Source organism: Protopterus annectens, chromosome 9.part0 (assembly GCF_019279795.1).
Source record: "Protopterus annectens isolate FY-2018-M chromosome 9.part0, PAN1.0, whole genome shotgun sequence".
In the NCBI taxonomy this organism is placed as follows: Eukaryota; Metazoa; Chordata; order Ceratodontiformes; family Protopteridae; genus Protopterus; species Protopterus annectens.
In genome coordinates, this window is record NC_056743.1 from 363,962,416 (window position 1) to 364,034,504 (window position 72,089).

Genomic DNA, 72,089 nt, shown 5'->3' on the forward strand with positions numbered 1-72,089 from the left:
AATGCATCATGTACAACGTATTGGTACTATGCATTGTATGCACTATATATGTGTGCAAATGATCTACAGAGAAGAACTGATGTAATATACTAAAACAATGCATCTTGTACAACGTATTGGTACTATGCATTGTATACACTATATATGAGTGCAAATGATCTACAGAGAGGAATTGATGTAACATACTAAAACAATGCATCATGTACAACGTATTGCTACTATGCATTGTGTACACTATGTATGTGTGCAAATGATCTACAGAGAGGAATTGATGTAACATACTAAAAGAATCCATCATGTACAAGGTATTTTTACTATGCATTGCATACACTAAATATCTGTGCAAATGATCTACAGAGAGGAATTGATGTAACATATTTAAACAACGCATCATGTACAACGTATTGATACTATGCATTGTATACACTATATATGTGTGCAAATGATCTACAGAGAGGAATTGATGTAACATACGAAAACAATGCATCATGTGCAACGCATTTGTACTATGCATTGTATACACTATATATGTGTGCAAATGATCTACAGAGAGGAATTGATGTAACATACTAAAATAACGCATCATGTACAACGTATTGGTACTATGCATTGTATACACTATATATGGGTGCAAATGATCTACAGAGAGGAATTGATGTAACATACTAAAACAACGCATCATGTACAACGTATTGGTACTATGCATTGTATACACTATATATGTGCGCAAATGATCTACAGAGAGGAATTGATGTAACATACTAAAACAATGCATCATGTACAAGATATTGGTACTATGCATTGTATACACTATATATGTGTGCAAATGATCTACAGAGAGGAACTGATGTAACATACTAAAACAATGCATCTTGTACAATGTATTGGTACTATGCATTGTATACACTATATATGTGTGCAAATGATCTACAGAGAGGAATTGATGTAACATACTAAAACAATCCATCATGTACAACGTATTGGTACTATGCATTGTATACACTATATATGTGTGCAAATGATCTACAGAGAGGAATTGATGTAACGTACTAAAACAATGCATCATGTGCAAGGTATTGTACTATGCATTGTATACACTATATATGTATGCAAATGATCTACTGAGAAGAATTGATGTAATATACTAAAACAACACATCATGCACAACATATTGGTACTATGCATTGTCTACACTATATATGTGTGCAAATGATCTATAGAGACGAACTCATGTAACATACTAAAACAATGCATCATGTACAACATATTGGTACTATGCATTGTATACACTATATATGTGTGCAAATGATCTACAGAGACAAACTCATGTAACATACTAAAACAATGCATCATGTACAACATATTGGTACTATGCATTGTATACACTATATATGTGTGCAAATGATCTACAGAGAGGAATTGATGTAGCATACTAAAAGAATGCATCATGTACAACTTATTAGTACTATGCACTGTATACACTATATATGTGTGCAAATGATCTACAGAGAGGAATTGATGTAACATACTAAAACAATGCATCCTGTAGAACGTATTGGTACTATGCATTGTATACACTATATATGTGTGCAAATGATCTACAGAGAGGAATTGATGTAACATACTAAAACAACGCATCATGTAGAATGTATTGGTACTATGCATTGTATTCACTATATATGTGTGCAAATGATCTACAGAGAGGAATTGATGTAACATACTAAAACAACGCATCATGTACAACGTATTGGTACTATGCATTGTATACACTATATATGTGTGCAAATGATCTACAGAAAGGAATTGATGTAACATACTAAAACAATGCATCATGTACAACGTATAGGGCTTAAGTGATGTTTGTGACAGAAATACTCTGAGTCTTATATACAGGAAGGAATTCATTGTGGTTAAAGAGTCCTTCAAGGTAACAACTGATGTCGCCTCAGTTTTGAAAGTGTTCCACTTCAGCCAATTATGTATTAAGTATTGTTGAATGCCCTCAAAATCATTGGTAAAGGAACATACATTTTACTTGTTTTCCTGAAAGAAATAAAGGTAGAGCTGAGTGCTATCAGCGAAGCAGTGATATCCTAGATCTCTCTAATTACATCCATAATTGCTATGAAAAAGACTGAAAAGTAAGGGGGTCCAGATTGGGTCCTATGCACTCAACAGTCTTTGTGCAACGAAGATGGGACATAATCTATTTAAGAGTGCAATACTGAAGTTGTTCAGTCAGGGTACCATAGTCGACAGTGTGAAATGGACCAGAGAGATCCAGCAGGACAAACCCAAACTACAAGTTCTGCTCTCAAACACTCTCATGCCATGTACTACTGGAACAATCCTCTGTACTATGATGAGAACAAAACCCATATTGTCACAGAGCTATGAGGACATAAACTGCAAGGTAGCATTCAAGCTGTGCAGGAGTGATTTTGTAAATAATCTGGAAAGGAAGCTGAGAGACTGGTTAATGATTATTGAATACCTTTGTTCCAAGGAAGGTTTCTGAAGGACTGGAGTAACAAAAGCATCCACTGAGGAAATTAAAAAAGGAGAAAACAGTCCCTGGTTACTAAGATCATTAGGTTGAAAAAGCAAACAGTGACCTGAATGAGTCTACAAAGAGATAGATCCACCATTTATGTCACTGACAACATATCCGAGATAACAGTAAGAGCTCATCATGATCACGGATAACACTGTTCAAGTAGAAGGACGCACCCTATCAGTGAGGACAGTAGTGCCCAAGGGTCATCATGATCAGGGGTAGCACTAAGTGGAAGGACACACCCTATCAGTGAGGACAGTAGTGGCCAAGAGTCTAGAGATAGAAAGGCAAATACAACAGCACAAGAATGGAAAAGCCTCTTCACTCTGTTGACATCATAAAACTTGATGGATGGGGAGACAGGTAGGGCTGTACAATCTATTCATTCCCAGAAGAGTATGCCAAATGTTCTTGAGGTCTGATAGCCATAATCTTATAAAAAGGTTTCAGTTTTCTTTCACACCCTCTCCATGCCTCCTACCTACATTTTTCTCTTACACTTTCTTCCCTATGTTATACTCTGACTTACACTTCTTCTGTTGTCTCTCTCTCTCTCTGTCTCTCGCTCTCTCAGTATTTGTAAATATTGCAATTGTTTGTTCCATCTATATCACCATCTATGCTGAACTCATGTAATATATCTAAATACTACTGTGTGTAGATGAACATGCCAAGGTTACTTACTGAATTTTTGATTGTATCAAAACAGGACTTTTGCATACTGATCTTACTTGTTCTTAGTCTCACAGGATTGTCATTAAACTGGTGCTTTTTCTTAGGTATTTCTCCCAGGTGAATTTGAGAATGCTCCTGGTGACCTTGTCAAAGATTTGGGATGCTTGGCTAGGCTTAAAATGGCCCTTGTGGTCGTTAGCCTGGTAAACACCTATGAACCTATGAACTTATGTTAATAAATAAATGTCATTCGGATTGAGCTTGTCACTACACAGACCTACCAGCTCCAGTGATGCTCCAACCTCTTCCACTCCACAGAAGCACCAACATCAAATTAAGTTCTACTCTTTGGCCCTTCAATGACCTACCCATTTCATGTGATGCTCCAACCTCCACCTTTCCAGAGACTCATCCACCTCCAGTGATGCTCCAACCTCTTCCCCTTCACATATTCACCCACCAGAAATGATGCTTCAACCACTGTCCATCCTCAGACTCACCCACCTCAAATGATGCTGCATTCTCCACTCCTCATGTCATCGCACCTATAATGATGTTCCAATCTCCACCCCTTCACAAAGCCACATATATCCAAAGATGCTCTGACCTCTACCCCACATTAGACCCACCAATCTCCAGCACTGCACCAAGCTTTGCCCGTCCACAGAAATATACAGTGTTCCAAACCAAATCCCTACACAGACCCACACAGTACTCCAAATGACATGCCTCCACAGACCCACACAGTGCTACAAACCACACCCCTCTGCAGGACCAACCACCTACAAAACTGCAACAATCTCTGCCCTTGAAAGATCCACCACTTACAATACCCCAACCTCAGCCATACAAGAGGCAGAACCACCTCCAAAGCAGCTCCAAACTCCACCGTTCTACTTCCACCTCCATCACTGCTCAAACCTCTCACCCCATTCACAAGTCCAGGACCTCTAATAATGCTCAAACGTCTGCCACTCAACACACCTGCCAATCTCCAATGGTGCTCCATCATCTACCTCTCTACAGGCCTACCATCTGCAACTTTCCTCCAATCTCCACCTTCTTCACAGATTCACCCACCACCAATGATGTTCCAGACTCAATCACCATATAGAACCACCAACTTGCAATGGTGTTCTAAACACATGCCCCTGCAGAGAACCACCCACCTTCAACAGTGCGGCATCAATAGACCTTCTGCACTTCCACCCACCTCCAGCAGTGCACTAACCTCAAACCCTCCACAGGCCTCTTTACCTCCAACAGTGCTCCGACTACAGCCACACTATGGGTCCACCACCTTCAATGATGCTTCAGCCTCCCCACTCCACAGACCCACCCACCTCCAGTGAGGGTCCAGCCTCTGTCCCTCCACAGATGACAACCACTTCCAATGATGCTCTAACCTCTGTCCCTCCAGACTACAACCACCACCAGTGATGCTAAAACTTACCCGCGTCTAGTGATGCTCCAACCACTGTCCCTCCACAGACAGCCACTTCCAGTGATGGTCCATCTTCTTTCCCCCAAGACCCACCAACCTCCAGTGATGCTCCAACCTGCACTATTCCACAGAGCTACCACCTTCAGCTATATTCTAACCACCTACCTATCCACAGGCTTACCCAAATCCAACAATGTAACAACCATCACTCCCAAAGACCACTCATTTTGACTAATGCTCCAAACTCTGTTCATCCAAAGACCCACCCAGTTCCAGTGATGGCCCAACTTCTGTTCATCCACAGATGACAACCATCTCCAGTGATACTCAACCTCTGTCTCTTCACAGATGACAGCCACCTGCAGTCATGCTCTAATTTCTGCCCCTGATAGATCCACCCACATCCACTGATGCTCCAACTTCTGTTCATCCACAGACTCCTCCACCTCCACTGACACTCCAACCTCTGTACACCCAGACAAACTCACCTCCAGTGATGCTCCAACTTCTGTTCATCCACAGATTCACCAACCTCCAGTGATACTCCAAACTCTGTCCCTCCAGACCTACCCAACTCCAGTGTTGCTCCATACCCTGTCCTTCCATAGACGACAACCACCTCTAGTGGATATTCCAACCTCTGTCCTCCATACAGACCCACCCACTTTCAGTAATGCTCCAACTTGGTTCCCTCCACAGATGACAACCAACTTCAGTAATGATCCAATTTCTGTCACTCCCCAGACCCACAGACCTCCAGTGATGCTCCAGCCTCTGTCTATTACCAGATCCAACAACCTCCAGTGATGCTCCAACCTCTGTCCATCCACACACTCAGCCATCTTGAGTGATGCTCCAAACTCTGTCCCTCCACAGACAACCTCTGATGATGCTCCAGCCTCTGTCCCCACAGACCACCCACCCACCTCCAGTGATGATCCAACTTCTGTCAATCCACAAACCCACCCACCTCCAATGATGCTCCAACTTCTACTCCCACAGATGCTCCTACCTCTTTATGTTCCAAACTCTGTTCCTCCACAGACAACTAGCTCCAGTGATGCTCGTACCTATGTCCCACCACAGACAACTACCTCCAGTGATGGCCCATCCTCTGCCCCCCCACAAATCCACCCACCTCCATTGATGCTCCAACCTTTGTCCCACCTCACAGCTACTCACCTCCAGTAATGCTCCAACATGTTCATACACAGACTGATCCACCTCCAGTGATGCTCCAACCTCTGTCCCTCCACATAACCAACCACCTCCAGTGATGCTCCAACATCTGTTCATACACAAACTGACCCACCTAAAGTGATGCTCCAATGTCTGTTGATTCACAGGCAACCACCTCCAGTGATGCTCCATCCTGTGCCCTCCAGAGAGCCACTCACCTCCAGTGATACTCCAACCTCTGTCCCTCTGCAGATAATCACCTCCAGTGATGTTCCAGCCTCTGTCCTCCCACAGACACAGCCACTTTCAGTAATGGTCCAACCTCTGCCCATGCACAGATGACGTCCACCTCCAATGATGCTCTAACCTCTGTCCCTCTACAGAAAACCACCTCCAGTAATGCTCCAACCTCTCTACCTCCACAGACAACCTTGTCCAGTGATACTCCAACCTCTGTTCATCCACATATTCACCCACCACCAGTGATGCCCCAACGTATGTTGTTCCCAGACTCACCTATCGCCAGTGATCCTCCAACCACTCTCCCTCCATAGATCCACCCACTTTCAGTAATTCTCCAACCTCTGTCCCTCCACAGAGGACAACCACCTACAGTGATGCTCCAGTCCCAGTCCCTCTAGAGTTCCAACTACCTCTAGTGATACTCCAACCTCAGTCCCTCTGCAGATCCACCCCCCCTTCAGTGATGCTCCAACCTGTCCCTCCACAAATATCCACATCCAATGATGCTCCAACCTCTGTCCCTCCAGATAACAACCACCTCCAGTAATGCTCCAACCTCTGTCCCTCCACATATCCACCCACCTCCAGTGAGCCTCCAACCTGTGTTCATCCACAGACTCACCCACCTCCAGTGATACTCCATTCTCTGCCCCCACCCCCCCAGACCCACCAACATACAGTGATGCTCCATTATGCACTATTCCACAGAACTACCACCATCAACAATATTCCAAACTCCTATCCATAGGATAAGCCTTGCCAAATCCAAAAATGTAACAACCATTGCCTTCACAGTCCCACTCACTTTTACTAATGCTCCAACCTCTGTTTATCTCCAGACCCATCCCCCTCCAGTGATGCTCCAACTTGCAATATTCCACAGACCCACCACCTTCAACAATATTCCAGTCTCCTATCCACAGGCCTACCCAGCTCCAACAATGTAAGAACCATGGCCTCTGCCAATCCCAGTCAGTTTTACTAATGCTCCAACCTCTGTCTATCCCCAGACTCACCCACTTCCAGTGATGCTCCAACCTCTGTCCCTCCAGAGACAGCAATCACCTCCAAAGATGCTCCAACGTCTGTCCTTCTACAGATGACAACCACCTCCAGTGATGTTCCAACCTCTGTTCATCTGTAGACTCACCCACCTCTAGTAATGCTCCAGCCTCTGCCACTCCACAGACAACCATCTCCAGCGATGCTCCAACCTCTGTCCCCCCAGACCCATCAACTTCCAGTTTGTTCCAACCTGCACTATTCCACAGAGCCATCATCTTCAACAACATTCCAACCTCCTATCCAGAGGCTTATCCATCTTCAACAATGCAACAGCCATCCCCCCCCCTCGAGTCCCACTCACCTTTACTAATGCTACAATCTTTGTCTATCCCCATGCCCACCCACTTCCAGTGATGCTCCAACCTCTGTTTATCCACAGACTCACTCACCTCCAGTGATACTCCAGCCTCGGTCCCTCCACAGACAACTTCTAGTGATGCTCCAACCTCTGTTCCCCAAGACCAACCCACCTTCAGTGATGCTCCACCTTCTGTCCAGCCAGAAACCTGGCCAACTCCAGTGAATCTCCAACCTCTAACCCTGCCCCGCAGATTCACCCACATCCTTATGCTCCAGCCTGTGTTCCTCCACAGAAAACCACCTCCAGTGATACTCCAAACTCTTCCCTCCACAGACAACAACCACCTCCAAAAGTGCATACCATCTACTGAAGCCAATAAAAATGATGGCACTGGAATAAGAATGATGGCACTGGAATAAGAATGATGGCACTGGAATAAAACTGATGGCACTGGAATAAGAATGATGGCACTGGAATAAGAATGATGGCACTGGAATAAAACTGATGGCACTGGAATAAGAATGATGGCACTGGAATAAGAATGATGGCACTGGAAAGGAAGCCTAACTGCTTTCATGTATTTGTCTTTCAGTTCTAAGAGCTACCACCAAACTCATTTGTTTTGCAAATATTTGTAGTCCTGTGCTACCTGGAAAACTGTAGCACAGTTCTTTTGTTGCCAGTCTGGGTGATAAAACAGATAGAACCATGTTGTTAGAAAACATTTCTTTCCACAGGTTCTAGCTCAGCAAAACAAGGGTGCTTCTATAGTGTAAACAATTTCTTTGCAAACAGTAGTTTTAGCTTTGTTTCAGTGTAAAACACACCTCTCTGTAGCTGCAGAATAATATGAGTCTTAAATATCACCAGTTTTAGTCATTTTAAACAGTATCACTTAAGAGTTTCTTTCAGAATATCAAGACTTTTTAGCAAATGGTTTTAGTATTTACCTTTCCCTTCAAACAGCTCACAGTTTGAACTTTGCCTTAAACATCCTAATTTTCCTTGAAGTGAAAAGGGATCTTTCCCTAGTTGTCACTGTCCATCTGGATTACCCCAAGTATCAGTACCAATACCATCACTCTGCATCAGAGGTAAAACTCTGACCATCTCTCTAAATTACCAGAGTTGTAAAGGTTATGGCAGTAAAGTCCTATTTCTGCGATTAGCCTCAGCCCATAATTAGAAATTCCACAAGATTTGTGTGTTCCTCTCTGTAATGGTCTAAGATCTGTCATTTCTGAAACTCCACTGTTTTTTAAATGAGCACACCACTGCCCCGCCCTGGTGACTCAAATATTTTAATCCTTTCCTGCTTGCTTAATTCTGGGAATTGAGGCCATAAAATCAAAGACATCAGTACTTACAAAGTGAAACTTATTCAACATCTGAAGGACTCCCATATATGAAGCTTTGCACACCCCATTTTTTTAAGTTGCTCTTTCCTAACCTAACAATACCATAAAAAACACTGAAAACTATCTTTTATAAATATGCAAATAAAAAACTTTACATAGTTATGTTTTCTTCTTTTATAGATACTACACTAGTTACGAAACTATGGCTCACTGATTGTGCAACATTAATGGAAATGTTGCATCATTGCTGAGTAACAATGCTGTGCATAACTGGTTGTGCTACTTTATCATTGTAAGACTGAAATGACTGCACTCATAATTGTCCATTTGAGACAATTCATTAAATAAACAAATCATGTGAATCATATTCTATAATAATACCAACAACCAAAATTACACTGCTTCACCATTGCAAGCCATATATATGAATTAACCAAGACAGCCGGTTGGCATTCCCAAGCCAATTCCAGCCCAACCAGTTATAGTCCAGGTGCAAACATTAAGCCCCTCAAACAGATCTGTCACCCAAAGACCCTTGGGCATATCTGTCACCCAACCAAGGTCAAGTATTAATACTATAGCCCCAAAAGACTTGCCTTTTAAAACCACGATAGTTGATCTTCCTGACCAGTTACTAAACACAAGAGACTGTTAAACTAAAGGGGGAAATCCAAAGGGAGTGGAGGCCATGAGCTGACCACATGCAACAGCATTCCCATTCACTGCCACACATCAAGCTGCAATTAAATGAATACATTTAGTAACTATGTAGACTGAATCAGCCTTCAGTATATATTCAAGCTAATACATTGGTTAATAAACAAGGATAACTGTAAGTTAAATAAATCAAGACCAAGGTCATATAAGTGACTTCCATCATCAGCATAAAAGTCCTAGTGTCGTCTTGCTGAAGCATGGTGTTTGATAACATTGATGACAATTGAGCTTGCTGCCCAGATCACATAGTGAATGATACAGTGTCTGTATAGTTCAATGACTGAACACTTCCATGTGCCTCCCCAGTTAAACCTTGAAACCATGGCAGACCAGCATGCCAACAGGTGCAGTGAGACTAAAACATGAATGTCACATAGAATCGACCTAGTAGTTTGTTTTGGGATTCTGGTTATGTCTTTGCATCCTAGATGAATGATCAGAGCAGAGGGGTTATGCCGAATGTCTAGCAGGTGGTACCAAATATCCTATAGTTGCAACATGGATAAGCCTGACAGACCAGCCCAATAAGTTACCCAGGTGTTATGATCCAGCAAACACATTATTGAGGGGCACTGCTGCCATTGTCTCCTGTACTTGGCTCTCATCAGACCAATAATAGAGTACAGTGCTCCCTTCTGTATGCACCTCATCACACATCTGTAACAACTGGAGAGGCCTCGGAGGCTTCTCACCAAGAAAATCCAGGGCCTACAACACATGACCTACAGGGACAGACTGAAGGCCCTATCACTTTACTCAGTATTGTACAGACTGCTTACAGGCAACTTGTGCCTGGCCTACAGAGCAGTCTCAGACCCTGCCTTGATGAAGCTGCTGCACATCTGCAAATCCAATGGGACAAGATTCACTCACTCTAGGGATCTTAACCTAACATGCAATATTAACAAGACATGCTGGAGAGACAGACGTGTCTCCCAAAAGTTGCCAATCCTCTGGAGCAATCTCCCAATTCATGTAGAACAGAGCTCCTGAATGACTCTATTTGAGCATAACCTGGACAACTAGATGGGAAAACACACATTTACACTGAGATTTTCACCATTTGCACATAAACAGACTCTTGGTCCATAAGGGAACAAGGGCATAACATGTATAGACTTGTGGAGGCCTTAGGACCAATAATCTAGTAATCTCCTATGATCGTATGATCCTAGGATCCATTGATACCACTGTCTGTATGAAAAAATACACCAAATACAGTCAAAGACACCCAGATATGAAAAATTTCAGAATACAAAAGTAAGATCGCAAAGCGGGAATGCAGAACAGAAGATTAGTAAAGCAGAAATTAAACAAATAGAAGCTAAAGTTATTGAATACATACAAGGGAACAATTTAGTGTAGAAAGTCTAAAACAGGTCATGTCACAGCATGATGAAACAATGAGTCCTCAAAATAAGGATAAACAGGTGGAGCAGGAGACATCTGAAGAAGATATATGGAGATGGGAAAGAAAAGACATTTAATATGGCGCGATATTTATGCAAAGGAGAAACCAAAACTATTAATGCAAAAAAACAACAACAAAGATATTTGAAAAGAAATACAGTCAAAGCCATCAAATTATGAAAAACTTTACAATACAAAACAAATCAGAAAATAAAGGGGGAAGTACAATGGAGATATTGATGAAATTGAAACTGAAGTTATGGATTACCTGCAAAGTGAAGAATTTGATGTAGAAAATCCAACTCTGGTAATGTCACAGTGTGATAGAACAGTGAGTCCCGAAATTAAGGAAAAATAAGTGTAACAGAAATGATGTGATCAGTTGCCACATGAATATACTCTGAATCCTTCCGGAGAAAACCAATACCAAAGCTCAGTTAGAGCTGCACAGCAAGGGAAGAAACAGGAAACTGTGGCAATTCTGATGCAGTAGTTGTTGTGGAGTGATAGGTCAGTGAGTTCCCATATGAAAGATGATGCAAGATGCAGCTGATGAGAATATGTGCCAGGAAGATGCTCTGAAACTTTCTGTATAATGCCTGCAGGAAATGGAAAATAAAGAATGTGGCCTCAGTTTGAAAATTATATAAGGGAAGAGTGGCTTGATTTAATAGAGATGGATAGACATATTAAGACTAATGAAAGAAATAGATAGAAAGTCAATAATGCCCAAAATGTTAGAAGTCTGATATAAAAAAATGAGCACAGTCATTAAGACTATTAACAGAAATTCATATGGCATAACAGAAATAAATAAGGTATGTTATTGCAGGGAGGAAATGCAGACTTCTGTGTGGAGTCTGCATGTCCTCCCTGTGGTTGAGTGATGTCTAAAGACATGCAGGTAGGTGTAAGCATGAATGGGTGTGCCTTCTATGAAGGTTGGGCGTTGGACTGGCAACTCAGCACCATAAAAATCCACTGCCAATCATTAGCGGACAGGAGTTCAGCTGTGGTGACCCCTAACCGAGAAAAGCCGAAAGACAATTATTACTGTGCAGCTAAATTAAAAATAGATAAAGTCTTGCTACAAAAACACAGGGCAGTAAGGCAAAGGAAGGGAAGAAATCAAATGCCATCATGGAAGTATTGAACAGAGAAAACCATAAAGCAATTAAGACAAGAAGTGCCACTGTTAGAAGACTACAGTAGTGGGAACAGATCAACAAAAACACTTAGAAAGATAGAGATAATAAAAGCAATGTGCAGTATTAGAACAGACCAGGATTTACTGTACAGTATTGAAAATAATAAACTAAAGATATCAACACCAGCAGGAAAACTTAGAAGATATGCTATCAAACATAAAGAAAAAGTACAAAATAAGCAATGCGTTGATGACCCAAAAACATTTTATAGAGAATTGGGAAACAAGGAAGAAGGAATAGTAATACCACCAAAAAAAAAGAAGAAATAGACTTATTTTGGAGAAATATATAGAAAGATGCTTTGGAATATAATAAAGATACCGAATGGATAGAAGAAGTGAAAGAAACAATAATAAGTTCAAATTTGCAGGATATTAAATTCAATAAATTAATGGCCAGAGACACTGAAACAAAATATAAGAAAAGCTAACAGGTCTATGTTCACATATTGAAAAAACATTACAGCAAATGACTGCTAATCAAACACTAAACAGAGAAAATTTAATGTTCCGAATATGTTTAACAGCATAAAATAATTAATCAAATGGCCATAGTTGGCCAACAACCAAGAAATATTGCGATTTATAAGGTAAGCGAAGGGAACTTTTTAAAATTTGCCCTATTCTCCACTTTAGTGCAATCTTGGAGTTGGTATATATAGTTGAGGAGGGGTTGTGGTTGGTTATGTTTGCAATGTTAGCCAGCTATGGCCAAATGATGAATTCTTTTTCATCGTTAAGATTTTTTCGAATGTTAAACTTTCGCTGTTTAACATTCAATTAGTAGCCATTTGCTGTAATGTTTTTTCGATGCAAGAACATAGACCTGTGCCTAACTTCTATCTAAAAGTATTAATATCTTTACATGTAGATTTAGTCCTAAAAAACAATTACTTATATGCACACCCAAACAGACACCAGCTTGGTTAACAACATGAAAAATGATACTCACAACTACGACACAAAAAAAAAAAAAAACACCGTGGTACTTGTGCAAAAAAAAAAAAAAAAAAAAAAAAAACAATGATGCTCCTCCTTAAGAGTGAACCTGCAAGCTATCTTAAAAACTATAGAACAATGACTTGCCTTCTGATGACATATAAACTATACACTGGAATTGATGCTGACAGAGGTTAGTCATTTAGAAGAAATCTCAATCATGGCAATAGAACAATAGGATAACAAAAGAAAGGCATAAGGAACAGTTTGTTGTTAAATAAACTATTAATGGGAAATTGTAAAAAGGGGAACAGCTTCCACATCCATATCTAAAAAAGTGCTTAAAATATGTAAGATACACCCTACACTGATCAATTACATTATACCTATCATGAAACAGTGACAAACTAATTTGCAGCTAAACCATGATAAAGGACAAATTATTATCCCAGGAATAAAAATTCAAAGCAGAGATATTCCAAGGTGACTCTGTGTCAACATTTCTCTTTTGTCTAGCCCTTAACCTGCTAAGCTTTCTACTTAACATATCAGGTCATGGTTACAATTTGGCTCCTAGAAAACAACAAAGTATAAAGACTTCTCATCTTTTTGTGGATGATTCAAAAGTGCATAGTTCATCAGATGAGGATGTGGTCAAAACTTTCTCAGATGATATAAGAATGCCATTTGGTCTTGATAAATGTGCAAAAGCAACATTTAAAGCAGGAAAGCTGCAGCACAAAGAAAATAACAGTCTGGGACAAAAATGTGATATAAAGGAACGTGAGCAGGAGGGAGTGTATAAATATTTGGGAACTGATGAAGGATCAACAATAAAACATGAACAAAAGCAAACAAAACTCAGCAAGGAATATTTTAGAAGACTAACATTAATACTGAGAATAGCCCTGACAACTAGGAACAAAGTCCAGGCTATAAACCATCTTGCTCTTTCTGTTCTAAGTTACAGTTTTGGGGTGATTGACTCGCCCCAAAAGGTATTAAATCGGTTGGACAGGAAAACATGAAAAATACTTAAAAAAAAAAAAAAAAATCACTGTACCCCAAGATTATATATTCATTCTGAATGAGGTATGTGCCTCCTCAAAATTGATTACATGTTTAGCTTTGCAATCCTAAGACTGCATACATATCTGCTGACCATATCAGATCCAAACATAGGAAAGTTTTCAAACATGAAAAGAACAAGTCTAAGACAACTTCCTTGCTTACTTCAGCAAAAGCATATCACTGTCAAGCGGGAATGGAAACTAAACCAGACGTAGACAAAAATCAGACGGCAACTGAATGTACAACAACAAACAAAAGAATATAAGGAGTAACTAAACCAGAAGTAGACAAAAATCAGACAGCAGCTGAATGTGCCAAAAAGCAAATGAAAGAATATAAGGAGAAATTAAACCAGAAGTAGACAAAAATCAGACAGCAACTGAATGTGCCAAAAACAAATGAAAGAGAAGGTTCAGATGAGAAGGCAAGACATATGGAAAAGGCAAAAATATAGATGCAAGTACAGAAAACTCATGGTTAAGGAGAGGTGAATTTAAACAAAAAGATGAAAGGTTAATATTCGTGGCCCAGGGTAGTGGACGTCATACATGTTAGTTTACAAAGTCCATTGAGTATGTGGGAGAAACAGGCAAATGCAGGTTCTATAAAACAGAACTGGGAACAGTCGCACATCTTGTTGCCGGGTGTGATACACTAAAAGCAGAGGGCCTGTGTACTGAAAGGTGTAATAATGTAACACGTCTGTTTAGAGATTGTGCAAAAATTACAATTTTGAAGTAGCTGAGAAGCATTGGAAACATAAACCCCAAAGTATTATAGAGAAGGATGCAGTCTGTATCACATGGCATCACCCATTACCAGCAGTTCAAAAAACAGATATGAAAAAACAGCTATGGTAGTCCATGAAAAGAAGGCAATAGTAGCACTGATCACTGAAAATGCTACTATGTCTTATGTACACAGAGACACAAAGTCATAAAATACCAGCATTTGCAGGTAGAAATGGGGGCAATGTGGAAGAAGGATTCCCAGACAGTTCCAGTAGTAGTAGGTGCAATGGGTCTCATAAAATAAAATAATTTACAGTTGTATTTTAATATGTTACCGATACATGTAACTCCATATGAATAGCAGAAGTAGTCAATTCTGGGCATGTTGTGGGTGCTGTGAAGAGCACTTTTGGCTAACATCAAAGACTGAAACAATTAAACTTGCAGAAACATAAACCAACTACTTAAATCAACAAAAAAGGCAAAGACACAGAAAAACAATCGTCACTTTAATGACAAATAAAGCAAGCACTTTCATTAGGTATGTTACCAAACTTCTTCAGACAAAATTCAAAAGTACAATGCATCATTAAATACTTTGCCTAAACAAACATGGGGTGTAAGAAATAGTCACATGCTACTCTGAAAATAGATCATATGACTCATCAGAGAAGTAGGTCATATGATTCATCAAAGAAAGCAGATTGTGATATAAAACAAAAACATTCACATAAATGAAAACATTTTTTTCTTGATACTTCCTGATATAAACAACTATTATAAAAAACTATTACTATAAACATGAAAACTACAATTTCACAAGCAATTTCACAAGTAAGTTTGCATAAAAAATAACATTAAATAATTCACCCTCACCTACTTTATCTATAACTACATCCTATAAGTACCTATTTTCTGACTTTAATTTTTGAGTATGCAATAAAAACTGTACCATGGTATCTGATACACTGTATTTAGATTGCTTATAAATACCTTTACAAGAATTATATGTAATATATGTGTACATACTGCCAAAATGTAGAAACTGTACTCCTGTATATTTCTGTAACACTTGTTTTTGTCTTCATATATTTTCTGTGTTGGAGCTTTTCTCCCAGGGCCTCCACTAAAAATGGACATGTATCCAGTTGGACTATCCTGGTCAACAAATGTAAATAAATAAATAAAAATAAATTAAAAACAATTATAAAAACAGATGAGCAATAGTTAAAAAATACTAGCCATCACAAATCTCTGAACAATAATAAAGTTGTGAAATTTAATGACCAAAAGTGTGTTAAAAATGATTATTCATCTCAGCAAACTTTTAAGTTTCTACACACTAACCAAGGAACAGATGTCATTAAGGCCATGTAACACATAAGCCTGGCATCTAAGTAGCCAGGTTAATTCTAGCAACTCAAATTTCAAAGAAATGGATGTCCCCTCACATCCTTAACTACTTGATCAATCACTCAAGAAACAAAGGAGTGACTTGGGTGCAATATAACATGGCTGGCTAGGCGTTCTCAGTCTTCCCTTTCCTTATACTGTAAATGTTCATATAACTGTTCTTTAAACCTTCTATCTGTCTTGCGGATATAAAAAGCTGGGCAGGTTTGACATTTAGCTAAATAAATCACACTGCCAGAATTGCAGTTAAACCTGCCTTTTATCTTATATCTTCAGTCCCTTATCACAAAATTACTGCCCACTTCAAATATGTCTACAATAAGGACATGCTTCACATTTAAACATCCCTTTTATTCTGGGACTAGGTCTACCATCAAATTCCAACACATTGTTTAAATTTTGACCCCTTTTGAAAACAAATTTAAGTTTAAAATTCTCTATATGATAAAAGGCCACATCTGATTTAAGAAGACCCTAATTCTTCATGATAATCTGTTTAATTCCAAGGGGATCCATACAATAAGGAGCACTGGCAAAGGATTTATGTACTGTGTGCTTCATATTCTCGTGTTGGCCAGATGGTACTTGGGGGCAAGTGGATCGTGTAAAACTGCTTTGTAAAAGCCTTGTGTCCATTTTGAGACCACTTCTTGCCTTAGTTCATCCAATAACTCTAAGGGTTATCCCTGTTTTAAAAACATTTTGACCAAGAGTTCACATTCAATCAAAAAGTCAGTCCATGCAGAAACCATTCTAACTGCCCACATAAGCTGACCCTTCACCACTGACCTCTTTTATTGAATTAGGTGGGCAGTGGAATAGTGTAAGAAAGAATTTAAGTATGCTGCTTTTCTGAAAATTCTAGCTTTATACACTTTATTAACACAATCATTCATTAATTCAGTGTCCAAATAGGAAACTGAATCTTTACTAAATGAATGAGTGAAGTTTAAAAATTGTGTGGAGTCATTTAAAAACTGCAAAAATTCTTTAGCCTGTGTTTCCTCACCATGGAATAAAACAAAAATGTCATCAGAAAAGTATGTATAAAATTTTACCATGCCTGAAAACAAGTTGTTAGTCAATACAAACTGTCTTTCCAAAAATGCCATGACCAAATTCGCAAAACTGGCCCCACAAGGGGAGACCATAGCTACCCCCTTCTTTTGAAGGAAGTACTTTCCTCCAAACAGAAAATAATTATTAGTTAAAACTATATTTAATGATTTTTCTAATAATAAAATCTCCTCATTGGTCACATTTCTGAGTCTTAACACTCAACCTCAACATCATGTAGAATCGTGGTATATAGATCTTTCACGTCTAGCATTATTAAGTTAAATTCCTCATCATATACCACAATATTAACATTCTCTAGCAAGACCAAGAGTCTTACATATTTGGGGTTCCATGTCAACATTTTTCTTTAAACAACTATCCACGTATTTGGTCAGAGGGTATGTGATAGGGATCCTACGATTCACAATAGGCCTCAAAGGTGGATTAGTCACATCTTTATGTATTTTTGAGATTCCAAATATTATTGGAATTTGCTGACCTGGCATATAAAAATGATTATATATCAATATTAATTCTAGATTCACTGAACAAATCATTCACATAAAATTTTAACTTGTTGTAAGCTATATTCTATTCATTCAAAGAAACAAGCTCATAGTTGTTAACACTGAATAACATTTCAAGCATTTTACTACTATATTCCTCTGTTTCCATGAACACAAGCTCACCCTCTCCTATGTCCGGTTTCAATGTGCACTCCACTCATTTTTAACAACTGCAAACCTTCCCAATCATTCAAAAAAAATTACTTAAGTCTTTAAAATTGGAATTCACCAAAGAAAACATGTTTCTAACATCCAACTCACAAATTTGTTCAAATAAAGAAATAACAGGAATCAGGGGTGGATTATACACACTTACTACGCTGAACTCAGATGAATTGAAAGGTTGATCTCTTAGTAAACATTGCAAATTCAGTTTATGAGTGAATAACTTTAGGTTAATTAAAGCCCTAACTAAATCCCCACGTAGAGATGGTACAAAAGTCAAACCATTGGCTATAGTATCAGCCAAGGAGACGTCCACATTCAAAACAGAATAATTAAAAATGTTGAAGTCCCCCTCCGTGTTTTTAATGATGTTAACACTACGAGCCTCACCTTCAAGGCTCTCTATTACGTTATCTGGTGTAATACCACGATAGTCATTCATCTCCTCATCATTCCTCAGTCATTACAAGCCTCACCTTCAAGGCTCTCTATTACGTTATCTGGTGTAATACCACGATAGTCATTCATCTCCTCGTCGTTCCCCAGTCATTACAAGCCTCACCTTCAAGGCTGTCTGTTACGTTATCTGGTGTAATACCACGATAGTCATTCATCTCCTCGTCATTCCCCAGTCATTACAAGCCTCACCTTCAAGGCTCTCTATTACGTTATCTGGTGTAATACCACAATCGTCATTCATCTCCTCGTCGTTCCCCAGTCATTACAAGCCTCACCTTCAGGGCTCTCTATTACGTTATCTGGTGTAATACCACGATAGTCATTCATCTCCTCGTCGTTCCCCAGTCATTACAAGCCTCACCTTCAAGGCTCTCTGTTACGTTATCTGGTGTAATACCACAATCGTCATTCATCTCCTCATCATTCCCCAGTCATTACAAGCCTCACCTTCAAGGCTCTCTATTACGTTATCTGGTGTAATACCACAATAGTCATTCATCTCCTCGTTGTTCCCCAGTCATTACAAGCCTCACCTTCAAGGCTCTCTGTTACGTTATCTGGTGTAATACCACAATCATCATTCATCTCTTCGTCATTCCCCAGTCATTACAAGCCTCACTTTCAAGGCTCTCTATTAAGTTATCTGGTGTAATACCACAATCGTCATTCATCTCTTCATCATTCCCCAGTCATTACAAGCCTCACCTTCAAGGCTCTCTATTACGCTATCTGGTGTAATACCACAATAGTCATTCATCTCCTCGTCATTCCCCAGTCATTACAAGTCTTACCCTCAAGGCTCTCTATTAAGTTATCTGGTATAATACCACGAAAGTCATTCATCTCCTCATCAATCCCCAGTCATTACAAGCCTCACCTTCAAGGCTCTCTATTACGTTATCTGGTGTAATACCACAATAGTCATTCATCTCCTCATCGTTCCCCAGTTATTACAAGCCTCACCTTCAAGGCTCTCTATTACGTTATCTGGTGTAATACCACGATAGTCATTCATCTCCTCGTCATTCCCCAGTCATTACAAGCCTCACCTTCAAGGCTCTCTATTACGTTATCTGGTGTAATACCACAATCGTCATTCATCTCCTCATCATTCCCCAGTCATTACAAGCCTCACCTTCAAGGCTCTCTATTAAGTTATCTGGTGTAATACCACAATAGTCATTCATCTCCTTGTCATTCCCCAGTTATTACAAGCCTCACCTTCAAGGCTCTCTATTAAGTTATCTGGTGTAATACCACGATAGTCATTCATCTCTTCATCGTTCCCCAATCATTACATACCTCACCTTCAAGGCTCTCTATTAAGTTATCTGGTATAATACCACAATCATCATTCATCTCTTCATCATTCCCCATTTCTGTTGATTCTTGTGCCAATTGTTATTCCTCTCATTCTGACAAAAATCCTGGTTGGACTCCTGTTGAAAATTTGAATGATTCACCCATTGCCCCCCATTTCTACCATTATTTTGGTTATTTTGATTGTTATTTTGGTTGCAAATACATTTTCTGCATCTAGGCCAATTCATGGCTTCCTGAGCTAGAGATCTGGCAGCAGGTGTGTAACTACTTTGGGCTACGCTGACATAATCATTGACCAGGTTATCATCTTCATTCTTTGCTTCCAAGTTAGGGACTGTTCCCTCTGACGGTTCCACTGCTGAAAGGTAGGCAGAGGAGGATAGGCTGTACCATTAATATAATCTAAATTGTCACGCTCAGTCTTTTTCAGTTTCACTGCCTTACACTTTGAAATATGGTTGTGAATGCTTGAAAACACTTGGGCATATTCATACTTATAATGGGGGAAGTCGTAATCATTCTTAATTTGCCCATGCAATATGTTGATTTCATCCAATAAACAGTCCACTGTATAATAGTTGTTTATATCAGGAAGTATCAACAAAAAATGTTTTGTTTCTGTGAATGTTTTTGTTTTATACCATGATCTGCTTTCTTTGATTAATCTTATGACCTACTTCTCTGATGAATCATATGATCTATTTTAAGAGTAACATGTGACTATTTCTTACACTACATGATTGTTTAGGAAAAGTATTTAATGGTCCATTGTACTTTTGAATTTTGTCTGAAGAAGTTTGTTAACATACCTAACGAAAGTGCTTACTTTATTTTTCAAAGACTGAAACAATACTAATTTCATGAACTTTAATCATACTTTGACTTAGGGGTCCATTCTCATTATAGTATTAAAATCCAAAAGACTTGGAGAAATTAAACTCAGTAGAATGATGCAACATGTCTAGTTTGCAAGGGCAAATCCAAACACATTTGAAAGCTGCAGTGACCAGGATTGAAGGTATCTCCCACTGTGCATAGTTAAAAACAAAGTCATTTTGTTGAAAAAAAAAATGTATGCACTTATGGTCTTAAAAACCAGTATCTGCACCTTGGCTCCCTGCTTCTTGTACTCATGATTTCTTGACATGGCTTGCTCTGATGCCAGAGCTCTATGGCAAATTACACAAACTGATGCCAGCAATTTCAAGAATGTTTGAGGACACTGCCACATTAAAGGCTGAGATGTGCAACCAGAAGCAAGTGTTCTACAAAAATGCATATAATGCTAAAACTTTCATTCTAGCAACTTTAATTATGTAACAGTAATATTTAAAATCTGTCACCAATTCTGGGCATTTTCCTTCATTCTTTTTTGGTTTTGTCCTGATTCTTACTCTAAGAGGTGGAAGGTTATGTTTTTACCATAGATTAATTGCACACAGCAAAGTGTCTCTAACTGCTGAGTGGGATGGGGATTGCCTGTGGATGAAAGTAACTCGCCTTCTTGTTGTATGATCAGGTTAAGCAGTATGGATTTGCAGCACTAGAGTGCATTTTTGTGAAATAAGATGGAATAGCTGGGATACTACATGCTTCTCTGAAACTAACCTGAAATACATTCTTATGTCCATAATTATTATTTTACTAGAGCAAGAGCCAGACATTTAAGCTGTAAACAGTCAATAGTGGGGCTATGAGCATTGAGTATGGGGGCTGCCTGAAGATAAGAGTGGCTAACACTACTGGCATGATCAGGTTAAACAGTAATTCATCTTGCTTTACATGACTAGTGCATCCTTTTGTAAAGAGAGCTTGAAAGTTTTACTGTAACCATTTTCATCTCATTCAAACATTGTTGGATTACAAAGATAACAGTTCAAATTATTTTAAATCACAAAGATCTTTTGAAATGAACATATGCATTTATGCATGCTTGTCTCCTCATAGAAGCGTATAAAGTGCCCATGGCTTGAAGGGTCTATACTGGATGCTCAAACTTTCAAAAGTTTGAGTGTCATATGGTCGACACCATATGATCGAACTTTTGAAAGTCTGAACAGCGCGATCTCCGTACAGCACGGAATGAGAAGATTTCCCTTTTCTGCACTGCATTGCGATCTCGGAGTTGGTATATTTAAAGAGCAGGGGTGTGTGTGAGGTGCAGCCCCCCCATGTGGGGGGGTGCGGGGGGGCTTGCCTCCCTGCTTAAAACATTCAGGTAAGTTATTTGTCTATTTTTTTTGATGTTCAAACTTTTAAAAGTTCAATTATATGGTGTTGACCATATGACACTCGATTTTTAAACATTCGAGCATCCAATATAGACCCTGGCTTGAAAGCCATCCAAGGTCCATAGTTTTAATCTGTCACTGAGTGGGACAATGTCACTTTGAGCAGAGCAAGGGAAAATATAGCTGAAGTTGTAAGCAAAGAAACTGACTAGAATGGTTCTACTTCCTATCCATACTTTGAGTTAGAAAGTGACTTAGCACGTAGAGTAGGTAAGCCTGCAATAATGGACGAATATTAATGTACAGATATGACTCACTGAAAAACAAGTTTGGCACTTGACAGCAGCATAACAAAGCACCATAAAGTAAAGATGAAAAAAAAACAGCCCCCATTCTTTATGCTTGCTAAACATTTTTCCCATTTAAGTGTGTGTGTGTGTGTGTGTGTGTGTGTGTGTGTGTGTGTGTGTGTGTGTGTGTGTCTAATCCACAAATCCACTCTGAGTGACTGTAAATGACAGCTTGAGTACTTACCATATACCTCTCAACTTCTTTGCTCAAGAATTGTGGATAAACCCAACTATGTGCAGAAAATAGACCCAAATTAAGGTCAGTCTTTAACAACCTCCCTTTTCTGAACATTAAAAAGTATGAAACTGTAATCTCTGCTTCACTGTTAACTCCAGTGGCTTACCAGAAAATCAAAGATTATGGAGTTACAACCCAAAATTTTTTACAGGAGTTAATGCCTTACATCGCATGTTTTTTTTATTCATTTGATCACAATGAGCCATCTGAAGTGTACTCAGCAAAGAAAGTTGTTTTACTGGCAAATTTGTGTGTATGTAAATGGACATTCCATACTTATGCAACTTATATTTTAGATGTAAAATATGTTCTCCTACAGCAAATATATACATATATATATATATATATATATATATATATATATATATATATATATATATATATACACTACAATAACATTGACATTTAGGAGGAAGAACTATTGTACATCAAAATATATGCAGTAATAAAAAAATATATAAAAAAATTAACAGATAACCCACAATGTCACCAGGATGGGTGCTATAGGGAAAATAATGGACCCTTAGTGCTGAGTCTCAGGGTTTATATTAAAAACATGAAAGTTTACTTACCTGAACAGCTAAACACCAACACATATCCTGCAAACCGCAAATACACCAAATGCCCTAAACCGCAAAATTCAAAAACTGGAAATGCCATATTTGTCCCATCCCACCGCCTGCTACATACTACCTACACAAACAAACTAAATAAAGCACATACATACACTAACCAAAACACTACTTCTAACCCTAAACTAAACCCTACTTCTAACCCTACACTAAATCTTGCATATACCACCATGTATGCACTTAACTTAACCCGCACCCTAACCCTAAGGTCCGTAACTATCTCACACTTACCTTAAAAAGCTATACCCAAACAAACTAAATAATCCACCCACATGCACTTACTAAAACCCTACATTCAACCCTACACTAAATCCAACATACATTACCATCTATGCACTTACGTTAACCTGCACCCTAACCCTAAGTTCCGTAAATATCGCACACTTATCTTACGGAGCTATACTGCAGAATGGCCAACCATGACGATTCAACATTTCGGATTTCGCTCTTCCGGATGATTGATGTTTTCGTGGTTCGATGAAGACGTGTAGGCGTTTAGGTGTTCAGGTAAGTAAACGTTCGTGTTTTTCATATAAACCCGAGTCTCATAATAACACTGGGCTTCTCATTATTTCCCCTGTAATGCACACACCATCAGGCATTACTGCTTGCATACCAGGACTGCAAATACATTTAAATATTTTGCCCCAAATACTGAAAAGACAGACAGCTTATGTAGTCGAGGTAGCATATCGAATAGAGAAGAAGGTCAGAACTAGAATGATAGGGTGAAGGCTCAGAAGAATGAGGAATTCAAAATTATTAATAGCCCTGTGTTATGAAGTGGGTCAAACCAGAAAATTTACAAACACCACAGACCTCAATAATGTATCTATGATAAAGCAAAGCATTCAGTAAAAACAGATGAATATAAAGGTTATAGAAATTTTAGAAAGTGTGGATGTGTTAGTTAACTGTGAGGTGAAAGAAGATATGGCTGGGTTAAATGTTATGCTGTAGTGTTCTAATAGGTATGTGCTGGTATAAGTACAACTAGTGTAGAGCACATTAATATTATAGAACACATACACTATATTAAGCTTTGAGATTGTAAAGTGAAGTTTTTATCTGTTTAAAAAGTGTTTTATGAATGACGATTCAAAGATGGATAGAAAAAGTTTTATTTTATTTACTTTTACTTGACCATGCTGCACAACAAAGAATATTTTTGACATTGTAGAAGTACATTGTATTTAAGGTGCCTTATTCCTTTAAGGAGAAGTGATGTCATGATCACTATAAATAGAAGGAAAGGGGCGGGGTACAAACCGTTTGAAAAAGTTTTCAAACCTTTGGAAATGAAAAGCGTTTTATTTGTGCTGTTTTAATTAACCAAAAATATTGAAGTTGGTATCGCTTAATAAATATTTTTTACTTCAAAGCAGTACAGAGTCGCTGGTGTTTGGATATAAGGTTTACATCACTTGGATACAAGCGCAAAGAAAGGAAATTTTGTCAGGTACATTTGCTATACTTGATCTGTTTTTCTGCAGCTATTATACAACAAACCCCCATTAATATTCCAAAACATGCACGCTAATTGGTCAGCATGCATGTTGTAAATCAGAGTTATAGTATTGCTTTTTACAACCTGTCTCTCTATGTTAAACGGGCTTTGCCCTCGTGACCAAACCACACCAACCATGGGTAAATCCAGCATTACCCACACCCAGACGTGGGTTATTGCTATAATATTAAATCTGATTTTCATTCTTTTGTACTGAGAGTATGTCAGGTTAGTCCAGCATTATTCCTTGCATTAAGGAAATTCCATGACAGCAACCAGTCAGCCTAGAGCTGAGAGTCTAAGAATTTCAAATTTGCTGTTTACTGTGATCTTTGAAACTACTGTTGCTTTGTAATATTTCCATTACATAGAGAAAGAAAGATATGTATTTTCATTTATTGATCAGATTTTAAATTCTGTAACAGTCTCTACCTGCTTTTGCTAAGGCCTAGGACAACCACAAGGCATTCTTAATCTATGTTTGCAAACTCAAAGGCAATATACAATTGTGAGCAGAACTCATTGTTAATGGAGCCACCTGTACTGAGCCAGGGGTCCGAATGGGGAGATGATAAATCAGCAAGAAAAAGGGAATAATATTGCTGGTATTGAATGCATCCTCAAGTCTTGGTGAGTACCTTCATGAGGTAGACCCTGTTTTTACAAAATCTCACCAACACAACATTGATATTTGACTATATTTTATATAGCATATATCATGGAATGTACTAGGTTAAAAAATAAAAAAGATATCTGGGTGCACAAGACGCAGGATAAAAAAGTGCCCAATCCTGGTAGGTGTACTGGTGCCAGGAATAGAAAAAAATGACAGTGTAGGATCCACAAGACATGGAAACATTCCTATAATGGGGCCAGCTAGGCCCAGGGGGAGGATGGTCCTCTTGGTATAGAAGGAAGTAGTAGTCCACAAAAAATCACAAAAATTGATAGGCCAGAAAAGAGCCATAAAGATGATGGAGTGGACTATTGAGTATAAGAAAGAAATTATATATTGTTACTATTATGCAAGATGCCCATATTTTCCAAACAGGATACACAAAAGATTAAGAGAGAAATTAGAGGAAAGAAAAATACTTGCACAAGAAAAACTGTCAGAAGCTTGAAATAAAAATTTGTGTTCATCAATACAACAGATTAATGAAAAACATGATACAGCCCAGGAAACCTTAGGCTGTTTGGAAAAAAGAAGCGACTCAGGAAGTGTGAAAATATAAAGAACAAAATTTAGAGATTTTTGAAAGGTATAAAAAAGAAGTATGGACATAGGAAGAAAGATCGATCTGAAATGGTACAATATTTAGGCAAAGGAAAAAGCCAAATTAATAAATATAAAACAAGCAGCCCCAAAGATATTCAAATAGAAATACAGGCAAAGTCATCCAAATATGGAAAATTTCGCAGTATAAAAAAATAAGATGACAAAGAGGGAATGTTGAACAAACAATTAGTAAAGTAGAAGTTAAAAAATAGAAGCTGAAGTTATGGAATACCTGCAAAGTAAAGGATTTAGTGTAAAAAGTCTAACACGGGTTATATCACAGAATGATGGATCTATGAGTTTCCTGATAAGGAGAAACAGGAGGAGAAGTAGGCATCTGAAGAAGAAATATAGACATGGAAACGAGAGATTTAATATGGTGCAATATTGATGCAAAGTAGAAAGCAAAACTAATTCATACAAAAAGAGCAGCACCAAAGATGTTTGAAGAGAAATACAGGCAAAGGCATCCATATATGAACATTTTACAAACAAAAAATAAGAAAACAGGGGAAAAGTAAAAAAGAGGATCAGTAATGGAGACGTTAAATAAATAGAAACTGTGGTTATGGAGCACCTGCAAAGTGAGGGATTTAGTGTAGGAAATCTAATTTTGATGGCATCATAGCAGAGTGGAGCAATGAATACCCAAATAAAGGAGAAATCATTGGAGCAAGAAACATCTGATCAGTTGCTGTATGAAGATACCTTGGAGCCTTCCATAGGAAACCAATAGAAAAGTTCAGTTGCACAGCAAGGGAAGAAACAGGAAAACGTTGGCAACTCTGACACAGTCAGTGTTGTGGAATGATGGGCCAGTGAGTTCCCATATGGAAGAGCAATATATGACACAGCATGAAACTGAAGAAAATGTAGAAGATGCTCTGGAACTTTCCGTAGAATGCCCACAGGAAATGGAGAACAAAAATTGTGCCCTCAGTTTAGAAGAAAATGATCTGAGAGAAGAGTTGCCTGATTTAATAGAGATGAACAGACGTATTACGATCAATGAAAGAAACAGACAACAGAAAGTCAATAAAACCCCAATAGCTAGAAGTGTGATAAAACAAATGAGCACAGTAATTAGGACTGTTCATAGAAATTCATGAGATATAACAGAAGTAAATAGGCTATATTATTGTGCAGATAAATTAATAACAGATAAAGTCTTACCACACAAACACAGGGCAGTAAGGCAAAGGAGGGGAAGAAATCAAATGCTATTGTGGAAGTATCAAATAGAGAAAACCATAAAGCAATTAAGACAAGAGGTGTCACTGTTAGAAGAATATAGAAGGGGAAAATAACAAAATTACTCAAAGACAGACATCATAAAAGCAATGTGCAGTGTCAGAACAGATCAAGATCTATAATGCACTATTGCAAATAATAATTTTATTTATTTTTGTTTTACATTTGTTTACCGGGAATGTCCGACTGGATACTTGTCCATTTTCAGCGTAGGCCCGGGGATAAAAGCTCCATACATATATACAGAAAAAAACTGTTACATTAAACAAGTTAAAGCACTGTTAGAGATACAATACATAGGGTAAGAGCCATGCATTCTGTCATATATAAATCTGATCTGTTATAGAATAACAATTAGGAAACAATGTAGGGGTGGCCAAAAGACCTCTTTAGCACATGTTTATATTGCCAGAGTTAGTCAGGATTAGAGCAAGGACATAGCCATTGGCTTCTAAAGTACTGTTTTAGATTTTTTTGAATTGGGTTAGAATGGGTTCTGAAGTAAGCTCAGCAGGAAGTGAGTTCCATATTTTGCCAACAGAGTCTCCAGATGAGTTGTTGCTTTTGAGGGTTTGGACTAGTAATTTGCTGGATGAGTGAAGTGTCTTGAGGTTGCTGTAAGGGGTGATCATTTTTGTAAGTATGGGTGTGTTTTCAGGTTGGTACAGAATTTTCTGTGGTACTATTAGCTGATTGTACTGAAGTTGGATAGGCAATTCTAGCCACCCTAGATTCTTTAGGTTCAGACAGCGGTGTGTTCTGTATGCTGCTCCAGTGGCAAACCTAGCAATATGATTAAAACAGCTAGAGAGTTTATTAAGGTCAGACTTACTCAAGTTTGTGAAGAGAGGGGATGCATAAAGGAGGATGTGTACGGGGAATTACCGTCCTAGTTAGTGGAGTAAGGAAAGGTTTGAACTTGTATACTGAGCCAAGTTTTATTAACTTTTTAATAGTTTGATTAATAAGCATATCAAACTTGAGGTTATCAACTGTTACACCTAAAAGTTTGGTACAGGGATCTGGGACAATGACAGTACCATTGTTAGATTTTATAGTAAAGGTTGGAGCAGAGGATTTATGAGTAGGGGAAAAAAGCAGTAGCTTTGTTCTTTTAGGATTTAATAGGAGACGACGATTACAGAGCCAATTTTCAACAGTATTAAAAACATTTTGGGATAGAGTCTGCAGACTTAAAGGAGAGGTGGCAGAACAAATCAAAGTGGAGTCATCTACATATTAATTGCATGTGGCTGTTGGGATGACTGTGCACAGGTCATTAATAAAGATAGAAAATAATAGGGGTCCTAATATAGAGCCCTGAGGGACCCAAATGGTGATAGGTAAAAGGGAAGATAGTTTGTTCTGCCATAGTACAGCCATTATCTGCCACTCAGATAAGATTTGAACCATTGTATAACCTGAAGATCTAGGGGAAAAGTTTTAAGTGTGTACATGAGTAGTTGGTGGTTGACCATGTCAAAGGCTTTGGTTAGATCAAGAAAGAGGGCAGAAGAAAGCTGATCATTGTCTCAGTTTTGATTAATAACATGGGAGAATGAGAGGAGGGCTGTGGTTGTACTGTGGAATGGTCTGACTCCATGCTGGGAGTATCAGAACAGACAGAAAAACTAAAAGATATGCAGGTAAATATAAAGGAAAAGTACAAAATAAGTAATTTATTGATGCCCCCCAAAAGTTTTATAGAGAATTAGGAAACAAGGCAAAAGGAATTGAAACACCACCAAAAAAAGAAGAAATAGATACATTTTGGAGAAGTATCTATGAAGATCCTGTGGAACATAACAAAGATGCTAAATAGATAGAAGAAGTAAAAGAAAGAATAAGAAGTTCAAAAAAGTACAGGATATGAAATGGGCTGAAGTAACGGCCACAGAAATTGAAACAAAGTTAAGAAAAGCTCCTAACTGGAAATCCCCAGGGCCAGATGCAGTACCTAACTTCTGGCTAAAAGTATTAACATCTTTACATGAAGATTTAGCCACGACTAAGAACTACTTGTATGCTCACTGCAAACATACACCAACCTGGTTAACAACATAAAAACAATGCTCCTACTTAAGAGTGGACCTGCAAGCTATCCTAGAAACTATAGACTAATAACTTGCCATCTGATGACCTATACACTATACAGCAGAATAGATGCTGACAGAGTTTATAGTCATTTAGAAGAAAACTCAAACATGGCAATAGAACAAAAGGCTAATAAAGGAAAGTCATATGGGACAGAGGATCATTTGTTGGTAAATAAAGTCATAATGGAGAACTGTAAAAAGGGGAAGAATCTAAGGATGGCACGGATTGACTACAAAAAAACTTTTGACAGCATCCTGCATTCATGGATAAGAATGCTTAAAAATGTGTAAGATACACCCTACTCTGATTACATTACAGCGACCGTGAAACAGTGGCAAACCACTTTGCAATTAAACCATGATAAAGGACAAATTATTATTCCAGGGATAAAAATCCAAAGGGAAATATTCACTGCTACTCTTTTGTCTTGCCCTTAACCTATTAAGCTGTGTACTTAAGAGATTAGGTCATGGCTACAAAAGATTTCTCATCTTCTTTTTGTGGATGATTTAAAACTGTATAGTTCATCAGATGAAGAACTGAAAGCACAAGTGCAAGTGATTAAAACTTTTTCACATGATATAAGAATGTCATTTGGTTATGATAAAATTGCAAAAGCAATCTTTAAAGCAGGAAAGCTGCAGCACCAAGAGAACATCAGTTTGGGATAGGAATGTGATAGAAATAAACTTTAGCAAGAAGGATTTTATAAATATTTGGGAACTGATGAAGGAACATCAATAAAACATGAACAATTACGAAAACCACTTAGTAAGGAATATTTTTGAAGACTTAAATTAACTTTGAAAACAGTATTGACATCTACAAACCAATTTGCTCTTCCTGTCCTGACATACTGTTTTGGAGTGACTGACTGGCACCAAATGGTGTTGGATAGGTTGGACAGGAAAACAAAAAGAATGCTTAATTTTCATCATATGGTTTATAAAATTCAGTCCATAAGAAGACTATGTATTCCTTATTCTGAAGGAGGCATGTGCCTCCTCGAAATTAATTCCATGTATAGATCTGCAGTTGTAGGACTGCATACATATCTGCTGACCTCACAAGAACCAAACGTAGTGAAACTTTTCAAAACATGAGGAGAATAAGATTAAGATGACTTCCCTGCTTAGATTAGCAGAAGCATATCTGTGTTAAGCAGGAATGGGAAATCAAACTAGAACCAGATAAAACTCAGGCACCAACTGAATGTGGCAAAAAAAAAACCAAAAAAAAAAACAAAAGAAAGAACATTAAAGGTGAAGGGTCAGACCCGAAGGCAAGAGATCTAGAAAATGCTTAAATATAGCTGCAAGTATAGAAAACTCTTGGAACAACCTCAGGATCAAATGCAGCAGGAATGGTTAAGGAGAGGTGAATTTAAACCAAAATATGAAAGGTTAATATTTGGTGGCCCAAGATAGAGGACTACATACACATTGGTTTGCAAAGTCCATTGAACATGTGGGAGAAACTGACAGATGTGGGTTTTGTAAACCAGAACTGGAAACAGTCACACATCTTGTTGCTGGTTGTGAGATACTAATAGTAGAAGGATTGTTTACTGAAAGGCATAATAATGTGGCAAGACTGTTGCATTGGGAATTCTGCAAACATTATAATATTGGAGTAGCTGAAAAACACTGGAAACATGAACCAAAAAGCATTATAGAAAATTATGAAGTTTATGTTGCATGGGATCAGTAAAACCGATAACAAATAACCTGTTTATTAACTGAATAAAGCGCTTTTTGTTGTTGCAAATACATCAACTTCATCAGATTCATCCAAATAAATTTGTTACAAGTTTAAATAAATGAACTGCAGTCACAAGACCACCATCAGTTGACATATTATACATGTCTAAAAAAGCACTAAAACCAACAAATTCATTGTATTATATACAAAAATCTAAAAGTCAGCCTAAAGCAGAAGTCTTTTAACCAGTCAAAACCTCCAGATACAGCAATATAAAGTTGGTAAATAAAAATAAACAATATACACACACAAACAAATTGTTAATCCATCTGAGATAGCATATAAAAATATGCATTATCTACTCTGTGTGTGTTCAACGAATAAACTATTACTACAAAATAAAATAAACTAAAATAAATTAACCACATCAGTTTGTCCACTCTCCTGAAGTTTTAAGCATTGGCAAAGTAGATATGATGCTGTAAACATTTTATCTGTATAGAAAAAATATATGTATATCCATCTTACATAATACTTGACCATATCATATAATTTCCCACAAATGTAAATGCATATTAAACCCGCCACAAAATACATGTGTAAAAAATATATACATATATACAAACATATTAAACACCTAATACTGTACTAAAAGAGAACTCGTCGAGTATATTACATATAATACAATGAATTTGTTGGTTTTTAGTACTTTTTTAGACATGTATAATATGTCAGCTGATGGTGGTCATGTGACTGCAGTTCATTTATTTAAACTTGTAACAAATTTATTTGGATAAATCTAATGAAGTTGCCATATTTGCGACAACGAAAAGTGCTTTATTCAGTTAATAAACAGGTTATTTGTTATTGTGTTCACCTTTACTTTTGGACATTTTATAATATTACTTCTACCAGTTTGTTGTGTTTTTCGTTTGTTATTTATTGCATGGGATCACCCATTACCAACAGTTCAAAAAATAGGTGCAAGAAAACCAGATATCGCAGTCCATGAAAAGAAGACAAAAGTATTGATGATTGAAATTGCTACACCTGGTGACTGTAGTGTCTTATGTACAAAGACACACAAACTCATAAAGTACTAGGATTTGCATTCAGAAAAAGGGCAGTGTGGAAGAAGTATACCCAGACAGTTCTGATAGTAGTGGGAACAACTAAAATAAGAATTCAAAATTGTAGTTCGATATGTTATATGTAACTCCATACACATTGCAGAGGGGTGCATTGCGGGTGCTGGCTAACATCAAAGATTGAAACAATACTAATTTCATGAACTTTAATCATGCTTTGGCTTAGGAACGGGGTCCATTCCCGTCATGGTATTAGAAACCCAAAAGACTTGTAGAAATTAAAAAGATGTAGTAGAAGATATAGCAAAGCTACTGGCCAACAAATTCAACTCCAACTTTACCCCGCTCTCCCTCTCAACCTTCCCTAAGGAAATAACATCAAATATAACTTCCCCTGCTTTCACTAGGGAACAGGTCCTTAATGCTCACCTTAAGGCCAATTACACTGCATCACTGGGCCCAGACAGTATCTGACACTGCCTTTTTTAATTTCTCCAATTAGCCTGGTAAACGCCTATGAATCTATAAGGTCTTTAAGCCTATATTAGTAATTTTGTAAATAGTTGGAGCATTTTGCTGTTTTAGTGGTCTACCATTTGGAATTAAACCCTAGTTTTATTCCAATATGCTGAGTGTATGTCACATCAGTTCAAGGCTAATTCTATCACTGAGGACACTCCAGGCCAGTCATCTCAGAGCTAAGGGTCTAAGCATGTTTGCTGTGATCTTTATCTTTTTGTTGAATTGTAATAGTTCCACTACATAGAGAAAGAAAGATAAGTGTTTTCATTTCTTGACTGGATCTTAAATCATTTCACAGTCTGAATCTGTATTAGTCTTCAAGCCTATATTAATAACGCCAGTATATAGTGTCACTCCATTTTGCTGATGAAGTGGTCTCTCTGTTGGTATTAAACCCTATCTTTGTTCTTAAGTACTGAGCATTTGTCAAGTTTATTCAGCATTATTCTTTGCATTAAGGGAATTCCAGGTGAGTTATCTCAACAGCTAAAGGTCCAAGAATTCTAAACCTGCGTTTTGTTGTGGTCTTTTAAAGGTACTTACGTATTATCGCAACCACATTTTCACGGTAGTACTGGTTGCTTCCCGATATTGACTGTTGATGTGATAATGAAGTTATACAATCTGTTTTCTTTCACACTTAGGGTTGTTTTACTGCAGGGTTATCAATAAAAATTAAAAACTAAGTTTGACTGTTTATATATGCACTTCACCAGCAGCAAGTGATGTGAAACCCAGCTTGCTCATCCAAAGCACGGTTTTGAAGCACTCCTGACTACAATCTGTGACAACCTTCCCCCACATAAAATAAAAAACAGCGAATGAACAATCCACATATTTTCAGGCCTAATACCTTCCAAACACCACTGAAGTACAATCCAAGTTCGTCTGAGTATACCACCATCAACACACAAAAACAACCCACTGCTTCCAACTTCTCCCATCAGAAACGACCCCAGAATCACCTGTCAACATCATCCACCAAGACTTTTGCAAGCCAACTTGCTGTTACAAAAGTTTCCTTTTAAGTCTGTCTACAAAGTTTTAGAAATAAAACCTTTACCCAAAGCATTTCCATGTGTGTAGGTGCTTTTCTTAGCAGCATTCCTTCCTTACAGTCACAGTATTTATTTCGTCAGTAACACAGCAGCCGTGAGAATTGAAGCGTGTGTGTGTAATGCACAAAAACAAGAAGAAGAATTGCACATTTCTTTCTCTTCCAAAATGTAACCCAAACTTATTTTAACTTACTAAAGAAGTGAAATTACACCTTACAGTGTTTTCCCGCATTCAATTTCATTGCAGCATGCGAGTTTCGCAACCGTGAAAATCTGGTTGCGATAATACGTAAGTACCGTTTTAAATTACTGTTTTCTTATAATAATTGCATTGCATAGAAAAAGAAAGGTAAGTGTTTTCATTTTTTGTCTGATTTTGAATTCATTTTAGCACTCTGTATCTGCTTTAGGTAAACCCTTTAAGGCAGTATTAGTAATTCCAGTATATTGCTCCTCTGCATTTTGCCTTCAAAGTAGTCCAATTAATGGTATTAAGTAATAGGTTGATTCTTATGTAATTAGAGTATGCCAGGTTAGTTATTCCTTGCATTAAGTAAATTCCAGAACAGTGACCAGACAGCTCAGAATTAAGGGTGTAACAATTTCAAGGCTGTTGTTTCCTGTAATCTTTGAAATTATTATTGCATTGTAATAATTCCATTACAAAGAGAAAGAAAGATGTGTTTTAATTCCTTTTTTATTTTAAATGATTTTTAACATTCTGTATATGCTTTAGCTAAGGTCTTTAAGCCTATATTAGTAATTCCTGTACATAATTGGAATCTGTTTTGCTATTTAATCACTCCATATCTTGAACTAAAGCATAGTTTCATCCTTATATAGCAAGTGTAAATCAGGCTACTTCAGGATTACTCTTTCCATTAAGGCAATTCCAGACGTCATCAGTCAGCTCAGAGATAAGGGTATAAGAATTCCAAAGCTGCTTTTTACGGTAATCTTTAAAATTACAGTTGTATTGTAATAGATCCATTACATAGAGAAAGAAAGAGAAATGTTTTCATCTCTTGATGTGAATGTAAATTCATTTTAACAGTCTGTATCTCTGAGCTTTAACTAAGGTTTTTAAGCCTATATTAGTATATAGTTACAATACATTGTGCTTGTTAATTGGTCTGTCTGTTGATATTAAAGCATAGTTTTGTTCATATGTAGTGAGTGTATGTCAGGCTAGTTAAGCCATGTGATAACTCAGCTCAGTTTAAGGGCTTAAGAATTCCAAAGCTCCTGTTTCCTGTGATCACTTTGGTTACTGTTACATTTTTGATAGTTCCATTACATTGAGAAAGAAATACACATTTTTTCATATATTGATCTGACTTTTTCTGTATCTGCTTTAAGTCTATATTAGTAACTGCAGTACATAGTTGCACTGCATTTATGCTCCATCTGTTGGTACTAAAACCCAGTTTCATCCTTAAGTGTTGTGTAAGTCAGGCTGGTTCAGGATTAGTCTTTGCATTAAAGCAATTCCATACCAGTCAACTCGGAGTTAAGGTTATAAGAAGTCCAAAGCTGCTCCTTCCTGTGATCTTTGAAATTACCATTGCATTGTAATAGTTGCATTAAATAAATAAAGATGCATGTTTTCATTTCTAGATCTGATTTTAAATTAATTTTTAACAGTCTTCATCTGTTTTAATGCCTTTAAGCCTTTATTACTTCCTAGAATTCCTACAAATCTGCAGCTTCATCTCAGTGATGTGCAGGTCCCTAATTTAAAGATTTTAACAGCTTTTCACTTGTACTCAGCATTTAAACTGCATTTACCTCACTTGGGAGGGGTTTGTATGCTGCTGCAACTTATTTGTGGGGCTTTGTTTTTAAGTGCAAAGTGTCTTCTCTTCCAGACTGTGTCTACCTTCTATACAGATGCTGCTCTACCTCCTGGAATAACGCCTGTGGTTTACTGCATAGCCAGTTTAAACTAACGTTTTAAGAGCAAAGTGTCTTCCCTTCCAGACTGTGTCTACCTTCTATACAGATGCTGCTCTACCTCCTGGAATAACGCCTGTGGTTTACTGCATAGCCAGTTTAAACTAACGTTTTAAGAGCAAAGTGTCTTCTCTTCCAGACTGTGTCTACCTTCTATACAGATGCTGCTCTACCTCCTGGAATAACGCCTGTGGTTTACTGCATAGCCAGTTTAAACTAACGTTTTAAGAGCAAAGTGTCTTCCCTTCCAGACTGTGTCTACCTTCTATACAGATGCTGCTCTACCTCCTGGAATAACGCCTGTGGTTTACTGCATAGCCAGTTTAAACTAACGTTTTAAGAGCAAAGTGTCTTCCCTTCCAGACTGTGTCTACCTTCTATACAGATGCTGCTCTACCTCCTGGAATAACGCCTGTGGTTTACTGCATAGCCAGTTTAAACTAAAAGTATGTTCTAAGCTCATATCATAAATTAGTCTTAACTTTGTCTACTGTACAGGATACCTGCATACCACTGAGACCTTCCCCACACTCATCTGTTTAAAAACCTTGGCTCTTTATCTCTCTCTCTGACTTCAATAAGTTGGTCACTACCCTAGTGTGGTCACTACCCTAGTGTGGTCACTGCCCTAGTGCCAACTCTCTTAGTTAGCTATACTCTCTTGTTTTCTGTTTGTGGTTTCCTTTTCACTGTTTTTATCTTACTGCAAATACTTTTGTATACCTCGCTATAACATCTCTTCCCTCTTCTGTCTACACCTCCCCATCTCTTCCATCATCCCTTGATACCAGCCACTCCTTTCTCCATTTTGTGTACTGACTCCCCCTACTGGTTACCTATCCCTAACTTTCCTACAACCTTTCTTCTAGGCCAAATTGACCCTCCTTACTGGCATGTCATTTTCAATCCAAGCCTTTCGTCTATTGCCTCCCCTTCTCCTTCTATACACTCTTACCTCATATAACTCTCACCTACTTCCAACTTACTTTCATCCTACAAATACTAATGCCAATGTCTTCACGCATCCTCTGCAATGTTTCCCTATCTGCTCATCTATCTTTCCTCTAAATACTATCTTCCCCAGAATCAAAACACCCCCTTCCCTTACCACTTCTTTAGAAATTAAAATAAAACACCTACTATACAAACAACATTTCCTCCCTAAGTCTCTACTACTATCAGGTGACATTCACCCAAACCGTGGCCCAAACCCTCCCCCCAGTCAATAAAGCTAACTACCCTAACAAACCCAAAAAATGCAAATATCTTTTTACTCCATGAATCTTAGAAGCATCCTAAACAAAATTAGTGAATTCCATGCCTAGATGGCTAACCACACCCCTGATATAGTTACCCTGACTGAAACCTGGCTGATGCCACAAAACTGTGACAGTGATATCCTCCCCCGGGAGATAATATTCTTAGACTAGATAGACAAAAGAAAAAAGGGGGTGGAGTGGCCATTGTATATTCAAACTGGGTCTATATTAGATTCTCGAAAGCCGACATTGTCGAATCTGACATTGTTGACACGAGAATAGCGAAACTTCCGAACATCGAACAAATAAACAGAAATCTCCGTAAGGGGAGATTTCTGTTTACTTCAATGTAGTGCAGTCTCGGAATTGGTATATTTAATTAGTGGGAGGGGTGCTTGCCCCCATGCCTACACCGTTTAGTTTTTTTTTTTTGTTGTTGTTTTTATTTTTTTTTTCTGAACATTTGATGTTTTAACAGTTCGATCACTAAAGGTCGACCTTTAGTGATTCAAACTGTTAAATATTTGATGTTCTAATATAGACCCATTCAAAATATCTTATTCCTTCAAGTCTGAACCAACCCACTCCCTCCTTCTCACCTGTTGAACTCCTGACAGATAACTTTAAACTTAATTACATCACTATCACAGTTGTAGCTATCTACATTTCCCACAGAGATAACATTATCCTTCTAGAAAACATTCTCTCTTACCTTTCTCAAAACATTGACAATGAGACTGTTATTCTTTGGGATGTAAATATTAACTGACTAACTCTTCAGTCCCCAAACACCACTTCCTGCATTTAACTTACATGGCCTTGTCTCAACCCCCACCCATACAAACAGATCACATACCCCCAGCTCTCTCATCGATTGGATTTTAGTCACAGATCCCCACAAATACCATAACCCTGAGACCCTACCCAACTCCCTAAATTATCATTCCTCTGTGAATGTTCGTAGTTATACTCCTCATGTCACTAGGCCTCACAGATACAGTGCATAACCTGTCACAAACTATCCACCTTATGTCCTGACACTTTTAATGCTCTCCTCTCCAGGACAAAATGGACACATCTAACCTATCTCCCCCTTGATGAAGCTGTCCACTCTTTCAACTCTACTTTCCTTAACATCCTTAACTCGCTTGCTACACCCTGCACTGTTCACATCAAATATAAAATGTAAAACTTGGGCTCCTGCCTACTCTACCTTAATCTTTGAAAGTAGCCTCCCAGACACCCTGGCTAAGAACCACCAATAACAGACATTTCAGACCATACCTGAAAGGACTTACTGCTCCTTGAGTACCACTCACAGCAAAGATTATCTATGTAAAAGTATGTGCACTGCTCTTACACTTTGTTGTAGCTAACTTGATTACAACTAGGTCGCAGTGCACTTCCCTGCCAGGCCAGCCAGCAGCCACAACTCCCCCCCCTCTCTACAGCGTGATTATCCCACTTACTTTCTATAATTTCTATAATTACACCCCCTATCCCAACCTATGATAGCTCCCAACTCCCCCCCCACAGCTTGATTATCCCACTTACTTTCTATAATTTCTATAATTACACCCCCTATCCCAACCTATGATAGCTCCCAACACCCCCCCTCTACAGCTTGATTATCCCACTTACTTTCTATAATTTCTATAATTACACCCCTATCCCAACCTATGATATCTCCCAAACCCCTCTCTACAGCGTGATTATCCCACTTACTTTCTATAATTTCTATAATTACACCCCCTATCCCAACCTATGATAGCTCCCAACTCCACCCCCTCTACAGCTTGATTATCCCACTTACTTTCTATAATTTCTATAATTACACCCCCTATCCCAACCTATGATAGCTCCCAACTCCCCCCTCTACAGCTTGATTATCCCACTTACTTTCTATAATTTCTATAATTACACCCCCTATCCCAACCTATGATAGCTCCCAACCCCCCCTCTCTACAGCTTGATTATCCCACTTACTTTCTATAATTTCTATAATTACACCCCTATCCCAACCTATGATAGCTCCCAACTCCCCCCTCTACAGCTTGATTATCCCACTTACTTTCTATAATTTTTATAATTACACCACCTATCCCAACCTATGATAGCTCCCAACTCCCCCCCTCTCTACAGCATGATTATCCCACTTACTTTCTATAATTTCTATATTTACACTCCCTATCCCAACCTATGATAGCTCCCAACCCCTCTACAGCTTGATTATCCCACTTACTTTCTATAATTTCTATAATTACACCCTCTATCCCGACCTATGATAGCTCCCAACTCCCCCCCTCTCTACAGCGTGATTATCCCACTTACTTTCTATAAATTCTATAATTACACCCCCTATCCCAACCTATGATAGCTCCCAACCCCCCTCTACAGCTTGATTATCCCACTTACTTTCTATAATTTCTATAATTACACCCCTATCCCAACATATGATAGCTCCCAACCCCCCCTCTACAGCTTGATTATCCCACTTACTTTCTATAATTTCTATAATTACACCCCCTATCCCAACCTATGATAGCTCCCAACCCCGCCTTTACAGCATGATTATCCCACTTACTTTCTATAATTTCTATAATTACACCCCCTATCCCAACCTATGATAGCTCCCAACCCCCCCTCTACAGCTTGATTATCCCACTTACTTTCTATAATTGCTATAATTACACCCCCTATCCCAACCTATGATAGCTCCAAACTCCCCCCCTCTACAGCTTGATTATCCCACTTACTTTCTATAATTTCTATAATTACACCCCCTATCCCAACCTATGATAGCTCCCAACTCCCCCCCTCTACAGCTTGATTATCCCACTTACTTTCTATAATTTCTATAATTACACCCCCTATCCCAACCTATGATAGCTCCCAACCCCCCCTCTACAGCTTGATTATCCCACTTACTTTCTATAATTTCTATAATTACACGCCCTATCGCTAGCGATGATAGCTCCCAACTCCCCCCCTCTACAGCTTGATTATCCCTCTTACTTTCTATAATTTCTATAATTACACCCCTATCCCAACCTATGATAGCTCCCAACCCCCTCTACAGCTTGATTATCCCACTTACTTTCTATAATTTCTATAATTACACCCCCTATCCCAACCTATGATAGCTCCCAACCCCCCCAATCTCTACAGCTTGATTATCCCACTTACTTTCTATAATTTCTATAATTACACCCCCTATCCCACCCTATGATTGCTGCCAACCCGCCCTCTCTACAGCTTGATTATCCCACTTACTTTGTATAATTTCTATAATTACACCCCTATCCCAACCTATGATAGCTCCCAACCCCCCCTCTACAGCTTGATTATCCCACTTACTTTCTATAATTTCTATAATTACACCCTCTATCCCAACCTATGATAGCTCCCAACCCCCCTCTACAGCGTGATTATCCCACTTACTTTCTATAATTTCTATAATTACACCCCCTATCATAACCTATGATAGCTCCCAACCCCTCTCTACAGCTTGATTATCCCACTTACTTTCTATAATTTCTATAATTACACCCCTATCCCAACCTATGATAGCTCCCAACTCCCCTCTACAGCTTGATTATCCCACTTACTTTCTATAATTTCTATAATTACAGCCCCTATCCCAACCTATGATAGCTCCCAATCCCCCCCTCTACCGCTTGATTATCCCACTTACTTTCTATAATTTCTATAATTACACCCCTATCCCAACCTATGATAGCTCCCAACTCCCCCCCTCTACAGCTTGATTATCCCACTTACTTTCTATAATTTCTATAATTACACCCCCTATCCCAACCTATGATAGCTCCCAACTCCCCCCCCCTCTACAGCTTGATTATCCCACTTACTTATAGGTTCATAGGTTCATAGGTTTATACTAGGCTATCTGCCCTAAGGCATTTATAAGCCTAGCCCAAATTATTGTGGCTTACGCCACCCCTTATATGAAAAAATACTGTGCCCATTAGTTTGTTGTGCCTCTGTCCAGCAGTGACACAGAGATGATTCCTGGGGTAAACCTACGATCTCCCATCCACAGGTCTAGATTTCTCTTGAACAGAGTCAGCGAGGTGCTCTGCCTCACATGGACCGGGATTTTATTCCACAGCATAGGGAGTCTCTGAGTGATAAATCTATCCCTCCAGCACGTCCTATTTATATCCGTGCTAAGGTTTAAGTCGCTTGCTCTAGTGGTTTTGGTGTATTTGGATTTTTTGAGGTGGAGCATGTCCATTAATTCCGGGTTGGACATGGCCTTGTATGTCAGGCACATGTCACCTCTGAGCAGACGGTATGCGACTGAATAGAGCTGGAGTTTCTTCAATCTGGCAGCATATGACAGATTTTGGAGTCCCTTTATCCTTTTGGTGAGGAACTTTGGGGTCTCTCCAATTGCTGCAGATGTCGGGTGAGATACATCCCGAATGGGGCATTGTACTCGATCATTGGTCTGATAAGTGAAGAGTACAGGGGAACAATGACCTCACTAGATCTGGATGTGAATCCCTTCATGATCAGGTGGGCAATGTAGAAGGTCTTTCTAACCACTTTAGCAACGTGAGTGTCAAAAGAAAGGCCACTGTCAACCTGGGTCCCCAGGTCCCTGATAACCTCTTCTGTGCTTAGTGGATTGCCACCTATATGGTAGCTTGGGGTTACCTTGTTTTTCCCGAAGGGTATGACTATACATTTTTGGCGTTTAACTTCAGGCCATGGCTCTGGCACCAGCTATCTGTTTCCGTGAGTCCCTTCTGAAGGATATCCGTGTCCGATGCACTTTCCACTATGGCGCCCAGTTTGCAGTCGCCTGCAAACTTTGTCAGCCAAAGTCCTCCCATGTTGGCCTGTCCTTCTGAGAAGTAGATGCCAAACAATAGGGGCCAAGGACCGAGCCCTGTGGGACACCACTTGTGACCGGCTTGGAGTCTGACACAGCGCCAGCAACTCTAACCCTGTGGGTTCTGTCCTTAAGCCAGTTTGCAACCCATCTTGTGACATATGGGTTTACATTTAAGCTGGTAAGTTTTTCTACAATACCCGAGTGGGGTATTGTGTCGAAAGCCTTTGCAAGGTCAAGGTAGGCTGTATGGACTGCCTTTCCTCATCAATGGCCTTGGTGACTGTTTCGAAGAAGTCAACCAAGTTCAAAAGGCATGATCTTCCCTTGACAAAGCCAAACTGGGTCGGGTCCAATGTCTGCAAGTCCCCTATATCTTTGTTTATGAGCTCCATTATGATCCTCTCCATAGCTTTGCAGACTAGACTTGTTAAGCTTATGGGGCGGTAATTACCAGGGTCCAGAGAGGCACCGCCTTTGTGGAGTGGGACCACAGTTGCCGTACACCACTCCTTGGGCACGTATCCTGTGGTAAGGCTGAGATTAAACAGCTGCCTTATGTGCGGGTTTAATTCCTCATTTAGCTCGTGTAGCACACAGCCGGGGACACCATCCGGTCCCATTGATGCTGTGTTTTTAGCTTTAGAGAGAGCAGCTTTCACCTGCGCATTTGAGATGTCCGGGAGGCTACACTCGGCTGGGATAGTTATCTCTCCTTTAGGGGGGTGAGGGGGGTGAAGTTTGCACTGAACCTGTCTGCCAGTATGTTGGCAATGTCTGTGGGTTCAGTGATTTTTGTATCATTTTGGACTAATTCTGAGCATATCTGGGAGTTTCCACCCAGGTTCCTAACATAGCTGAAAAAGGCCTTATGATTGTCCTTTGAATCTTTCTATAATTTCTATAATTTCACCCCCTATCCCAACCTATGATAGCTCCCAACTCCCCCTCTCTACAGCTTGATTATCCCACTTACTTTCTATAATTTCTATAATTACACCCCCTATCCCAAACTATGATAGCTCCCAACTCCCCCCTCTACAGCATGATTATCCCACTTACTTTCTATAATTTCTATAATTACACCCCCTATCCCAACCTATGATAGCTCCCAACTCCCCCCCCTACAGCTTGATTATCCCACTTACTTTCTATAATTTCTATAATTACACCCCCTATCCCAACCTATGATAGCTCCCAACCCCCCTCTACAGCTTGATTATCCCACTTACTTTCTATAATTTCTATAATTACACCACCTATCCCAACCTATGAAAGCTCCCAACCCCCCAATCTCTACAGCTTGATTATCCCACTTACTTTCTATAATTTCTATAATTACACCCCCTATCCCAACCTATGATAGCTCCCAACCCCCCCTCTACAGCTTGATTATCCCACTTACTTTCTATAATTTCTATAATTACACCCCTATCCCAACCTATGATAGCTCCCAACTCCCCCTCTACAGCTTGATTATCCCACTTACTTTCTATAATTTCTATAATTACACCCCTATCCCAACCTATGATAGCTCCCAACCCCCTCTACAGCGTGATTATCCCATTTACTTTCTATAATTTCTATAATTACACCCCCTATCCCAACCTATGATAGCTCCCAACTCCCCCTCTACAGCTTGATTATCCCACTTACTTTCTATAATTTCTATAATTACACCCCTATCCCAACCTATGATAGCTCCCAACCCCCTCTACAGCTTGATTATCCCACTTACTTTCTATAATTTCTATAATTACACCCCCTATCCCAACCTATGATAGCTCCCAACTCCCCCCTCTACAGCTTGATTATCCCACTTACTTTCTATAATTTCTCTAATTACACCCCCTATCCCAACCTATGATAGCTCCCTCCTTCCCTTTAGCTGATATCTCTCCCTGGGGTCTCTACTGCATTAAACTGACAAACCACTAGGTGGCGCTCCTCTACCTTCTTACTGTCCCCACTTCCTAACCCACACCCTCCTTATCTCCGTCATACAGCCCACTGACATCTTTTCTCTCCCCCACCACTCTTCTAGGACTTCCTACCCACTTTTCACTCTACTTACACCCTTTCTCAATCCTTTCTTTAAAGCGTCCTACCTCTCTCTCTGTCCTTCACCTACATTCCTACACACCACTCCATTCTCAGTAGTCTTCTCCTAATATACATCTCTGCAGGACTTACCTCTGACTATTTCTCTTTACTGATCGTCTTCCTCAATTTTTCTCCTGCTTTGGCTCTCCTCTCTACTCTTACCTTTCTACTCTACTACGTCTACATAGACTACCACTGGCCTAACCATGTCCTTTCAGCTGTAATCTCACTATCTCCCTTACTCTATACATTCCTCTCCCCCCCCCCAGCTCTTTAACCTTCCACTTTATCTCTGTCTCTTTCCTTCTGTCCTGCTTACCTGCCGTGGTCTTCACCTGTGCAACTTCCGGTCTGAACCTGCTCTCCCTATACTATCTCCTTCTTCCCTAGCCCATTTTTGCTCCTCCCATCCCGTTCATTTCCCTTTCTACTCTATATAGTTCCCTGTTCTAATCTGATGCCATCTTTATTTCTCTAAACTCGACCCCGGCTGCTGCGCTTGGCTCCAGCGTCTGCACCTAATAGTAAGTTTGTAAGACCTTTCTACGAATTTTGTAGTCTGGCTGTGTTTTTTTCTGTCTTATACTGACTTGAAGTGTGATATTTTCCATGTTATGTGTTATTCATCATGTTTTGTGCTTGCTTCACTTAATTGACTGCCTCAAACTGTATTATTTTTCAATCTGGTTTTCCCGCCACTAGTGCTTAAACTAAGCAAACGCTTGTACGTGGATCTTGTATTTAAATCCACAAGGGGCTTGCTTAATAGTCAATTACTGTTTCTGCTCCTGTATTATTCATCCTGTATTGTGCCCACCACTACTTAATTGTTTGCCTTGCATTGCCATACTTATCTTCTGGTTTTCCCGCCGCTAGCGCTTAATTAAGCAAGCGCTCGTACATGGATCCTGCATTTAGCTCCACAAGGGACCTGTTTAATAGTCATTTACTGAATCTGCTCCAATTTTATTACCAACTGCTGAGCAAAAACGCTCGACAGATTTATGTGCTTGCCATTCACTTTATGAGCTGCCCTGCACTGTAGAATGTATCTTTATGTTTTCCCCATTGCTAACGCTTACTCAAGAAAGCGCCCTGCAAGGGGAATTGCTTTTAATCGGTTAGGGATTGCTCGATAGTTGTTTTCTGAAACTATACTAGTACGCTACTCTGTTACCTAATCTGCACAACTGGGATAGTTTTGTTGCTTTGTTAAAGTAGCGTACAATGCATAGTTACTTTGTACTTGTGACTTTTACCTGTGAATGCTTAGCTCATTCCAGCATGTAATATGAGGTTAAAATAACTGTTTTGGGCTTGCTTTATTCAATGTTTGTTCTGTTTTTCTAAAACTATACTAGTAGCTACTTAGTTACCTAATCTGTACAGTTGGGAAGATTTTGTTGTTTTACTAAAGTAGCGCACATTGCATAGTTATTCTGTACTTTGCGACTACTATCTGTGAATGCTTAGCTCATTCCAACCTGTAATACGAGGTTGAAATAGCTGTTTTTGGGGCTTGCTTTATTCAATGTTTGTTGCTTTTAAAATGTAGTTTTTTTTCCTCTGTGTGTTAGTTCTGCTTATTTCTGTTCTTTTTAATTAATCTACCAATTGATCGCTGTTTAAGATTACCTCGCACATAAGGAACTACTTTTCCCAGTTTACCTTACTGTGTTCGGTTGTATCATTAAGAGGCTGAAAGAGCATAAATTATTCCTACCTTAGCTGCATGCTTACCTTAGTTTACACTTACTCTAGGCATATTTTTAACTACTGTCTGTTTGTGACCTCTCATTGCCTGCACTGCCTGCTTTTTAAATATTCCTTTTTCTCCTTGTTTGTTCTAGCTCAGGCTTTTGCCTACCCTGCCTTAATCTTTGAAAGTACCCTCCTGGACACCCTGGCTAAGAACCACCAATAACGGACATTTCAGACCATACCTGAAAGGACGTACTGCTCCTTGAGTACCACTCACAGCAAAGATTATCTATGTAAAAGTATGTGCACTGCTCTTACACTTTGTTGTAGCTAACTTGATTACAACTAGGTCGCAGTGCGCTTCCCTGCCAGGTCAGCCAGCAGCCACAACCCCCCCCTCTCTACAGCGTGATTATCCCACTTACTTTCTATCATTTCTATAATTACACCCCCTATCCCAACCTATGATATCTCCCAACCCCCCCCTCTCTACAGCGTGATTATCCCACTTACTTTCTATAATTTCTATAATTACACCCCTATCCCAACCTATGATAGCTCCCAACCCCCCTGCAGCGTGATTATCCCACTTACTTTCTATAATTTCTATAATTACACCCCCTATCCCAACCTATGATAGCTCCCAACCCCCCCTATCTACAGCTTAATTATCCCACTTACTTTCTATAATTTCTATAATAACACCCCCTATCCCAACCTATGATAGCTCCCAACCCCCCCCTCCACAGCTTGATTATCCCACTTACTTTCTATAATTTCTATAATTGCACCCCCTATCCCAACCTATGATAGCTCCCAACCCCCCCCTACAGCGTGATTATCCCACTTACTTTCTATAATTTCTATAATTACACCCCCTATCCCAACCTATGATAGCTCCCAACTCCCCCCTCTCTACAGCGTGATTATCCCACTTACTTTCTATAATTTCTATAATTACACCCCTATCCCAACCTATGATAGCTCCCATCTCCCCCCCCTACAGCTTGATTATCCCACTTACTTTCTATAATTTCTATAATTACACCCCCTATCCCAACCTATGATAGCTCCCAACTCCCCCTCTCTACAGCGTGATTATCCCACTTACTTTCTATAATTACACCCCCTATCCCAACCTATGATAGCTCCCAACTCCCCCCCTCTCTACAGCGTGATTATCCCACTTACTTTCTATAATTTCTATAATTACACCCCCTATCCCAACCTATGATAGCTCCCACCCCCCCCGCTACAGCTTGATTATCCCACTTACTTTCTATAATTTCTATAATTACACCCCTATCCCAACCTATGATAGCTCCCAACCGCCCCTCTCTACAGCTTGATTATCCCACTTACTTTCTATAATTTCTATAATTACACCCCCTATCCCAACCTATGGTAGCTCCCACCCCCACCTCTACAGCTGGATTATCCCACTTACTTTCTATAATTTCTATAATTATACCCCCTATCCCAACCTATGATCGCTCCCAACTCCCCCCCTCTACAGCTTGATTATCCCACTTACTTTCTATAATTTCTATAATTACACCCTCTATCCCAACCTATGATAGCTCCCAACCCCCCTCTACAGCGTGATTATCCCACTTACTTTCTATAATTTCTATAATTACACCCCCCATCCCAACCTATTATAGCTCCCAACTACCCCCTCTCTACAGCTTGATTATCCCACATACTTTCTATAATTTCTATAATTACACCCCCTATCCCAACCTATGATAGCTCCCAACCCCCTCTACAGCTTGATTATCCCACTTACTTTCTATAATTTCTATAATTACACCCCCTATCCCAACCTATGATAGCTCCCAACACCCCCCTCTACAGCTTGATTATCCCACTTACTTTCTATAATTTCTATAATTACACCCCCTATCCCAACCTATGATAGCTCCCTCCTTCCCTTTAGCTGATACCTCTCCCTGGGGTCTCTACTGCATTAAATTGACAAACCACTAGGTGGCGCTCCTCTACCTTCTTACTGTCCCCACTTCCTAACCCACACCCTCCTTATCTCCGTCATACAGCCCACTAACATCTTTTCTCTACTCTCTCCCCCACCACTCTTCCAGGACTTCCTACCCACTTTTCACTCTGCTTACACCCTTTCTCAATCCTTTCTTTAAAGCCTTCTACCTCTCTCTCTGTCCTTCACCTACATTCCTACACACCACTCCATTCTTAGTAGTCTTCTCCTAATACACATCTCTGCAAGACTTACCTCTGACTATTTCTCTTTACTGATTGTCTTCCTCAATTTTTCTCCTCCTTTGGCTTTTCCCTCAATTTTTCTCCTCCTTTGGCTTTTCCCGCTCCATTCACCCTACGGGCTCACTCTGCTCCCCTACTCTGCCCCCAAATCTCACCCGCCCCAGCACCTCTACATTTATTCCTCACATACCCTTCCTACCATATTCATTTATCCAATCACAGCCCTCTTCCATAACCCCACCCCATTATTCATTTATCAAATCATAGTCCTCCTCTCATTTCCCACCTACTCTTACTCCCCACCCACTTATACTCTCCCACTCCACTTCCTTCACCTCTCTACACTTATTGCCCCGTCCTGTCTACAAGTCTAACTCTCCCCATCCTCTTCTACACCTTCCCCCCTCACTTTAGCATTTTAACCTCCATTACACTTCCCTCTTCGTTACCTCACCCATTCTAAACATGCCCCCCAAAACCCTTTACTATCCGACTCCCCTGCTCCCTTCTCATCTTACTAATTCCTCTATATCTTGCTACTTCTTTCTCCCATAAAGCTCCTCCATTCCTACCTCCTTCTCAAACTATCCCTAACATTCAACTATAATCTCTGCTACTCCCTCACTTCCATGCCATATCCTCTTCCTATAATTCACTCAACCTACTGCACCTCTTCCATCCCAAACTAGTTTCCACCTCAACAAAAACTCTATCTCTTAAACTACTACCAAACTCAGATAACTACCTAGTATACAAATCTAATAGACTAAAACTTATTACCGGTAATGTCCTAGCCTTATCTGGAGACATTCATCCTAACCCCGGCCCCTGCCTCAGTACAATCCACTCCATCCTTTCACCTCCTTTCTCCACAAACACAAATAACACTTTCCCCCATTCCCCTTCTCCACACACTTCCTCCTTTAGCACTCTTAAAATCTTCACTATCAATGCCCAGAGCCTTAATAACAAAATTCACCATGTACAAGCCTGGATTAATCATAACCAAATTGACATCTTAGCCATCTCCGAAACCTGGCTAAAACCCCATATTACTGACTCTGAAATCTTACCTCCAGGTTACCACATCCTCAGAAGTGACCGTTTAAATAAAAAAGGTGGAGGCTCTGCTCTAATCTACTCCAACCTTCTCTCCCTAATCCCTCTTCAAATCCATACCCCTCAATTCAAAAATTCTGAAATCACAGCAAGCCTTCTCCGTTTGAATAAACATAAGAATATCTGCATTATTTCCTTATATATCTCCCCTGGCAATAATATCACTACCCTTGAAAATATCCTTCACTGGGCCTCAACTGAAATAAAATAAGAAACCTATATTCTTGTTGATGTCAATATTGACTGGAATAAAATTAACACACCATCCCCCTCCCTAACTATTAACCTTTACAACTTCTCCCAAGTAATCCATTCAACATCCCGTCCTAACAAAAAACACCCCCCCAGGGAACATTATAGATTGGATTCTAGTCTCCCATCCAAACAAAATCATTCTCTCTGGCACTATCCCTGACACCTTCAGTGACCATCTCCCTGCCTTCATTCATCGATCAACTAGCTCCATCCAACACCAACACCATTACATCCAAACTCAGCAACTTCAACCCATCAACTTTTTCCAGCATTTTTAAACAAATTAACTGGCAAATCCTAAACACTCTTCCACTTGACAATGCTGTAGAGCACTTCAACTCTATCTTCCTAAATACTCTTAACTCCTTAGCCCCTCTAAGAAACAAATTAACCAAAGCCAACTCTGCTCCTTGGCTGACTAAAGAAACTAAACAAATTATGCGCCACAGAGACAAAGCTTGGAAGCTCTATCAGAAAAACAAACTGTCTTCTACCTTGCTCCAATATACCCAACTCCGCAATAGAGTAAAAAACTTATCACTATGAACAAAAAAACTACTATAATAAACTTCAGTCCAACAACGATAATACATCCAAAACAATTCTGGAAATCAGTCAACTCTCTTCTCTATCCTGGATCAATGAATAATCTCTGCCCTGACCCTAGTCTAACTGATAGTGAGTTGAGCTCCCACTTCAACATCTTCTTTACTGAATCCATAGCTAAACTAACCAAAACATTCCCAAATAATAACCCACCCAACCCCCTGTCCTCAGCACCCAACAACTCTAATAACTGTCCCCTTAGTTTCCAGCTCAAATCTGTTTCCACCACCTTTATAAAAAAAACTTTTATCCAAACTCAAGCCTTGCTCTAATGCCCCTGACAGCATACCCTCCTCCTTCCTCAAATGCGCTGCCAAAGGTATTGCTCTCCCAATTAGTATCCTGATCAACAGATCCATCATTGAGTCATACATACCCAAACTCTGGCATTCAGCCTACATCATACCTCTTCACAAAGGAGGTAAAAACATCACTATTTCTAACTTCTGCCCCATTGCCCTACTCTCTCCAATATCTAAAATACTTGAAAAATGCATCCACCTCCAACTCTTGCCCTGAGTCTGAGTTAGGACTCAGAATCACCTTCTAACACCCACCCAGCATGGCTTCCATTCTGGCCACAGCACCATAACAACCTTACTATCCTTCCCAGAAACTGTCAATCAAGCCCAAGATTCTGGACTTATTGTATCCACTATACTGCTAGATCTATCTAAAGCCTTCGACACCATCTCCCATACACACCTTCTCTCTCATCTCACCAATCTTAATCTCTCCCCTAATACTCTTTCCTGGTTCTCCAGTTACCTATCCGACAGATCTCAAGCTGTCAGATGGAAGAACTGCAACTCTTCCTTTCTGTCTACACCTACTGGTGTTCCTCAGGGGTCCATCCTCGGATCTATGCTTTTCAACATCTTTATAAATAACCTTCACACTGTCATCCCTGACACTACAGTCATCCAATACGCTGATGACTCTACCTTAGTCTGTGCTTCCCACAAAATTTCTGAACTACTAACTAAGACTCAAACAGCTTTCTCCACTACAGAGAACTGGATGCACCAAAACCACCTCTCCCTCAACTCCAATAAATCTAAAATACTAATTTTCCTGACCACCAGGGTTTCCTCCTTTGACAAAAAGATCTTCAGTGTCCTAAGCCAAACTAACACTGCTATTGAAGTGGTCCCCTCTGCAAAACTCCTTGGCATCACCATAGATGAACACCTTAAATTTGACCTCCACATACAACAAAACATAAAGAAAACCCACCAAAAGCTATGCTATATAGGAATAACCAATTTCTCTCCAGTTCCTCTAGGCATTCCCTAGCAATTACTTACCTCCTTCCTTCTCTTCTATATGGAGCCCCCCTTCTAACCAATCTGTCTGCTTCCAATACCTCTAAACTTGAAGCTTGCTACAATAAGATCTCCAAATTTGACACTAAATCCAAAATCTCAACTCAACACTGCCTTAGCCTAAAATCTCTGAACTGGTTAGAAGTCCCTAACCACCTAAACTATCTCCAACTAACCACCGCTCACAGATTAATATTCTCCCCAGATAAATGCCCAGCCTTAACGAACATCCTTCCCCTATACATCCCAAACAGATCCCTGAGATCTGAACACCAAAAGCTAATTTCCATCCACAAACCCAAACGTCCCGCTGGCCAGCTCCTACTCTCCTTCTCTCTAGGTAAAAAATGGAATTCTCTTCCTCCTTCTCTTAGGACTATACATAACACTGAATCATTCAAAACCCAACTTTTCCTACACCTATCTTCCACATGGAAATGCTCCTGCTTTCACCCTACATAAACACTAACGAGTCTCCCCACTAGCTCTCAACAATCCTCTTCCACTTTACTCTCAAGTTTTTTTTCTTTCTATTCCTTCAAAAGCAGAACTACCAGACTTTAATTAACTCCAAGTTTGTAAATATGTAAATATTGTAAACATCTGAAGAGCCTCAAAAAAAAAAAAAAAAAAAAAAAAAAAAAAAGTGCCTGTTTTATACTGTCCTATGATGTATTGTGCAATTTCCTGAATATATGAATCTCACTCTTGTATTTTGCCTCCACATTATGTAACCTTTATTGTATTTTGTAACCTTCATAGTATTGTATTGCTATTGGAGCTTTTCTCCCCGGGCCTCCACTGAAAATGGGCACTTCTCGGCCCAGTGGACTTCCCCGGTAATCAAACTGAAAATAAATAAATAAAATAAATAAATATATATATCCCACTGGCTTACCAATGCCACCCACACCCTAATGAAACTAGAGACAGGGCATGGAAAAGGTGGGTGCAAACTAAGCTCCCTTCCCATTTGCAAAAATATAAAGAACTAAGAAATTAGGGAAAAAACACATCCACAAAGACAAAAAGAACTTCTACTTTAACCCCCAAACTGGCCAAAAAACAGATCCCAAGAAATTTTGGAACTCTATAGACTAAATCCTGCACCCTGGTAACCCTTTCTCATCCAACCCCTGCCCAAACAACTCACCAGAACAGCTACCTCATTCAATTCCTATTTCATTTAATCCATATCTAAGTTGATACATTCCTTGTCCTCTACTACCAATTCAGCTAACGTTTCCAAATCCTCTCCTACTCTCAACTCCTCTACCATTTTCTCACTTATGACTGTACCTACTACTGATATAAAATCCTTGCTGTCTAAACTTCAAGCTTGCTCTGCTTCTGCTGACAACCTGCCTCCCTATCTCCCTTGCCCTCCCTGTATCAATCTGAATAAATCACTCCATCTCAGAATCTAAGGTCCCATCTGTCTGGAAAGAATTCTACACCATACCCATTCACAAAGGAGGTAACTCCACTGTCTTTACAAACTTCAGACCCATCGCAATCCTCTAATCACTAAAAATACTGGAAAATGTATACACAAGCAAATCATGAAATACCTTCTACAGGAAAACTTGCTCACTCCTACAAAGCATGGTTTTTGCCCTAAACATAGCACTACAGCTGCCCTTATATCTTTCATTAATACTATTGCTTTAGCCAGAGTTAATATTAAGTTGGTCTCCTTCCTATTGCTCGACCTTTCAAAAACCTTTGATATGGTCTCTCACCCTCTTCGGCTGAACAAACTGGCTGACCTAAACTTCTCTTCCTCTACTACTACCTGGTTTTCCAGCTATCTCACTGACCATCTACAACAGTGAGATGGCTCTCAGCTCACTCCTCTCCTCTTCCTGTGAAAATGGGAGTCCTCCAAGGATCTATTTTTGGCCCATTACTTTTCAATATATTCACTAATCTGCTCTACACCTCCTGTCCACAGTCATCCCTTGTACAATACGCAGATGTCTCCACCGTCATCACCGTTGCAGATACTCCTTCCGACCTTATCTCTGCAATTCAAGCATCTTTTAACTCAATTGAATCCTGGCTCTGTGACAACCAGCTAATTCTTAACCCTAGAAAGACAAAACTCTTTCTATTTCTCCCAAAGAACTTCACCTACCTTAAATCTACATTTTCTGTACTGTCCCTCAATAACACCTCCATTAATGTTAAACCTAGTATAAAACTATTAGGAGTAATGACAGATGACCAACTCAAGTTTGATATACATGTAAACAACTACATCAAAAAGTACACCAAAAACATGGCCTTCTTTATTGAAACAAAACTTTTCTAACTAATAAAGCAAAAATAGCCCTCTCTCGTGTGCATCCTACCTAGCCTTCTATATAGCTGCCAAATTCTTACCAGTCTTAACTCCACACTACTAACTAAACTAGAGTCTACCTACATGGTTGCCAGATTCTCTGCTCACCAAAGTTATAAATTGCATTACTGTCTTTCACTAAGATACTTAAACTGGCTGGAATTACCTCACCAGCTTCTACTCTCTCAACTACAAATAAATCACTGTATCCAATACCTGAAATCCTTCTGCCCTAGCCTATCTCCCCTCATCTCTTAATATTCCCCCACTAGGTCCCTATGTAACTCTGACCATAACCTACTACAAATATACAAATCTAAGACTAAAATCACTGCAACCTCTACAGTTACAATCCTATCATATCATGGAACAAATTATTAGAAATTAGGTCCCTCAAACATCTACATCAATTCAAAACTGCCACTAGACAGTACCTCAAAACTCACTGGTCCTGCCTCTGCACTCATCCTCCCTGATCTAGCCCATTAATTCATATTTAATCACCAAAACGTCAAACCTTTTTGGCTCGTAAACCTCTTCAAAGTATCACGCTTCTTCTCCATCTATCTCCATTTCTAATGTCACATCTCATGAAATAACTACATACACTATGAACTCTTTTCACTGTTTATTGAAAACATTTTGCATCTAATAATTTCTGTTATGTATGCTTATTATGTTTTTTTCCACTATTATTTTTCTGATAAAATGTATTTCATTGTATGTATACATTGTAACCCGCTGACACTGTTAACAGTAAAATTGTAAAATTGTGGAGCTTTTCTCCCCGGGCCTGTGCTGAAAAAGGGCTACTTAGCTCAGTCGAACTAACCCAGTCAACAAATGTAAAATAAAATAAATAATGAATATTAGTAGTGCCAGTATATAGTTGAACTGCATTTTACTGTTTAATGTTCTATCCGCTGTTATTAAACCCTACTGTCATTCTTATGTACTGAGTGTACGTCAGGCTAAGGCAGTTCAGACCTTAAGCTTTTGCTTAGGCCTCTAAGATAACAATACTAATTAGTAGATCGTTGTACTGCATTTTGCTGTTTAAGGGGTCTTTCTGTTGATCTTATACCTCAGCCGCATTCTTATATATAGAGCATATGTCAAGCTAGTTCGGAATTAGTCTTTGCATTGAGGCAATTCCATACCAGTGACCAGTCATCTCAGAGCTGAGTCTAAGAATCCCAAAACTGCATTTTGCAGTGATCTCTTAAATTATTGTTGAATTGTAATAGTTTCATTACATAGAGGAAAAAAGATAAATGTTTTCATTTCTTGTTCAGAGGTGAAGTCTAATTTCAAGGGCCCCTCTCTGATCATGTTCACAGATGACTTCAGACTGGGAGCTATCCTAGATTACAGCCATGACACAAACATCTTACAAGAGTGTCTAACACAGGCAAATGACTGATGTCAAAGTCACAGACTAAAACTCAGTGCCAAGAAATGCATAATAATGCCTTTTGGGAAAACTGCAACCCAGGCTAATTACTCCATGAATAAGGGTTGACCCAGTAGACAAGGATCTGGGAACATATGCAGACAGTAATCTGGTGTTTGACCAACATATGGCCATAGTAGTAAGAAAATCATTCTATGTCACCCAACTTATAAGTAAGGCCATAGTATCCAGCTCCAATGAAGTCTTAATGTCACATATAATGCTCACTTCAGCATGTACCTGACCGTACATATAGAACAAAGGTTCCTTGCCAGAAGATTCCAGGATATAAACACATTGTCCTATATGGACAGCTTTAAAGCTCTATCTCTATATTCGGTCTCCTACAGGTTACTAGAAGTGATTTATACTTGGCATACAAAGCATCCTTGGATCCAACTCTGACAGATTTTTTGCACATCTGCAAAATGAACCACATCAGAACCGCTAGAGCCAAAGTTTTAAATGTTTCTTGTGACATAAAAAAAGAAATGTTGGTGAGACAAATGTCTCTCTCAGAGGTTCTCAATGCTCTGGAGCAGGCTCTCCATCCAAGTGAAACAGAGTCTATGCCTAACCCTATTTAAGTGTAACTTTGAATATGGGAAATTGGAAATTCACCCCAGATCTGACCTCCATTTCTCTGATAGAGAAGCAAACAGTAATGTCCAAACTAACATACCCCCAAAATAACCTCTAGAAACTGCCTTGCTAACATGCCCCCCTCCTAATAAATACCCATAATACAAAGGGACACAACTGAGTTGAATTAAAGCAATGGTGGTTGTTACCCTAGTATATAACTATGAACCTATTTGATTTTAAATTCATTTTAACAGTCTGTTTCTGCATTAACTAAGGTCTTTAAGCCTATATTAGTAATCCCAGTACATAGTCACACTGCATTTTGTAGGTTAAGTAAGCTATCTGTTGGTGTTAAAAATTAGTTCAGGATTAGTCTCTGCATTAAGGCAGTTCCATGAATGCCATCTCAGAGCTAAGGGTCTACAAATTCCAAAGCTTCTGTTTGCTGTGATATTTTAAATTACTGTTTTATTGTAATATTTCAGTTGGAGAAAGAAAGATGTCTTTTTCATTTTGTCATCTGATTTTAAACTCATTTTAAATGTCTTTTAAATACCTGCTTTAGCTAATGTCTTTAAGTTAATATTAGTAATTTCAGTATATAGTTTCACTGTGTTTTGCTGTTTAAGTGGTCTAACTGTAGGTATTAAATCCTAGTTTCATTCTTATATACTGTCTGTCAGGTTAGTTCAGGATTAGTCTTTGTATTAAGGGGATTCCTGGACTATCTAAGGGTCTAAGAATTCCAAAGCTTCTGTTTACTGTGATCTTTTAAATTATTGTTCAATTGCAATAGTCCTATTACAAAGAGAAAGCAAGTCAGGTGTTTTCATTTCTTGATGTGATTTTCATTTTGACAGTCTGTATCAGTTTTGATTAAGATCTTTAAGCCTACATAAGTAATTCCAGTACATAGTTGCACTGCATTTTGCTTTTACATGGATTAACTTTGGTGTTAAACCCTAGTTTCAGTCTTAGGTATATCAGGCTAGTTCTGGACTTGTCTTTGCATTAAGGCAATTCCAAGCCAGTCAGCTCAGAACCAAGGGTCTAAGAATTCCAATGCTGCTTTGCTATGATCTTTTAAATTACTGTTGCAGTGTATTATTAGTTCCATTACATAGCAAAAGAAAGATAAGTGCTTTTATTTATTTGTTTGTACTATGTTGCTGGTGTTATTTATTTGTTTGTTTATTTATTGACGTTAGATTTATGGAATGTCTGACTAGGTAACTGCCAAATTTTAGTGGAGACCCAGGGAGAAAAGCTCCAAAAGTATTACAAAACATTTAAAAAATAATCTTATAAGCTTTAAAAAATACAGTTTAGATAATTATACCAAGTTAGGCATAGTATGAAAACATTGGTTAAGAATACATACAAGTTATATGACAATGATATAATATTTAGAGAAATGTAAGCCAGTTTATAGGTTAATTAATTGTAAGTTTGTATAATACAAACAGGAACTGCAATATGAAATGAGAGAAAGGCAGGCTTATTGTATATTTATTAAGAAAGCCGGGGGAGAGAAATTGATAGAATTAAGGAAGTCCTTAATTCAGACCAGTTGTTTTACATTAAGAAGGTTTGTGGTCTGCACTGTTGTGGCAGGACAGGTTGCTTGCATCCTTCTAAGTTGGGAACTGCTGATTGAGGGCTCAGTGTCTGTTATTCTAAAAGTGTATTCGTTCTGGTATAAGCACTTGGGCTTCAGTCCAGTTATTTTACATTAAGAAGGTTCGTGGTCTGCACTCTTGTGGGAGGAGAGGCTGGACTCTGCCCTTCTGAGCTGGGAATTTCTGATTAAAGGCTTATAGTGCCTGCATATTTGAACTGTTTCTTACTGAAATTGGTGCACCCTGTTTGCTGTAGCATAGACTAGATCCAGGCCTGCTGAATCTAGCTTTGTTTGTATAACTTGAGCACTAATCCAGGCCTTCTTTTTTGGAGAAGGTTTCCCTGCACCTCAGTGGCAGGCGTGTGCAGTTAGAACTTGTCTGATTAAAGACTACAGGAACAGGGCTCAGTTTTGAGATTTTTTTACTGGTTAATTGGATAATTTGTTTAAAAGCCTTTTCTGATTGCTTGTAGTCATCTAAAGCTGTTTTAAATATAGTGTTTACTGTTTGTAGTCATTTAAAGCTGTTTTAAATGTATTTCTTACTGTTTTTGGCTTATCTTTTGAAAAAAAAATGTCCTTGTTTCTCACCTTTCTAAGCTAGTATAGTCCAGTTTTCATGCTAGTGCTGAATTCAGGGCTGTTACAATTTTCTGAGTTGCCCATACCTTACTTGGATAGAGGGAGGTTTCTCTGTTCACCTGTGAGAGAGGGAGCTTTGAGCAGCCATCTGTCACTGGAGGAGGGGTTCCAGCCCAGAAGTTAGTGGTTTATAGTCCATTTTGGGCTAATTTCTATCCCTTTCATTTCCCTGCTGTAAAAACCACGTTTGCATGGTTTTGCATGTCCAGTCAGCGCCGGTTAGCTAAGGCTAAATTTATCCCAGCTTCACCAAGTCTCCTCTTCAGTTTTCCTCTTGAAAGTAGTCGAACTCTCAACCTAAGCACTTAAAAAGCATCCTACAGTTCAGCACTTGCTCAGACCTAATAGCGAGCACTAATATACCCTGACACTTGATTACCCAACAGGGCAAGGCTCATTATTCAGCCCTCACCAACCAAGCGACTAAGCAGCTCACCCTACTATTCAGACATGACCAAAGGGCAATTTCAGGTATACTCTCCAGTCCAGCTGGTGAACCTGGGTATCTTGAGGCAATGTTACAACTGCCTCATGTGCACAGAAAACCCTCTCCTCCTACCACAAAACATTAACATATGTGAGAGATGCAATTATATAGCTAAACTGGAGGCTAAGCTCTCTCCACCCAAAACTAGAACAGTCAGTCATGAAGAGAAGGTTAACACTTGCACCACACCTCCAGTCTCACATAGACGTACTAAACCAGCACTGGCAAAAAATACACATAAATACACAAAATCATACTTGGAGGCTCTAAATAAAAATCTGCAAAAGCATCACAGACCTCCAAAGCAGACACCCAAAAAACCTGCACCTCCCGTCATAAACCAGTCAACACATAAAACACAAAATCAGTGTGCCACACAATCACAGCCCTTAAGGTGAAATAACATACCTAACACACTAGTAATAGGCAACTCTATAGTCAGGCACACTGATGTCCCACTCACTAGGCTGGACAAGGAGAAGGTTACTGTTAGCTTCCTGTCGGGATCCAGCATCCGCCACATAACACAAGCACTCAGGTCACTCCAGAACAAGTACAAATATGACTCTGTCATTGTTCATGTTGGTGTGAATGACCTGAGATGTACCTCCCTGGACTACATGAAAAGAGACATGGAAGAGCTCTCTGATCATGTAGCCCAGGTGTGTATGTCCCTGACCCTGAGTAGCATCCTGCCGTCACCAAGAATACCGCAGTATAAAGAAAAATGATCAATTTCAACAATTGGCTAAGCTTCTGGTGTCATTCAAAGGGGACCCAGTGTCTGTCAGCCTGGGATTACATGCTCGACAGGCCTCGTTGCTTCGCAAGAGACAGCTTGCACCTGTCACCCCTAGGCATTTGAATACTGGCCAAGGCTCTTGCTGCCCCCATAGTGTCTTTTTTAGGCAAGGCTCAAAAGTCAAACCCACCTCCGTAAACAGCACAAATAAAAAAATGAGGGTTATGCTATTCAATGCCAGGAGTTTAAATCTCAAAATGCATGCGCTCAAAGCACTCCTCAGTATGGAGAACGCTGACATCTGTGCAGTAACTGAAACCTAGTTCAAGGCTCCACAGAGCACCCCAGCACTACCGGGCTACAACTCATACCACACATTTTGGCCACAGAACATGGACCGAAACACAAAAGGAGGGGGTGTATCAATATTCATCAAGGATACCTACACCTCTAGGTTAGTGGCGCAGCATGATACCTCTGAGATCATCCATGTGCAACTAACATCAGGCAAATCTGCAATGCAAATTGTGGTCTGCTACAGATCACCCTCCATGACCCAGGACCACCAATCCACCTTTCTGGAGACACTGGAAAACATGAAGGTCCTACCGAACACCCTGATATTGGGAGATTTCAATTACCCTACTGTTAACTGGGAAAACTACTCAATTACAAACTCTCAGGTCCAGTGCTTCCTGGAATTTATCAACTCAAATGCCCTGGATCAGCTGGTAAACTCCCCTACCAGAGGTGAAAACATATTGGACCTCGTCATCACCAACATGGGCGACAGGTGTTCCACACCAGAGGTCAACCTGTCACTGGTTAGATCAGACCATAAACTAATCACTCTGGATATCCACACCACACCACCACCTCCAGCCAAGGAAACCACAATGAAAAACTTTTCTATAGCAAATTATTTAAGACAGAGATGGTAAGTTTCACAGCCCCCACCCTAAAGGATAACAGTGACCAAGATGCAGGAACCTTTACTAATGCACTCTATGAGCACCTACAAGGATGCATGGTTCGTGCCATCCCTAGCAAAACCAAGACTCACTCCCCTAAGAGAAGGAAACCAGTCTGGTGGACCCCTGCCATAAATAGGCTATACAATAGAAGGAGGAAACTAGTTCAGAAAAAAAGCAAATCCCAAGAAGGAAAGACATCCCCGATCAGTATCAGTAAGAAACTAAGGTCCCTCATAAAATCCTCCAAGGCTAACTTTGAAAGAAAAATAGCCAAGGATTCAAAAGATAACCACAAAGCCTTCTTTAGCTATGTCAAGAATCTAAGTGGCAACTCGTAGATATGCTCTGAGCTAGTACAAAATAGCACAAAATATACTGAACCTACTGATATTGCCAACATCCTGGCAGATAGATTCACTGCACACTTCACCTCCCTCTCACCCCCAAAAGGGCCCACAAAAATACCGGAAAAGTGTAGTGTCCCGGAAATCACAGACGCACAGGTGAAAACAGCCCTTTCAAAAGCCAAAAGCACAGCATCAATGGGGCCAGATGGTGTACCAGGCTGCATCTTGCACGAACTACAGAACAAACTTACCCCCCACCTAAACACACTGTCCAACCTCAGCCTCTCCACAGGCTACGTGCCCATAGAATGGCGCACAGCAATGGTTATTCTGCTCCACAAAGGAGGGGCCACGACTGACCCTGGTAACTATCGCCCCATAAGCCTGACTAGCCTGGTCTGCAAGGCTATGGAGCGCATCATCATGGAACTCATTAACAAAGATATTGGGAACCTCCAAACACTTGACCCAACCCAGTTCGGCTTTAAGGGCAGATCATGCCTACTAAACCTGGTTGACCTCTTTGAGACAGTCACCAAGGCCATAGATGAGGGGAAGGTAGTTCACAGAGCCTACCTTGACCTTGCCAAGGCTTTTGACACCATTACCCACTCGGGATTTATAGAAAAACTAACCAGCCTGAACATAAACCACTACGTCATGAGATGGGTTGCCAACTGGCTTACAGACAGAACTCACACAGCAAGAATAGTGGGCTCCAGGTCCAACTCTAAACCAGTCACAAGTGGTGTCCCACAAGGCTTGGTCCTGGGACACCTACTGTTCGGCATATTTTTCTCAGAAGTACAGGCAAACACAGGAGGACTATGGCTAACCAAGTTTGCCGATGACTGCAAACTGGGAGCCATAATTGACTCTCCGGCTGACACGGACATTCTCCAAAAGGGCCTTACTGAGATGGACACCTGGTGTCAAAGTCATGGTCTCGAGCTAAATGCCAAAAAATGCATAGTCATCCTGTTTGGGAAAAACAAAACACCCATGAATTACCACATAGGTGGCAGCCCCCTTAATACAGAAGAGGTAATAAGAGATCTGGGGACCCAGGTAGATAGTAATCTCTCCTTTGACAATCATATTGCCAAAGTAGTTAGGAAATCCTTCTATGTAGACCATCTAATTACTAAAGGGTTCGCATCTAGAAATAAAGAGGTTATAGTGCCCCTCTATTCATCACTCATCAGACCCATTATAGAGTACAATGCCCCGTTTGGGATGTACCTCACAAGACACTTCCAACAGCTGGAAAGACCAAAAAAGTACCTCACCAAGAGGATTACTGGTCTCAAACAGATGTCCTATGCAGCCCGACTGGAAAAACTCCAGCTGTACTCAGTGGCATATTGCTTACTCAGAGGTAATCTCTGCCTGACTTACAAAGCCATGTCCAACTCAGAATTGATGGACATGCTCCACCTAAAGAAATCCAAGTCACTGCAAGCCACTCGCTCTAGTGAGCTAAACCTCACCACAACAATAAATAGAACATGCTGGAGGGATAGAGTCCTGTCACAGAGACTACCCATGCTTTGGAAAAAATTCCTAACTACATTAGGCAGAGCCCTTCACTAACACTCTTCAAGAGAAACCTTGATGAGTGGATGGGTAACAGAAAATACACCCCTGGGATCACTTCATTGGCTCTTCTTGACAGAGGCTCAGTTAATTAATCAATGGGGCGGTGAAAGCTGACACACTCTGGCCAGGCTTATAAATGCCCTCGGGCAGATAGCCTAGTACTTACCTATGAACCTATGAAGTGAATGAAGAAGGGAGAGTAAGGACCTGTAATACATGAATAGGTATCTGTTCACATTCAGGGATATAGTTTATCCTAGTGTTAAGCAACAACAGAGCCAGCTTTTTGCTAGGAAGTATTTCAGAATGCTTTTGAAGGATGAGAAAGAGGCTATTGACCTGACTGGTACAGGTAAGGAGTTCAGGCCTTAGCAACATGGTATGAGTATAGACAATGCCCAGGAGATTAGATAAGTTCGTGGAGAGACAGGGGTTTTTGGTCATTGATCATAACGACTGACTAGGATATTTTTGATAGGTAGTAAGAAGTTGTGTATGTGTTAATTTTTGCAGTAGTTATTACCAATTTAGGCATTTTACTGCTATACAGTTGGGGGGAGAGGTTAAAAGCGGTATTTGCTGCAAATTTAGCACTTTGTTATAACATTGTTTAGGTTTTGATTTTTCTGATGTCTGAAGATTAGTAAGGATGGGAGTACCCTAAAGAAGTGTGGGGAGGAGATAAGTAGTGTCAAATGTAGTTTTAGTTGGGCTGGTGAGAAAGTTTTTGCTCTATAAAGCATCGCTAGTTTTTGATGAGTTTTTCTTATGCTATTTTGTATATGCAGGTTGAATTTAAGATTATCATCAATATATCTTCCCTAAAAATTTGCTATGAGAAGTAACTTCAATGGTTGCATTATAAAGAGAGACTACTTTAAGTTTTGTTTTTTTCATGAAAGAGGCATTTGGGGAAAAGGCAGCAGTTGCTTTATTTTATGTTGAGAGTTACAAAACAATATTTGATGGCTGTTAAGGATTCCTGAGTAATTTTTTGGAGGTCTGCCATGTTTTCAGATGAGCAAATGAGAATGAAATCATCTGACTGTATTAGGGAGGCCTGCCATGTGGGCGTGTGGAGATCTGATGACGAGAATGTTAAAGAGGAGAGGACCAAGGAAAGAGCCTTGTGCTACACCAGCAGTGACTGGGAGGTATGTGACGAGAATGTTAAAGGAGAGGACCAAGGAAGGAGCCTTGTGCTACACCAGCAGTGACTGGGAGGTATGGAGAAAGGTTGCAGTGCCCTTTTACTGACTGTTACCTATTGGACAGGTGGCTTTTGAACCATAGAAAGGTGGGCAGAGAGAGATCTAATGCAGACATTTGAAGATGTTTGCTGTGACAAAGAGTGTCAAAGACTTAATACAAGTCTTGAAATAAGGAGGAGAATAATTTGCAGTTATCTCTAGCTTTATTGACAGTATCTATATAGGTTAGAAGTGCAGTGTTAATACCATGGGAAGGAAGGAAGCCATATTGTGTTGGGGATAGGAGCTTGTCCTGCAGGAGATAGTTTAGCAATTGTTTTTGAATAAATTTTTCAAGTATTTTAGAGTGGGAGGGAGATAAGATTGCTATAGCTCTAAAGTTAGTAATGTCTTTTATATTTTCTCCTTTGTGCAGAAAGATAATGTGTGCCTTTTTCTAGGGAGAGGGGATGTGGGATTTCTGGAATGACCTATTTATTAGGATTGAAACAGGATAGGGAATGCTACTGGCTGGTATTTTAAAGTACGTGCTTAGATGGTCATCAGCTGAAGTAGAACACAGTTTGAATTTGTTTGAGACATTTTATAAAGGATATGGGCACAGCTTTGAAGCTGAAAGTGGATGTGGTTTGGACAGGGTTAGGATTAAATGTTGGGAAATCCTCAGTTAGGGAACACTCTATTATTTAGAAAATATTTTTTTTTTCATTTCTTAATCTGATTTTTAATTCATTTTAACAGACTATATCTACCTTATATAAGGTGTTAAATCTGGCATTAGCAATTCCAGTACATAGTTGCACTGAATTGTATTTTTAAGTGATCTGTCTGTTGATATTAAACCCTAGTTTCATTCTTATGTACAGAGTGTATGTCAGGCTAGTTCAGGATTAGTCTCTTCATTTAGACAATTCCAGGCAAGTCAGCTCACAGCTAAAGATCTACAAAATCCAAAGATGTGGTTTGCTGTGATCTTTGTAATATTTCATATACATAAAAAGAGGGCTGAGTGTTTTAATTTCTTGATATAATTTTTCATAGATTCATAGGTTCATAGGTATGTACTAGGCTAACAGCCCTGAAGCCTATATAAACCTAGCCCAAGAAGATTCTCTGGCATCTTGCTTCCCGATGTTAGTTTGCAGTGCCACTATCGAGCAAGGCCACTGATGTGATCCCCGGGGTGAACTTTCTATTGCCCATCCACTCATCAAGATTTCTTTCGAAGAGGGCCAATGAAGCAATGAATTGCTTGATGTGGATGGGAATTTTGTTTCAAAGTATGGGGAGTCTCTGGGTTAGGAATCTGTCCCTCCAGCACATTCTGTTTATTGTGGTAATGAGGTTGAGGTCCCTGGAGCATGTGACATGGAGGGATTGGGATTTTTTTAGATGTAGCATATCTAACAGCTCTGGGTCAGACATGGCTTTGTAGGTCAAGCAAAGATCACTTCTAAGCAAGCGATAAGAGACAGAGTATAGCTGGAGGTTTTTGAGTCTGTCCATATAGGGCATGTGTTTAAGGTCTAAGATCCTCTTAGTGAGGTATTTTTGTGGCCTTTCAAGTTGTAGTAGGTATCTAGTGAGGTACATGCCAAATGGGGCATTGTATTCTATAATAGGTCTAATGAGGGATGAGTAGAGAGGGATTATGACTGCCTTCTTTCTGGAGGAAAAACCTTTTGTAATGAGATGTGCCACATAGAAGGACTTTCTGACTACAGTGGCAATGTGTTTATCAAAGGAGAGGTTGCTGTCAACCTGTGTCCCCAGATCTCTTATCACACCTTCGGTGTTTAGTGGACTACTGCTGATGTGGTTGTTCATGGGTACTTAGGTTTTCCCAAAGGGAATGACAATGCACTTTTTAGCATTGAGCTTTAGGCCATGGCTCTGGCACCAATCACTGGTCGGAGTTTGGCCTTTTTGTAGAATGTCTAAATCAGTTGGTAAATCAATAATGGCTCCCAGTTTGCAATCATCGGCGAACTTGGCCAGCCATAGTCCATTTGTATTGGCTTAAGCTTCAGAGAAGTAGATGCCAAACAGGAAAGGACCTAGGACTGATCCCTGTGGGCCTCCACTTGTAAATGGTCAGTAGTCAGATTTGGAGTCAGCTACTTTGACAGTGTGGGTTCTGTCAGTGGACCAGTTGGCAACCCATCTTATGACATAGGGGTTTATGCCTAGTTTAGTGAGTTTATCTATGATTCCTGAGTGAGGGATGGTGTCAAAGGCCTTGGCAAGATTGAGGTAGGCTGTGTGAACTACTTTGCCTTCATCTACAGCTTTGGTAACAGACTCGAAGAAGTCTATCAGGTTGAGCAGGCATGATCTACCTTTCACAAACACAAACTGCATGGGGTCCAGAGTTTGGAGATTCCCTATCCCTATTTATAAGGTCCATGATGATGCGTTCCATAGCCTTACATATCAGACTCATCAGACTAATGGGGCAGTAGTTCCCGGGGTCAGTAGTCACCCCGTTTTTGTGGAGTGGGATGACCATAGCAGTGTGCCATTCTGAAGGTACAAAGCCTGAAGTGAGGCTGCGATTGAACAGGGCACTCAGGTGTGGTGCATCCCTGGCTGTGCTCTACATGAATTAGTCAGGTCCCATGGAAGCAGTATTCTTGGCTTTGAACAGTGCGTTTTTTACCTGTGCAGCTGGGATACTAGGGACTTGGCATTCCTCAGGTATTGTGATTGGCCCTTTAGGGGGTGAAAGGGGGGTAAAGTTCGCATGAACCTGTCAGCCAATATATTGGCAATATCAGTTGGCTCGGTATACATGCTGCCATTGTGCTGTAGCTCAGAGCAGATCTGAGTATTGCCCTGTAAGTTCTTGACATAACTATGGAATGCCTTATGCTTGTCCTTAGTATCTGCAGCAATTTTGTTTTCATAGCTAGCTTTAGAGGATTTGATGAGGGAATCTCAGTTTTCTGCTGAGGCTGACAAGGGAGGTTTTCCAGTCTTGTGGCATCACCCTTTTCTGCAACAGTTTCTTCCTTTTGTTGCAGAGCCTGTTTATGGCAGTGGTCCACCAGACTGGCTTCCTTTTTTGGAGGAGAGCGTCTTGGTTCTGTTTGGTACAGTTGTGCATGTGCTCATACAGTGCATTGGTGTATGAATCAACTGTCATGCACCTATTTTCCATTTGAATGGGCGACGTGAAGTTTGCCACCTCTGTTTTTAGAAGCTCAAAATTGGCTTTGGAGAAGTTTTTCACGGTGGTTTCCTTTATGGGGGTGAGGGTGGGATGTGGATATCCATGATTATTAGCTTGTGGTCAGATCTGACCAGGGAAGTGTTGATTTCTTGTGTAGAGCAATGGACACCCATGTTAGTAATGACCAAGTCAAGGATGTTTCTTCCCCAGGTGGGGCAAAGAATGAGTTGGTCCAGGGCGTTTGAATTAATGAATTCCAGAAAACATTGAGCAAGTGCATTGGTACATGAGTACTTTTCCCATTTAATGGAGGGGTAGTTAAAGTCTCTCAGTATAAGGGTATTGAATTGTACCTTAATATTTTCCAGTGTGTTTAGGAATGTGGAGTGGGAGTTTTCGGACATGGTGGGGGATCTATAGCAGGCTACAACCTGGATTGCAGTTTTACCCAGTGTTAGTTGTACCTGAAGTATTTCTGATGTGTTATGTTGGGCTACTAGTCTGGAGGTGTACATATCCTTTATGGATATGGAAACACCACCGCCTTTAGGATTTGGACCAGGTTTAGGGCCCAAAAGGTGTCGTATGAATTATATCCTGGTAGTGCTGGGGTGCTCTCTGGAGCCTTGAAACAGGTCTCTGTTACTGCACATAGGTCTATGTTCTCCATTTTAAGGAGTGCTTTGAGTGAGTGCATTTTGAGATTTAGACTTCTAGCGTTGAGTAGCATAACCCTCAGATTATGTTTGCTTGTATCTTTTAAGGTGGTAATTTTGTCTTCAGGACGTTGCTTAAAAAGGCACTATGGGGTGGCAAGAGCCTTGGCCAGTATCCGGAATCCCAGGGGTGACAGATGCAGGCCATCTCTGGCAAAGCATCGAGGTCTGTCAATCATGTCATCCCAGGCAGACAGATACTGGATCTCCTTAGAATGACACCAGAAATGTAGCCAATTGCTGAAGTCAATAATTTTTTGCTTGTACTGTGGTATCATTCTGGGTGATTGTAGGATGATACTCAGGGCTCTTTTCATGTAGTCCAGGGAAGTACATCTCAGGTCATTCACATCAACATGAACAATGACAGAGTGATATTTGTACCTGTCGAGGAGTGACCTAAGTGCATGCATTATATGGTGGATCCTGGCACCAGAGAGGCAGCTGATTGTAACCTTCTCCTTATTCAGCCTAGTGAGTGGGATGTCAGTGTGCCTATGACTAATGTATTTGGTAAGCTGTTTTGCCTTAGGGGCTCTGGTTGAGTGGCACACTGTTTATGTGAGCTATGTGTCTCATGATTTGTGTTGGGATGTGATGGTTGCTTGTGCTTCTGCCTCTGAGGTCTCTGTTGTTTTGGCAGATTTTTATTGAGAGCCTCAGCAAAAGTGTGTGTTTGCTTAGTGATACTATGTGAGGGTTGTGATGGTGTATGTTCTGGAGGGCTATGTGTTCCATGTGGTGTGGTGCAGGTGTTAACCTTCTGTTGACTGGCTAATCCAGTCTTGGCTGGAGAGTGCTTGGCTTCCAGTTTGGCAATATATGTGCATCTCTTACAAGTCATAGTGTTGGGATGTAAGAGGAGAGGGTTGTCTGTGTACATGAGGCATTTGCTACATTGCCTCATGATGCCCAGGTTCACCAGGTTAACAGGAGAAAGCACAGGGAACTGTCCTTTAGACATGCCTGGAGAGGTGCTCACTTTATTAAGTACTGAAGCTGTTTTATACTTTCCTATATGGAAAGTTTAGTGCTGGTAGCAGTATATATGCTACGATAAAAGCTGCAGAAAGTTCTGAGCAAGTGCTGTACTTAGTCTAGTTTGAGAGCAAAAAGATGAAAACTGGCAAGATCTAAGGGACAATTTGAAGAGTAGACTTTCTGGCACCGGTAATAGTTTACCTTAGCTTAGCAGTGCTGTGTTTTGTACAAACCCATACAAACATGGGTTTTTAAGGCAGAAAGTTAAAAGGGATAGAAAGCAGCCCAAAACTGCCAATAAGGTAAAATTTCAGAGCGGGAAACCAGTCCTCTAGTGATAGATAGGCTGCTCAGTGCTTACCACTCCAACTGATAAGCAAAAAGACTTCCCTCTATCACAGCAAGATCTGGACAACTCAGAAACTCAAAATACAGTCCTGAAATCAGCAAATCTGAAATCTGGACTATTCTAGCAAGAGAAAATGGTGGAAAATGAGCAAACAGATAGGATTTTTTTTTAGTCAGAAATACAATTTAAACAGCAGTAAAAGCACTTTTAAAGCACAGAAAAGGCTAGTTCATTCTTTTTAACTGTCATTATCTGCTTTAGCTATGTTATTACTCCTAGTAATTCTGGTACATAGTTGCAGAACATTTAGCTGTTTACGTGTTTTTTTCTTTTGGTATTCAACCCTAGTTTGATTCTTATGTACTGAGTGTATGTCAAGCTAGTCCAGGATTATTTTTTTTTATTATGGCAGTTCAGGGCCAGTCATTTCAGAGCTAGGAGTCTAAGAATTCTAAAGATGCTGTTTGCTTTGATCTTTTAAAGTACTGTTGCATGCATTGTAATAGCCCCATTCCATAAAGGGAGATACGTTTTTTAATTTATTGATATGATTTTAAATTAATTTTAACAGTCTGTATATGTTATAGCCAGTGAGCTGTCAGTTCAGACCTAATGGTCTACAAATTCCAAAGCTGGTGTTTGCAGTTATCTTTGAAATGGCTTTGAGCTGCATCTTAACAGCACCATTACTTAGAGAAAGAAAGGTAAGTGTTTTCATTTCTTGATGTGGTTTTAAATTCAATGTAATATTATGTATATCTGTAAATCTATATTAGTAATTCCAGTGTGTAGTTGCACTGCAGTTTGCTGAGTGGTCTATCCCCTGGTATTTAACCTCAGTTTAATTCGTATGTACTGAGCGTATGTCAGGACAGTTCAGGATTAGTCTTTGCATTAAGGGAATTCCCAGTCAGTCAAGTCTGAGTTAAGGGTCTAAGAATTCAAAATCTTCTGTTTGCTCTAATCTGTCAAATTACTTTTGCTTTGTAATTGAAAAAGAAAGAAACGTGTTTTCATTTCTTGATCTGATTTTTAATTAATTTTAACATTTTACACCTGCTTTAGTGAAGGTTTTAAGCCTGCATTAGTAATTCTGATACAAAGTTGCAATGCATTTTGCTGTGTTAAGTGCCCTGTGTTGGTATTAAACCCTAGTTTCATCCTTATGTAATGCATGTAGGTCAGGCTAGTTCAAGATTAATCTTTGCTTTAAGGCGATTCCAGTCCAGTGACCATTCAGGTCAGAGACAACTATTTAAGAATTCCGCTGTCTGTTGTGATCTTTTAAATTGCTGTTGCATTGTAATAGTTGTATCCTCCAAAAAAGGAAGCCAATCTGGTGGTCCCCTGCCATAAACAAACTTTACAACAAAAGGAAGAAATTGTTGCAGAAAAGAGGAAAATCCCAGGATGCAAAAAATTCCCTTACCAGCCTCATTAAGAAGCTGAGATCCCTCATAAAATCCTCTAAAGTTAGTTACAAAAATAAAATTGCCAAAGATTCCAAAGACAACCACAAGGCATTCTATAACTATGTCAAGAATCTAAATGGCACTGCTCAGATCTGCTCTGAGCTACAACAGAATGGCATTAAATATACTGATCCTAAGGATATTGCCAATATCCTGGCAGATCGATTCAGTGGCAACTTCACCCCCCTCTCACCCCCCTAAATGGCCCATCTCAATACCGAAGATTGACAAATTCCAGTAATAACGGCCACACACAGGTAAAAAATGCACTCTCCAAAGCTAAGAATACAGGATCCATGGGACCAGATGACATCCCAGGCTGTGTACTACATGAATTACAAAATGAACTGGCACCTCACCTAAGTATCATGTTTAATCATACCCTCACCTCAGGCTTCATGCCCACTGAGTGGTACACAACTACAGTTATCCCACTCCACAAGGGAGGGATCCACCTTGGATCCCGGGAACTACCGACCCATCAGTCTGACGAGCCTGATCTGCAAGGCAATGGAATGTATTATCATGGAATTTATGAACAAAGACATTGGCGACCTTAAAACACTGGACCCCACCCAGTTTGGGTTCGTGAAGGGCCTATCTTGTCTCCTGAACCTGATTAACTTCTTCAAATCAGTCTCCAGAGTCGTGGATGAGGGTAAGGCAGTCCACACAGCCTATCTGGACCTCACCAAGGCCTTTGACACCATCCCCCACTCTGGAATCATAGATAAACTTACTAAGCTGGGCATTAATCCCTACATCACTCGATGGGTTGCCAACTGGCTTACTGACAGAACCCATACTGTAAAAGTAGCTGACTCCAAATCCAGCTCCAGACAAGTGACAAGTGGAGTACCTCAGGGTTCAGTCCTGGGACCTCTCTTGTTTGGCATCTACTTCTCTGAAGTACAGGCCAACACTAAGGGACTCTGCCTAACAAAATTTGCAGATGACTGCAAACTGGGAGCCATTATTAAATCCCCAAATTATGTCGATACTCTACAAAAGGGCCTTATAGAAACAGATGCTTGTTGCCAGAGCTATGGGCTCAAGCTCAATGCCAAGAAATGTATAGTTATCCCCTTTGGGAAAAAACATGTACCCCTGAATTACCACATAGGTGGCAGTACACCAAACACCGAAAGTGTGATAAGAGACTTAGGGACACAGGTGGACAGTGGTCTCACCTTCAATAACCACATCGCCACAACAGTCAGGAAATCCTTCTATGTGGCACACCTCATCATTAAGGGCTTTTCATCCAGAAAAAAGGAGGTCATTGTCCCACTGTTCTCATCCCTCATTAGACCCATTGTAGAATACAACGCCCCATTTGGTATGTACCTCTCAAGACATCTGCAACAACTGGAAAGGCCACAGAAATACCTCACTAAAAGAATCACAGACCTAAAGCAGATGCCCTATGCTGATCAGGTTAAAAAACTCTAGCAATACTCTGTCGCATATCATCTACTCCGAGGCGATCTCTGCTTAACATACAAGGCCATGTCAAACCCAGAGCTGTTGGACATGCTACACTTAAAGAAAGGGATCTAAACCTTGTCATCACAATAAACAAAACATGCTGGAGGGATAGGTTCGTGACCCTGAGACTCCCCAGACTCTGGAATAGACTGCCCATACATGTCAAGCAGAGCGCCTCATTGGCCCTCTTCAAAAGGAACCTTGATGATTGGATGGGAGAAAGGAATTTCACCCCAGGGATCACGTCAGTCGCCCTGCTAGACAGGGGTCCAGGGAAATAAATAGTGTGGGAAGAAATAGCCAGGGAATTGTTATGGCTTTGCTTGTATAGGCCCTAGGGCCTATAGCCTAGTACCAACCTATGAACCTATGAAGAAAGAAAGATAAATGTTTTCATTTGTTGATCTGATTTTAAATTCATTTCAACAGTTTGTATTTTCCTTAGCTAACATCTTGATGTCTAGATTAGTAGTCCCAGTACATGGTTTTACTGCATTTTGCTGTTTGTGGTCTGTCTGTTGATGTTAAACCATAGTTACATTCTTATACACACAGTAAGTATTAGGCATTAGTCTTTTCATTAAGGTAATTCAGGACAGTCTGATGAGCGCTAAGGGTCTAGGAATTCCAAAGTTGCTGTTTGTTGTGAT